Source organism: Crocodylus siamensis, chromosome 2 (genome assembly GCF_052110815.1).
Source record: "Crocodylus siamensis isolate JL-2025a chromosome 2, ASM5211081v1, whole genome shotgun sequence".
NCBI lineage: Eukaryota > Metazoa > Chordata > Crocodylia > Crocodylidae > Crocodylus > Crocodylus siamensis.
In genome coordinates, this window is record NC_143396.1 from 190,501,309 (window position 1) to 190,553,075 (window position 51,767).

Sequence of the window (51,767 nt, forward strand, 5' to 3'; positions counted from 1 at the left end):
ACCAGACTGCTCCAAGAGCAGGGCCGGGCAATTATTTTGAGCGGAGGGCCGCTTACCCAGTTTTGGCAGCCTGTTGAGGGCCACATGGGTAGCCCCACCCCTTGACAGGTGCCCCTCCCCTGGTCACCATCTTGGGACCAATGTCCCAGGGCCAGCACCAGTGGGACCCAGAGGGAGTCACAGGCTGGCAGGGGTCTGTGGAGCTGGGCTGTGCTGCACCAGCAGGGAGAGGGGACCTGGCCTGGCTCCATAGAGCCTCTGCCAGTTGGGACCCCGCACTCCTGCCACCGTACTCTGGGCCTCACCAGCACTGGCCCTGGGACACAGGTGCGGGCCCTGTGCTCCTACTGGCTCCCTGCCTACTCACACCCAGTGCCCCCCAACCCCGTGGTACAGGTGGGGGACAGTATACAGCCCTGACCCCCTGCTCGCCAGCAGGGAAAAAGCTGGTGCTGAGCGTGGGGAAAAGCGGCTCCTTGCCTGCCCCATGGCTGGTGCCCCACACTGCAGGCACTTGCAGCCCATGTGGAGCTCGCAGCCAGGCATGTGGCAGGCGAGGGGCTGCTTTCCTCTGCGCAGGGAAGGAACCCAGGGAAAAGCTGAGAGCGGGGGGCTGGAAACAGGCCCTCTCAACCCCATGCCCAGTGCCCCATGCTGCAGGCACTTGCAGCCCATGCGGGGCTGTCCATAGTGGGCACAAGCAGCCCCACACAGGCTGCAAGCAGCTGCAGCACAGGGTATGGAGTGGGGGAGGGGCCATTTCCCCCTCCCATGCTCCTTCCTTGCCGGGGGTTCCCCCCCCACTTACCAAGCTTCCTGTACCAGGGCAGTCACATGCTCCCAGGCCAGAAGCCCAGGGCTGGGGCTTCCGGCTGGGGGGTGGGGCCTGCTTTTGTGGTAGCCCACTGGGCTTCCCCTGGGTCCTACTGCCCTTGGTTCTTGTCATTTTTGACAGGAACCAAGGACAGAGAAATATTAATTTTCCAAATTTTTTTAGGGGTCCTGCGGGCCGGATAGATTGGCCTCGCAGGCCAGATGTGGCCTGCGGGCCATATTTTGCCTATCCCTGTCCAAGAGTGTTATGGACAGACAGACAGATGGACTAAGCCCTTTATTATATTAGAATTGCTGTTCATAGAGACACAAAAGTATTTGCCAACCAATTTTACATTAATAAATGTATTGGTGCAAATCAGAGACCATAATCCTGATATTTTGGAAGAGGAAGGACCATAATAATCAATAAATATATATTTGATTAAATATGAGTATTCAACACAAACGACAAGAATCCAGATGAGAGACGAGAAAAGACTTATCAAGGATCAGCAGCACCTGCATTTTTTCCTCTTTCCCACATGCGTGAAAAGTTCTCAAGAATTAAAATGTCACAGATAAACCTTTTAGATCAGCTCTGTGACTTATATTAAGATCCCAGCACTAGTGGCTTATTATTACATATATTGAGAATACCGAGGACTAGTGGTTCTCAACCTTCTGGACTCAAGACACCCCTTGGAAAATGCCAGTTCTTACCTTTCACTTGTTTCTCAACTATGGAAAATAATAGAGCAATCCTTTTGCTGCAAATAACTCAAAAAGACCACAATAGAAAAGAATGGTTTTGACATTATAGATTCCTATTTGAAATCTCTGGGTTTATCTTTGAATCATGTGTAGGTTGAACACCTAACAGTGCTAATATTGCATAACAACCTTAAAAAGATCACATGGCACCCTTGTGCCTTCGCTGCAGTAGACTCATTTCTATTAAAGTTTTTAAACTATCTGGACGTGCTTTGTGTCAGCCAGAGTTTTTGGGGGTAATGCAGTTCTCATTAATTCCCATCCCCATCAAATTTAACTAATTTTACCCAAAAGAATGGTTCTCCCAAACTGAGCTGCTTGTGTTGGGATCTGTGCACAGGGAGTTGCCAACATCCAAACAGTTCCTCAGTGGTCAGTTTCCAAAAGCACCAGCAGTGAGCATCAGGACAATAAAAACCTATTTTCCAAATTCCCATTGAAATGTTTTTTTGTGGACATTTTAGCACAGATAAGCTTCCCCCCACAATTCGGGTAACAATAGAATAAACAGTAACTAATAATTTTAAAAGGAGACCACAAATTTTGATGCAAATCAGTTTGAAATAAAAATGTTTCAGATACTACCGCTGTCCCTCAAATCTTAAAATACGTAATCAAATGCGATTATTACCCACAGCAAACAAAACTGGCTATACGTGAAAAGTAGGCATAACAGTGAGAGTGCAGTAGTATCAAGAAATCTTAAGTCATGTTTATTAAGGACTGCAGAGTTCAGAGAAAGTGCATTTTAAATTGCAACTAGCCCATGTGACCAATCCTTAAGTCTGAACATCAGGGTAACCTAATCCAAGTACGAACAGTCACTCTGTCAACAGGACTATACGAGGATTCTGGAGTCTTAACCCATGGTTTTTGTGATTCAGCTAACTATATCATAAGCTCATTGTCTCACTAAATTGTGGAAGAATTTGTCTGTCTGTCTGGGAAAGCAGAAAAGTTGTGCAAAGGCAAAAGAAGACTATCAGCACTCTGGCTACTTCCCAGCCTGAACCTTCATGGCAAGAATATTGTATATATTGTATATACCGGAATCCAAGATGACTTTGAATTTAAGATGTCTCCTCAATAATTAGTCACTATACATGGAAAACTATAAATTTATTAGAATTTTCCATGTTTATAAGCTGTTAAACAGTTTTCCTAAATTTGTCACACGTACCACTGTGGCAGGGAAAGCAGCAGCAGCAGGGAGGCAAGGGACCAGATACCTGCCCCTTGCCCCGCTGCCTGTTTCTTGCCCCCACTGTGCCTATGCCTGTCCCCCTGCGACTTGCTCCTGCCTCAAGAAGCCTCAAGTTGTCAAAACTCTCTTCAGGTTAACTTTATCATTTGGATATTTTAATGAATACACATCTAGTTTAAATACCTCACAGACCAACCAAAACATATTGTGCTCATGGGAGCAATTTAAATCAGTCCATAAAACTACTGATTTTTTAAACTGTAGGAAAAGCCTTTCATTTTCTTCCTTGCGTGGTTAGTGTATTAGTCCATTTTATATGCTACCTAGGAGTTTTTAATAACATAAAGTTTGCTGTTTCAGAATAATATTTTGGAGTCCTAAGGCCAAAGACCATAAGCTTCATTCAAATCACTCCAGGTTACTTTAAGATGTTTATACCTCCATCTTTCAACGGACCACCAAAAAGGTGCTTAGCACAAGGGCTAGGGACAGACATTCAGAAAGCCAAACCTGAACTGATTCAGCCTTCGCAGGTTAGTCTAACCTGACTAGGCTGAACCGGTTCGTAACAGGACAAACATGCTCTCTGCCCTGAGGTAATGCAGGTACATGCCTGCACTTGCTCAGGCCAAGAGCCGGGGGGGGCTCTAGAGCAGCCCTTAGCTGCAGGAAAGCTGGGTGGGGTGAGGTACCATGGCCAACCCAGGCTGAACTGGCCAGAGAGGGGTTTAATTCCCCCCACCCTATGTCACCAGCACAGACCAGAGCCAGATCTGTGCAGCACTCCCCCATCACCGCCTGCCCAGAATAGGCCCTGGCTGTCCCCTCTGCTGGAGAAATAAACCCATCCGTGCCTGCCCATGCCTCCTCCCTACTGCTGCACTGGCATAATGAATGGGAGCATGAGCCCCTTCCCGGTGAAGGGCTGTGCTGTGGGGCTGTGCTCCAAGAAGCCATGACAGGCTGGTCACTGTTGGGCCCCGGCTGCTGTTCTGTGCTTGGGGCAAGCCCCCTCCTGGCCACTGGCACCAGAGCAAGGTTTGCTCTATGCTAGGGCCACAGAAGCGTGGTCGGTTGCACGCAGCAGCGCCAGGGTCCTGAGTGGGCCAGTAGCTGAGTCAGCCCCTGCCAGCTGGGAGGGAGTGGGCCCCAAGCATGGAGCAGCAGCGGCTACAGTCCAGCTGGTCAAACCCTGCTGCCATGCAAGTGACCAGTGATTGAATAAGCCCCCTTTGGATGGGAGGGGCTTGCTCCAAGCAGAGAGACACTGCTTGCACGGCAGTGGGGTTTGTTGGGCCGGGCTGTAGCCACTGCTACTCTGTGCTCAGGGCCAGCTCCCTCCTGGCTAGAGGGGCCTCATTCAGCCACTGGCCCACTTGGGACCCTGGCGCTGCTGAGAGCAGCCGCCCACACCTCTGCCAGCCCCAAAGCACGGTCCCTCAGCAGAAAGGGGCTCATGCTCCCCTGAAGTATGACAGACTGCTGCCCCCAATAAGGGCCCTGCCACTTCCCGCTGCAGCGGCAGGGAGGAGGCACAGCCATGCAGAGAGGGCTATTCCTCCTTCCTCTGCTCTCCGGCAGAGGGGATACCTGGGGGCCTATTCTGGGCAGGGACTGAGGGGGGAATGCCAGGCAGACCCGGCTCTGGTCCCTGCTGGTGGCACAGGGAATGGGGAATCAAAACCCTCTCTGGGCAGACCTTCACCCCTGCCTGCCCTTGCTTGGGCTGGGAAGCTGAGGGGCATGGCCAGCTTGGCTGGGCTGCAGCAGAGCCGTGCCCAGCCCAGAGAACATGCAGGGATGCTAAGGGTCTCTGATTTAACTCAACCAGCAAGGGATCTAGGACAGACAAGGCATAAACTGGTTTCAGCCAAATCAGTTAAGTCTCATACTACATTCAACCAGGTTTATCTCAAACCAGTTTCAGCCATTTTGAAACTAGCTTATATGCACTGAACATATGTTCTGTTACAGGTTTAAATCAGTTTCTGATCACTTAAACCAGTTTATGTGTAAGGCTGTCCCTGGCCAAGAAGTCCATCTGCTGAAATTAGATCCAAAACAGACAGACACAATATTCATCTTTGTATTGCAATTAAAGTACTAATTGTGGAGTATTGTTTGTTCAAATATTAAGAATCCTCAGATGTTAGAAAACTGTGTAACAACAACAGGTTTCTTACAATAGTAAAGATGCAAACAAAATCAAACCACTTTTTATGCACTGAAGGTTAAAGTGGCACTCAGAACTGCCATTTTAGAAGACATTAACCGCTTTGTGAATTAATAAAGGAGGAGGAAAAAAGAAACATTCCATATACAACTATGTTCCAAAGTGTCAAGATAGTCTGGTATTCTTAATATAAGACCATTTTAAATTTGTATTTTTTTATTATGAAATGAAAGAGACATTTAGTAATGGTGTTGTACATATGGTTTACAAAAATTTAAAAAAAAAATAACAGATTTAACAGTTCAAAATCCCTTGTAATCGCTGACTGTGGGCTTGTCAACCTGGGAAACAAAAGGTACACTATGATATAAATTCAGAGTGCTCAAAATACTACACACTGACCATCCTTGCAAATGCCATAACAGTGTTATGTCCACATGACACAATGCAGTGCCACCCAGAAACAGCCTGAGGTAGACATCAGCATTCTTGGACCACGCAGACTGCAGTACATGGCTAAGACTGTAGTGCATGACAATACCCACAACAGCACTGCCCATACTAATTTTGGAACTGCAACCAGTATAACCACAGTAAAGCACTGACTCAGGCAAGCATTTTTGCTTCTCAGCTTGGCTGATTAAAAGCACTACACTAAAGCAGGTATTGTGCTTCTGGTTCTGGAATTAGCACAGGAAGACATAGTCAAGTAGCTCTGCAAAGAGCTGCCTTGCACCATCTACAGATGTACCCTTAAAGTACCTTTGTGTGAAGCAGTGTGCAGTGTGAGCCTCCACTTAGAAATTAATGTGGAACCAAAACTGCTCCTGGCTTTTTTTGTAGTAAATTCCCCCATGTAGAAAAGGTTAAAAGATTAACATTACAGCAATGAGCTGCTTCGCTGTTTCTGCTGGTGAGCCCAAGACCATAGAATCTGTTTTAAGTGTTAATAAGTACCTTTTTTACAATAAACGAATGCTAAGCCCCAATCTAAGTTCCCAAAACTACACTTTACAACAAAACTTGCAAATAGAGGTCAGTGGTTAGATGATGATGATAATAATAATAATAATAATAGTACTTTTAGCAAACACCACAGAAACCACTATTTGTTGTGTAGTCCAATCCAAATGAAATTTAAAAAGAGGAAGAGACGATTAGTGTATTAATTAATATATTTCCTATGCATTTACATAATACTGTAATAAAATGACAAATGAATCAATCCACATCATGTTGCAAAAGAATAGAACTGTTGAAGGTACCAGTACCTTTCACATTATCACATTTATGGAACTGGGCTCCTACATCATTAATGCTCCATGGCATGACAAGATTTTTCAGGTGAGGAGACAACACAGCACAGTTGCAGACAAGTAATTCCTCAGAAACTTGAGCACTGCAAATCATAAGCTCCAAGTCAGCAATGTACTAGAGCAGTGCCCAGCTTCAAAGCATATAAGCAAGCATGGACTTAAAATGGAACAACTTACATATGTAGCCACATGTTACTGTACCTTACTGAATAGAGGCCCTATATTCTGAGAGGCCCAATGACAATGCAACAGTCAGTGACAGTGGTAATATTCAAAAGAAGTTTATATATATGTATGTATCAGTTAGGGGATGATACGATTTGAGAAAAAAAATGAATCAAGCTAGTAGCCCATCACCAATTAAAAAAAAGGATCCTTTTTTAAGTTCAAGTACAATAAGATGTAGTATTTTCATTACATGATTCATAAATCAATACATGGCAATATATTTTAGACGAACAGAAAAAACCCTGTATTAATGTGCATACCTGATGCACTTTTTAGCCAATTGAGTTGCCATAGTGGCAAGCTGCAGCCAACTAAAGAGCGAGATTTTTTCAGTCTTCCACCAGTATACACACAAGAATTGCAAATGGCTAATGATCAGGGATCCTGGTTTTTGATTTAAACAAATCCCCAATTTTTGGTTAAAAAAAAGTATCCCCAAATCCATATTTTTCCATCATTAAAATGAAACACTCTATATATTACTGGTGTTTCATTTAAATCACTGAAAAAAGTGGATTTGGGATTATTTTTTAACCAAAAACTGGGGATTTTTTTAAATCAGAGAAAACCAGGATCCCTGCTAATAATCACTTATATTCATTCTTACTAATTTAATAACTTTATAACCATGTAGCAATTATTTTAAATCAGTAGGATAAGGCTATCATTTGGAATACTGGCAAAAATAGATATTAAAAATATGTCTAAACAAGAATTAAAAACTTCAGCATTATCAGCAAACTGTAATAAAATTCTGATCTGCCCCCATATCAAATCAACAGAAAAAGGGGGAATTACTTGACATTCCTCCGTGTGTTAATTCAGTTCATAAAGCAGATGTGTTCAAGTATTTAAAAAGAAAAATAAACACAAAGAAAAAAGAAACGGAATGAAAAAATCTCAGCTTCTTCTGGTTTACATCACTTGAGTTTCAAGTACTTCTTATAGAAAAATCTTTTATTTTATGAGCAAGTATTATTTACATTACATTATTCTGCAACCATGAAAGACAAGAGAATAAAAAGGAGAGGTGGGTGTGAAAAATAAGTGCAACCAGACCAAATCACATGCAAGTCTGTATCAGCATTGAGAATGCTACAAAATTAGACTGACTGCTTAGATTTACATTTTTTGCGAGTTTAGAAACCAGCATCTGTAGGTTACATTTCCATCTGAAACTTTCCACCCCATATATAAACCAGAGCAAAAAGTTAAATCTTCTGGGTGTTCAGTTCCCTCTTCTTGTCTCCAAAAAGAGTACAACACTGATGATTTGGACTACAAAACTATATACAGAATATTTCTGAACATAGTTCCTTTAATTTCAGGCAACAAAGTGTGCTTATTTACAGAAGTAAGGATATTTTTATCCATTACAAGTCTCCCATAGAAAAGTGAGCGTACAAATATCAGAAGTGCTGATCCTGAGATGAAGCATGGGAAAGTCAGATCCAGTGTGATTCTTATTCAAACTTTTGTTTAAGTTTCTGCTGGAAGATAGCTGGCAGAATTGAGAGAATAGCTAAAATCATGAGAACAAACACAGAGTTCCAGGAAACAGCTTCCCCTGCTGTTGTAAGCTGGTATAATGTTGTTCCTGCTTTAATTGCTACAAAAGATGGTGGTGCAACACCTACACATACAGAAACAACAGAACCAGTTAAACAGACTATCATTTTCTTTGAGAAATCGTTTGAAATCATTTTCTTTGAGACAAGCAAATGCTCTTTGTCTTAGCTTTTGACACTGGTAAACAAATTCTAACAAATTCATAATAAACCACTGCTCCCCAGCACCCAAACTTCATACTTTTATCTGAACAGGCAGAGTATGAGTATGTCGTCTTCCCTTCGTGTGTGTTATTTTGACTTTTTTAGCTGACATAAAAAAGTCCCCTCCCCCCCAACAGTAAGCATCATAGACTAGACCAAAATGAAGTGAGCTTAGTGCAGTCATTTTTTCCTAATGATAAGCTTGGCTTTGTTAGTTATTTTAATTTAATTATGAAACCAAATAATGCAGACTATTTGTAAGCAAACAAACAAACAAACAAAAAATCAACCACCTAGAAAGGAGATGGTAAAAAGAACATAGACTAAGTTTCAGTTTCAGATCTGGTATCCCTACAAAGTCATACAGCAACTTTTGAAGGATTATCATTATGCCAATATATATTGTAATATGTTGAAACACAGGGACAAAGCTCAGTAAGCTACCCTCACACTTGAGATTTAATTTTGGAATCGTGTAATGTATTACAAGAGAGTGAAACTCTAAATTTGCAATACTAGACCCTTAGCAAATACTACTTCTTTCTGATTTCTGCTTGTAAATTATTAGGACAGAGTAAATCATAGAGGCTCAAAGATAATATATTTTACTTCCCAGTACATTTAATAAAAAGAGAAAAGTGAGCATACAAATATCAGAAGTGCTGATCCTAAGAAGTGCTTTTGCCCCTGCATTTCCCAGTGGGCAAGGAACACCCCATAAGTTTTCTGCATTGAGACAAATGCAAGAAAAAGTAGGAGTTCACTCTCCCCACAGCTACCTAGAGTGCCATTAAATTCAGAGAGCTTTGGAGGAGTGCCTTGAGTCTTAAAAGAAAAGGTTGAGAACCACTGGCATACAGGAAAGAAGAGTCATGTAATCTCTCAACTGTCCAGCAGATAGCGAACTAAATTATGTGAAATCCAACCAATAGTCCCCTCCTCTTAAAAAAATTGAACTTATTAACAAAAATTCTTACCTAGAAAAGTACCAATGAAGAATACCTTCAATGGTACATTTATTACAGGAGATGTTATATTGATAAACCAATTAGGAAGGAAAGGCGTTATTCTCAAAAATATTATATAGTTTATGAGGTGTTCTCTATGTCGTTCAACCTGCCACAAAAAAACCAAAAATGAATTCAACAAAATTCCTGCCTTGGAAATACATTACACATACACATTAATAAACATTTTTCATTCAATCATAATGAACCGTACTGAAGAAAAAGCTGATAAAAGAGTCCTAAACAAAAATATTCAACCAAGCTTTGTGTCTGGAGCTAGTAAGTGCAGAGAGGCAGTAACAGCTTTTAAGATCTATTGCTGAAGCTAGTTTGGAAATCCAGAATTTTTTGTAATGAAATCAAAATCTCATCATTATATTATGCTTGCTTGGTGACACAAGTAATTCTTTAGAAAGGAAAAATGACTGTTTAGTACAGCAACAACTTTTGGATTCTGTATATCTCCATAACCTTATATAAAAATAGATGATATAAAAGTTTAGTAGATCCAAACACTTACTCTTATATTTTCGAATACTTACTACTCAAGACATTCTTCTATAACACGGGTGGCCAACCTGAGGTGCACATGCCACAAGTGCCACAGGCAGCCTGTGTGCATGGCATAAAGCAGAGCAGTGGATTGGGTGGGAAAAGGGGATTGGAGTGGTGCTAGGACAGGGTACAGGGTTCATTTATCTGCCAAAAGCCTCCCCACCCCTCTAATACAATGCATTTACACAGCATGCATAGACATTGTGGCTGTGTAAAGAATATTGCTGTGGGAAGACTAGAGTTTACTTTTACCAATGGATGCATTAAAAACGTGGCCTTGTTTACACAAGGGTATTAGGTAGTTTTTAAAAACACATACCTTTTTTTACCCTAGTGAAGCTCTAAATTGCACCACTGTTTTGTCTCATCCAAATGTCTAGAACCAAAACGTATAAGAACATGGACATACAATATACTATGGAGATAAAGGTGCATGGGCCTTTACCATGCACCATCTGTTAACCACCTTACGTGCAAACTTTTACTGTGCAGTAAGTGGAAGCTAACTCACAACAGCTTAGTGGGCAACAGCAGATACTTCGGTCATCTTTACCAAAGAAAAGATAACACAAGAAAAACCACAACCCCTTTCACTGTGTGCTAAATCATTTGTAAAATCCATGCCTAAATAAATGCACAAGAGCCCATCTAATCTAGGAAACAGCTCCTCAGTAGGTTTATAATGTTGTCTTGGGCTGTTCACCACCACAGATTCACGGGTGAAAAAGGTCTTTCCATTTATACACTGAATACAGCATATATGGAAAGTGTTTAAAACAATCTAGGTTCCATCCACACTGCATAACACTTCTATCTGTAGCCATGTTGTGGGAATTATGGAATTACTCTACTGTAATTAAATTCCAGCCTGATTTATTAAAATACATGGAACTGAAGACTACATCTAGACAAGTTTTGACAACAGCTCATATATATTCAGATGAATTTTGCCTGGCTAACGAGGAACAGGTTTAAAGATTTAAAAAATTAATCATAAATCCAGAACAAAGTTTGAAAAATATTTTTTCTTTTCCTGCACCCACCAGGAACACTGTTCTTAAAATGTGCATGAGGCTCGAAAAGTAATATACACCATGGTTCTATACATTATTTTCTCCTTCAAAATTCATTCAAGAGGTTGTTTCCCAACAGCAACATAAGAAACTTTAAAAAAAAATGCTTAGTCTATTACAGGGGCGGGCAATTATTTCAGGCGGAGGATCACTTACCCATTTTTGGCAAGCTGTCGAGGGCCACATGGGTAGCCCCACCCCTTGACAGGTGCCCCACCCCCTGGTCACCATCTTGGGACCAAAGTTCCAATGTCTTGGAATTAACGTCTCAGGGCCAGCACCTGTGGGGCCCAGAGTGGGGCACAGGCTGGCAAGGATCTGTGGACCCTAGCCACCCTTACCTGAGGTTCCCATGCTGAGGCAGCCACATGGTCCCAGGGCCAGGCAGGCCCTGCTGTTGCGGGAGCCTGCCGGGCTTCCCCTGAGTCCTACTGGCCCTGGTTTCTGTCATTTCTGACAGGAACCAAGGACAGATCAATATTAATTTTCTAAAACGTTTAGGTGCCCCGCATGCCCACCCCTGGTCTATTACCATTGCTGTCTGCTACACAATTAAAAATGGCAGATTTCTTTTTTTTAATTTCCTTTTGTGATGGTATTTAAATACCATTGTGAAAGCGACACACTTATTTGTATTGGGTGCAGCTGCTCAGTTTTGAAATTTATTTTCCACCTCTATCCCAACTGCATCAATTTACCTCTAAACAAGTAAACATCCTTGTTCATAAGTAATACTGTACTGAAGTAGTCTCACTTCTTTTGAAAGAGACTTCTCTAAAAAGCAGGTATTATTCAATGTTAGTGAGAGAATCATCATGTATTAGATTGATTACCCCATACATTTCTATTTTCCTCCATCTACATTGTACACTGTGGGTGCATCCATACGAGCATGCACGTGCCTCTTACAGCATCTCAAACCCCTTTGAGATGCTGCAAGAGGCATGTGTAGGAACAAAAAAAATGTTGCCCGTACTGCAAATCTGCAGCGTGGAAGCAAAATTAGACCTCTGGTCAAACAATACCCTGGGGGGAAAAAACCGGGGGAGGGCACAATCCTGGACCATGCCCTGAGGCAACCAGAGGCTTGGTCTTCCACAGAGCTGCTCTGGGAGCCAACCAGAGTGTCTCTGTGGTTGGCCCTTTCCCCACTGCTGAAACACAATGCCTGCCCATGCGGGACTGGCAGCAGTGCAGGCTGCAGGGGCCTGGACCTGGCTTCATGCCAGGTAAGTAGGGGGTTGGGGGGGCTGGAGGCGGGGGAGGCCCCACCCAGCCCCCATTCATTCCCCTCATCCCTTGTTCATTCCCTTCAACCCCCTCATTTGTTCCCCCACCACACACACACACACACACACACTTACGGGCAGTAGCAGCAGCCTCTAAGGCTGGAGTTGAGCAGGGGGCTGGAGACAAGCAGGGGAACGAGCAGGGGGGCTGAAGAAAAGGCCCTGGAGATGAGCTGGAGACTTCCGCTGCTGTCTTCAGGCTCCTGCTTGTTCTCCTGCTCTCTCCAGCCTCCAGAGGCTGGAGATGAGCAGGGGACTAGAGACCAGTGGTGGGGTGGAAGAGAGCTGTAGCCCATGGCGGGGCTGGGACCCTGCAGGCAGGATAGCCTATGTGCTGTGTGGAGGTCAGGGGACCCACCCCTCCTAAGCAGCCACCACACCCAGTCCCCCCACACCTACCCACACACTGACTTGCATCCCCCTACCCCGCTTCCCACCTACTCCTGGCAAACCCCACATCCCCCCATCACACATCTACCATGTGATAAGGAAACCAAAAGTAAACATTAAAACATATAGATATTTGGGATTTATTTTATTCTGATGCTAGAGACACTGATAGGCTTCTAGGTTGCTTTAACATTGTAAATATAACAATAAAACATTGCCCATCTGATCAATCTCTCTCTCTCTCTTTTGTTCTAATTATGGAAGAATGTGGATTTTGGGGTTTTTTAAGTGAATTTGGGATGCTGCTTCTGCAGTCTGACACAAGGAGTCAGTGTCCCCAGATACCAAGTGGCTGGGCCTCAGAAGCTTCTGATGACAAGCAGCCCTGAGCTGCTGGCTAGGTCAGGTTTTTAAACTGCTGGGGCCAGCACAGGTGCTGGCCCCAGGCTCTAGCTCCCCCTGGCTGCAGATCCAGGAGGAGCTAGGCAGGGTTATTTTGCTCCAAGTGGCACAATTTGCTCCACAACAAAGTGCATGTCTGGGCATGCATGCTGAGGCAAAAAGCCCCAGCTCAAATTTGCACCACTTCTGTTTAAACTGCTGTAAGCACACGTGCTTGCATGTGTGGACACACCCTGTGGGTACATCTATACAAGATGTTTAATGCAAATTAGACTGATTCTATTGCACATTAACACGGCTGGCAAACACCAAGTTAATGTGCAGCAACTTTAGTCCAATGCATCACACAAAAATCATTCATCTGCGGTAATGGGGAGTAGCATCAATTACAGAGCAAAAGTCAGTATCTGTTATTACAGGTACTAAACTTAATGTGCTGTAATTAAAGCACATTAATGAACGTGTAGACACACATTGTGTACCTGCATGTACAAAAACAACTTACCTGCTCGGACCATTTCACTGCCTTTTCTGTTAGATATCTATATACAACTGGTCGTCCCACTAAATAGGAAAGCATATAACAAAAAGAGGCTCCAAGTCCAGAACACTGCAAATAAAAAGAAAGTAAATGGATTAATTTGTATAACTGTCTCATATATCCACCAATTATTCTATCAGTATAGAACCTGGAGGCACTGATGCAGTTCTACAGCATTCGCTTTTGGTTATCGGAGCTAGCTACTCCTAAATATATACAGCAGTAACTGTTAGTGTGTATTATTTTCTGTAAGAAAAAGGAAAATGGCTCATCTATTCTTAATTTTGTTTATCCATGTTGGCATTCAAGATAACATGGCAAGATTACTTTGTTTAAAAACACAAATGCAAATACAAATACTTGCCACTAATCAGTTTAGCAAGGTTTACTATTAACCTTGCAAATAGGGAATAAACAACTGCTCTCAAAAGGTCTAAATTAGATTCAGACTTCATAAATGCAAGCAAGCTGAGAAAGTATGGATTGGATGAATGGACTGTGAGGTGGACAGAAAACTGGCTGGATTGTAGGGCTCAGCGGGTAGTGATTGATGGCTTGAGGTCTAGATAGCAGCCAGTTTCAAGTGGAGTGCCCCAGGGGTCTGTCCTGGGGCCAGTTTTATTCAGTATCTTAACTAACAATCTGGAAGATGGGATGGACTGCACCCAAAGCAAGTTCCCAGATGACACCAACCTGGGTGGGGTCAAATAGATACACTAGAAAACAGGACTAGGATTCAGAATGATCTAGACAAATTGGAGGATTGGACCAAAAGAAATCTCATTAGGTTCAGCAAGGACAAGTACAAAGGAAGGAACAATCCCATGCACTTTTACAGGTTTGGGATCAACTGGATAAGCAACAGCTCTGCAGAAAAAGACGTGGGGGTTACAGTGGACAATAAGCTGGATACGAGTCAACAGTGTGCCCTTGTTAGCCGAGAAGGCTACCAGCATACTGGGCTGCGCTAGTAGGAGCATTGCCAGCAGACAGAGAGAAGTAATTATTCTCTTCTATTCTGCACTGGTGAGGCCAGTATGGTGTCCAGTTTTGGGCTCCCCACTACAGAAAGAACGTGGACAAGTTGGAGAGAGTCCAGCAGAGAGTAACAAAAATAAAATATATTTATATGATATAAAACTAAGATCAAGTGCTTAATATACATAATTATACATTTTCTCTGCTTATCAAGTCTTAGTGTGATACTTGTTACTACACATTATCTGCCAGTGTCCATTGAGACCAGCCTGACCCGCGCTGGCAGCACGCGTGGCAGATGAGGGCAGGGGGCTGCTCTGGAGCCAATGGGAACTTGGGATGGGGGCAGCTTGCTCCAGATCCAGGGCAGTAGCCTGCATGCTCTGGGCAGGGGCACGCAGGCAGGGGATCATGGCTCTGCCCCTGCTCCAGACTAGGCTGTCACCACTGCAAGGAGCTGGCGCAGAGCTGCAATCCCCTGCCTGCGCGCCCCTGCCTGGAACATGCAGGCTACTGTCCTGGCTCCGGAGCAAGCTGCCCCCATCCTAAGTTCCCAGCGGCTCCAGAGCAGCCCCCTGCCCTGCCCTTGCACACAGGCTGTCAACCCAGCTCAGACTAGTCTCCATGACAACCCCAGCCTAAATGTTCCTGCAAAGCTGGGGTCTCCATGGAGACTGGCCCAAGCCATGAGGGCAGAGCTGCTGGGAAATGGAGGCCAGCTGGACTGGCCATTTTGACCACCCCTGTTTTATGCCTAACTTTAGCTTGAAAAAAAAAAAAAGAGATGGGGGACTGAGATCGACTGTCAGAGGCTCCATGATCAACCAGTCAATCACAATCTGATGGTTTGTGACTACTGAGCTAGACTGTTTTCAGTGGTGACAAAACAAGGAGCAATGGTCCCAAGTTGCAGCAAGGGAGATTTAGGTTGGATATTAGGAAAAACCTCTTTCACTAGGAGGGTGGTGAAGCACTGTAGCGGGTTACCTAGAGAGGTTGTGGAATCTCCATCCTTGGAGGTTTTTAAGGCCCAGCTGGACAAAGCTGTGGCTAGGATCACCTAGTTAGGGATGGTCCTGCTTTGAGCAGGGGGTTGGACTAGATCCTGAGGTCCTTTCCAACCCTAATTTTCTATGATTCTATGAAATAGGAAAACCTCAAGAGTCCTCTGTATCTACACAACTATCTCTGGATTTCATCCCCAATTTGGGGAGGGGGAAGAGAGAAGTTATTTCTTCTATGTAAATACATGAAGCTCATCATGACTGTTAGCCTTTCGTTCTATCCTTTGGAGCCTGATGGTCAGCTTAAAAATATAAAATCCAGTTTAAAAAAAAAAAAAGCAGCACAGCAGTGTTAACTGAAATGAAAGGGACCTCTAGAATAATTCCATAATTCCCCTCATAGCAAAAATGAAGTTCCAAGTCTTTTAATGTGAATTTGATAATGAACTCTGTGGTCAAAACTGTTGGGCTCGGTCAACATCCACAACGGAAACAGAATGTGGTAACTACTTGATACTCAACAACTCCCTTTAAAATATTCAGCCAGACTCTCTCATTGGTAGCCCCACAGAAGTCAATGATAAAATTTCCACTCAGAATGTACTAGCATCTGACACTGAATTATACAACTTGCAGACAACTGCATTCTCAGGGACTATCACAGATGCTTGCTCCTACACCACAAAGCAACCAAATGGCAGCCTGTTTGAAAGGTTGAGGGGAAAAGAAGAACAAGTACTCTCAAAAAAATTATCCATACTTACCAAACAGACAAGAAATAAGGCTAATGGGAATGGATAAAGAAACCCTGACAGGATACTGAGAAATATAGACCCAGGAATAGCAAATGTTTGTAAGCTGGATGTTTCTTAGTTAAGGATAAAAGCTCCACACTACTTAGAAAGCTACCAACCTCTTAATTAAAAAAAAAAATCAATAATAAAAAGTTCATAACGTCAATACTAGAAATTTACAAAAGTAGCTTACAATATTTAATGCAGGTAGCTTGGGAACCTGTGTTCAGACTTTAGCTAAGGAAATTTGCACCAAGTTAAACTAAGTCACATTTCTACAAACCCACAATTCACATTTAAAAGCTAAAATAAGTGTTTTCTTCTCCCACACTCCCACCACATGTGGTTTAGTGTTCATCTAAAGATGATGGCTAATGGAACATATCTGATACCATGAGAGCTGGAATAATCAACCTTCACCTTTAGGATAAAGATACCACAGCAGCTCCAAATCTCTTATTTTTAAGGCCAGAAGGAAACATTATGATAATGTACCTTGGGGGATCATCTTATATTCAGGGTCTTATCTTATGTTCAACAAATATGGTAATTCTGAAACTTCCAAATGAAACAAGGCTTTTGAAATGACCTTTCTTGCAAGAGTCTATTACAGATGGGTGTAATGGGGTGCACCTGTAGGAAAGGCTACAGCACCCCCTGGTGGTCACATTATACCCATCTTCCTATTCCAGCTCCCTAATTTGGCTTCACCATCTCACTCGCCATGCCTTGAAGTTTAACTTAATGTATATTTTAGGAAGCTATCTCCAGAGAACCCAAGTTTAGCCTTTGATGCCTTGCTCTACCAAAGTCATCATCAGGTTGCCAGTCCACCCAATCCTCATACCCTAGCTTGAGCAGGGGTTCTTCTTTCCCTCTGCCTTCTCACATTGGGCCCCTTTTGGGCTTCAGTCTCTCTCCCCAAGCATTAGCTCTTCACAGTCCACTAGGCCTTTGCAGATCTCTACCTGGACTTTAGCCCTTCATAATGTGAAGTGCCTCCCAAGCACCCCACCTACCCAGGCTCTAACATTCCTGGCCTTAGCCTGTCTCCTGGCCTTGTATAGGCTTTGACCCCTTCCAGGCTTCACCTCTCTCCCCCCAGGCTTTAGCCCCTCACAGCTCACCAGGTCCTGGACCCTCTTAGGGCTCTATCTCGGCTTTAGCCCCACATGACACAGAGTGCTTCCCAGGTACTCCACCCATGGCGTCTTCCCCTTTAAGCCACCCCAAAACTCACAGCCTAACACACACACAAACAGAAACAAAAACAAAATATATAACTTAGCTCTAGTATGCTACTCCTGCAGAGCTCCCTCTGTTGTGAGGTTCTGGGCCAGTCTGATCTCTTATCCCCCTGCCTGGGCTTTTGTGGCCCTTGACTTCTTCCCTTCCAGCCACCTGATCTGGCTCTATAGAAAATTAGGTGCTGCCAACTATCCAAATCAGCAATAAGGTCTCTCAATCTCTCAAATTCCCCCAGCCTGCTTTCTGTAACACTGCCCTTTCTTCCTTCCAATAGCAGGGGTAAGGGTCCCCTGCTAGAATGGGTAAAAGTAGATCTGGATGAAACAGTCATGTACAATGACATCTAGTACCAATTTACTGATGATAATCATAGCCCCAAACCCAGAAGAAGGGGCAAACTAACTTCTGAAGTTACCAAAAGTTCTAGATTGGTTCGTGGCACTTCTATCAAATGTTCTGAAAGGGTTCCAGGTTTGTAGCCAAAAGTCTCCTCCTGAAATATCAGGACTTCTTTTGTTGAAAGCACACCTGTCATCAAGCCTGGAATCAGAAAAGAGCTCTTGCTTTATAGGGGCCAATAGTTGCATGACTTAAAACAAAACTAGGATGTGGATTGTTAGATAAAGCACTCTACTCCCTTAAGTAGCTCAATGAACTTCTGAGGACTTCTCTGCATTTGAAGTGCAGTTCTGCTCTGTGTGTCAACTAAGTGTAAGTATCTGAAAACAAGGAGACCCATGTCAGTGCCAGGAAGGGTCATTGATGTAGAACCTGGTGTCTGATGCATCCATATATAAGGTAGTTCTTGTGATCATTTGGGCCCTCTTAATGATCTCTAAGTGCCTTTCCATACTCCTGTGGGACCACACTCCAACATGCAAAAAAGCTGTTTTGAAAGTGGGGATACAGAGCTGTATTTAAGTGGAAAAACAGGCCTTGGTCCCCAACCTATCCAGTTTCTTAGAGGCTCCCTTTTTAAGGTGCCCTTAATGGACCTGGAATTTTACTGACAACAAATGACTTGATTCAAATGGCCCTGAAACAATTGATGCCCTTCCGAAACAATTAGTACCCACTTTCAATCCGCTTAATGAGGGAGAAATAACAGATGGGGTTTGTCAAGAGTCTCTTTACTGGCTCAAGTATGTCCCCATTGACAGGAATCACAATCCTGGCTATGACTGAAGAAGTTATGCTGTCAAAGAGCTTATGGGAACTGTTGCAAAGTCTTTAGGGTCTTTGCAGAATGCCGGAAGGAAAATGCACAGCTTTGATGGACAATACTATTCAAAGGCATAAAACTTGCAATATTGCATTGTATGCAACACAAAAAGGGACTATATACTGACAAACTTAAAGGAGGAGGAAGAAGAACAGGGGGCAGGAACAGCACTGATGAATGCAGCAATATGGTAATGAATAAAATAAAAGGTTAGAAGTTTAGTCACTACAGAGTCCTCTCTCATTCTCAATGCAAGCATTCCACTGACTCTAGGGAAACACCTACCAAGTTATTATGGTAAATATGTAGTTCTGAATTTATGCTGCAGCCCAGACCATAAACATGGAATTCAGCTATTTTCTCTTAATGGGTCTGGCAGTGTCAGACTAGGTGAACTCCTTTCAGAGCCCACAAATGCTATGAATTTCAAAAGAATTGTTATTTGCTAAAGAAATAATTACTACCTTATCAGGGCCAAGGACTCCATCTACAACAAGTAATCCAAAATAAAATAAGTTCTTCTCTAATATTTACCTTAAAAGATTCCTCTGAAGGAAGTTTGCTCAGTTTATAAGTAGAAAGAGATTGTGCAACAACATGCCCACACACACACACACACACACACACACACTATTAGGCTGTTATTTAGAAGTCAAGTTCTTTTTGGTTTGCATATAGTCAGTAATTAAATTCCAATTGCAAATATTTTAAGCAACTTGCTGAAAGAGAATCTAGTTCTGACATTATAAAAATTAACAGTACTGTGGTATCAGGAAAAAAGTTGACTAAACACACAAAAGTATTCTTTGAGTAAAAAACTGTAATATTTATATTCACTTTTTAATCATATTTGCATATTAATACAAGTTTCTGGGCAATATCAATATTTTTAGGAAAGCAAAGATGTAGTTTTCTGCAGGATGAGGTAACAGATTATTGGCCTTATGACTTTTGAGGTGAACATCGTCTAAAGGGCAAGTTTAAGTAATATGTTTTACTTTTTTCATTCATTAGCAAGAGAACTTTAAAAATGATTAAATATTAGAACTGTACAAGTGCCATTCTCAAGTTATCTTAAGTGGGACCAATTAGACTATGATCAGGTTAAACAGTAACAATTGTACAACTGCTTTGCAAGCACATTTCAAGGGTTAGAGATTAACGTCACTGCATGCATGTAAACTGAGCCAAGTCTGTAACTAAAGTGAAACATACAGCTATTAGAAAAGCAGATGTCGTGACCTTTTTAAGTAAATAGCTGATTTCACAGACATTAGGGCTGGAAGAGACCTTGTAGGATTTTGGGGTCCAGCCCCCTGCTCAAGGGGCAGGAAGTCAGCTAGGGTCAAAGGAGCCCAGGAAAATAGGCATTCAAATGTTTCTTGAAAGTATCCAGAGTAGATGCTTGCAGGATCTCTGGGGGAAGTCTATTCCAGGCCATGGTGGCTCAGACAATGAAGAAGTTTTTCCTTATGTCCAGCCTAAAACGGTCTTGCAGGAGTTCATGACCATTGGTCCTTATCTTCCCTTGGGGTGCTCTAGTGAACAAGTGCTCCCCCAGATCCTGATGCACACCCCTTATGTACTTATAGGCTGCCACCAAGTGACCCCTGAGCCTACGCTTCTCCAGGCTAAAGAGTCTTATGCTAAAGTAGGCCCATGATAGTAGTCTAATACTTGACAGTATACTTTTTACATTTGAAATTTCATTTTTGTACAGTATCTCTTAAGAAAATTATTGGTGAGCATACTTTTCTGAAGCAGCATCAGAAATAAGACAATTCTGAAAAGAACATTCAGTAGCTCAGTTCTGAGTTACTGAAAGCTTGTGTTAAAGCATATAGCAGACCTCCTATACCATCATCTTTTAAAAATAAACTAGAATTCTACTACCACCACCAACTAATATATTGCAAAACTAAATAACACAAAAGACAGGAAAACTACAGCTTCAGATAACAAGTAGATAAAAATATAACTCCACTTAAGTTCTCTCTTTCATATGTGATAATATCTTTCTATAAATTACTTCATTTACTTAAAAGTATACATCAGAGAAATTAAGGCTTGAAAATATTTCCCTGGGAATTTCTAGGCCCCATATACAAATATTATGGAAAGTGTAAATTCTCCAGTTCTTCTTACAATAGTTCTAACATACTTGCAGCTGAATGTTTCAGGAATAAAGGACACTACTTGAATTAAATTTTTCTCTTAAGATATCCTTCAAAATCCAGAAAAAATACTTAAAATGCTCAGAGCAAGTAATTCATTTGCAGCTACTTGCAAAAATGTTCTAGAAAAACAGATAATTTTAAGTGACTAATATTACATACAAAGAGCCTTTTCCAATTCAGTCATTGTCAGGACAGTAGGCATAAAATGAAGCCTTCCAGCTCCATTAGTACTACACATGTGCAAAATGCATTTTCCTTCTGACAGTCTCAATAATTCTGACAGTCAGAAAACACACTGAAATTTAGATGAAAACACTGCCATTTACTTCAGAAGTCAATGACCTTGTCATGTCAATATGTAGGCCAAAGACATCCAAACACTTGCACTTTAACCTTCATCCTTTAAGCACCAAACATATCTTCACAAACCTCTTAAATCTTTCTGAGGAAAATCCCATTAACTCACAATTTTTCACATCAGCAAGAAAAGGATACAAAACATATGTGGCAAAATAAGCCACTAATACTTGGACATAAAAGGTGTCCTTGTATTTTGATAGGACTTTTCCTAAGGCCTTTGCATCATCCATGTCTCTGGGAACTTTTATACATTCTCTTTCTTCTCTAAAGAAAAACAGAAAGCCAGGAATTAAGATGAATAATCAAGAAATGCAATAACAAAGCCTATTTGCTCCAACATAAAGCAATACTAAATCAATGAACTCCTCTTAGCAAAGCAATGTAATTGCTGTTGAGGAAAACTTCCCAGATACAGGAGGCATCTATAATGCTTTAGCGCTACAAAACGTGTTGGCAATCCTATTTAACATCCAGAAGGCAGGCAGAAGTGCCACAATCAGTAGAAACCATAACTGTTCAGACAAAATGTTATGACAGAAGAACTGTAGATAATATTGGGATGGGGGGGATGGAGCAGAGGCGGAAGGAGGTAGAGCACGATGTATTATATTCTAAATGCGATTTGGGAGGGGGCGACAGGTTTCCTTATGAACGTTGACTTTTTGCCTTATTGTCTGTTTGGTTTGTTTGTGGGTTGTCTTGTTTTGTTTTGTTGGTTTTTTGAGGGGGAGGTGCAGGGCAGTAGACCCAGTATAATGTACAATTTTTATACCAGTAAATCTATTTTAATTAGGCGTGCAGTTTTTACCGTTGGCACTGGAGTGATACAAAATCATCCCAACCTCCTTGTGGACAGTTATAGATTACTTCCATCTGATAAAAGGGTAAAACATCCATATAAAATGACCTTTATACTGATAACTGCACACACACCAGGTCTGTACTGCTTTTACTAGAGTAGTATAATTGGCACTGACTGGTAGCTTCTGCCACTACTTCCAAAGTATGAAGTTTGATATTTTGACATTCTAGGTCAGGCTTGTCCAACATATGGCCCACAGGCCACCGTGCAGCCTGCCAAGCCACTTTCTGAGGCCCGGGGTCCCTCCCTCAGGACAGGTGGGTGGGGGAGGGGAGCTGCTCACCCCCATGGGGCCAGGCTTGTCAGGTGAGCCAGGTCCCACCACCACCGCCCCAAGGGCTGCGTGGCGCGGGGCTGCCCCAGCCGCGCCCGAAGGGACGAGCTGTGGACAGTGCTTTTTACTTCTCTCCACCTTGGCCCCTTGCCCCTGGCATCCCACCTGCCTCCGGGGACCCACCAGGCTTGGCGGCCACGGGGCAGGAATGGGGTGTGGCGCCTGGTGCAGGCGGTCGCCAGGGCAGCCCCGGGGGGAGGGGGCCTCAGCAGGCAGGGTCCTGGCATGACCTCTGTGGGGCGAGGCAGCAGAAGCCTGTGTCTGCCGGACCCCGCACTCTGGGCTCGCAGCACTGAGGCCGCTGGGGCTGCATGCACAGGCAGCCGGGCACCACGGTATGTGGGGCCATGCGGACAGGTGGGTGAGGGGCTGCGGTGCAGCGGCTGCCTCACTCTGGGCCCCCTTGGGCAGCACTGGCTCGTGGGACTGCGCTGCTTGGGGGATGGGCATGTGGAGCTATGTATTTCTCCCCTTCAGTCTCTGGGGCAGTAACTGGCTGGACGCAGAATGGGTCCCTCCTGTCCCTGCCCATCAGCAGCTACCACAAATCTTGCAGTAACAGGCAGGTGCAGTAGGGCTACACAGGCAGGGTCTCTCTGGCACAGGACAGAGGTTGTTTGAATATGGCTCGCTGGCCCACTGAGTGATAAAATGTTTATGATCCAGCTCCACATTCAAAAAGGTTGGACACCCCTGTTCCAAGTCTTCTTTTATAAGTTCTCCCTCTCCCCCCCCCTTTTTCAAATTTCTATCAGGTTATAAATATGTACTGGATTTAATGTAAGACTTTTGGGGACCTCAGCAATTTAACTTGCATAGAAAAACCAATAAATTCAACATCCTTCTTTGTTTACTTACTCACTAAGTTGTGGAAAATTTTTATATACCAGAAACATAATAGAAGCAGCAGAGAGGAAGATAGACACTAATATAAGGAGGGACATTCGTGCTGATCCACCTTCCGTGTGGGCTTTTCCTGAAATTAAACAAAATTAGAATTAACATAAATTAATGACTGCATTCAAAGTTATGATCCTAAGAGTTAAAGGTCAGTATTCTGGAGAGAAGGAATCTTCTTCACCAGCGGTTTAAAACAAACAAACAGAATACCTTGCAAGCCATCTCTTACATTCCCAGAAACTCTATGCTAAGAAGCCTGCAGTCCTTGGTCAGGACTTCCACAAGTCTGTCTGACTAAGGACTACAGGAGCTCAGTTAGTCCACTAATAAGCATATGCATTGATTTATACCCTTTTAAGCACAAGAATTCTCATATAATAAAAGGCTTAGTCCATCTGTCCATAACACTCTTGGAGCACTCTGATTGGTTAGTGAAACAACCAAATCGGAGTGCAGAGCAGCACCCTGATGGGGTGGGGACGGAGTAGGGGGGCAAGGCCAGCCCTGCTGGCCACACCCCGCCCCTGCTCCTTGGAGGTGGTGGAACGCCGCCATGATGGTGGGGACAGAGGGGACAGAGTGGGGGGGGGGCGAGGCCAGCAGTGTTGGCCTCACCCCTCTGCTCTATCCTCACCATTATGGCAGCATTCTGCCACCTCTGAGAAGCAGGGAGGGGGTGGCTAGCAGTGCTGGAGGCAACGGTAGCACAGGGTGATGGTGGAGGGGATGGCAGGGCAAGCTTCCCCCTGCCCTACTCCTGGGAGGCAGTGGCAGCACGGGGTGGTTGGTGACACTCCATCCCTGTCCCCCCTCTCCCCTCCCTCGCCCCATTGACGGGCAGTTCATTAGTGTAATATAAAAACATGCACTGCTCTAGACTTATTTGCAAAAAATATCATGCCATGGGCTAAGCAATACTAATTACTGAACTATCACACACAGACAAATCCTCATGTCACCACATTCTCTAACCCTGCTCAGAGAAAGCCCTGACCAGTGCCACATCCACTCTAAGAAGAGGTATTTTTAATAAGTTAACTGGTTACATAGATTCATAGATGCTAGGGTCGGAAGGGACCTCAATAGATCATCGAGTCCGACCCCCTGCATAAGCAGGAAAGAGTGCTGGGCCTACATTACCCCAGCTAGATACACATCCAACCTTCTCTTGAATACCCCCAGGGTAGGGGAGAGCACCACCTCCCTTGGGAGCCCGTTCCAGACCTTGGCCACTCGAACTGTGAAGAAATTCCTCCTAATATCCAATCTAAATCTGCTCTCTTCTAGCTTGTGGCCATTATTTCTTGTAACCCCCGGGGGCGCCTTGGTGAATAAATACTCACCAATTCCCTTCTGTGCCCCCCTGACGAACTTATAGGCAGCCACCAGGTCGCCTCTCAACCTTCTCTTGCGGAGGCTGAAAAGGTCCAGTTTCTCTAATCTCTCCTCGTAGGGCTTGGCCTGCAGGCCCTTAACCATACGAGTGGCCCTTCTCTGGACCCTCTCCAGGTTATCCGCATCCTTCTTGAAGTGCGGCGCCCAGAACTGCACGCAGTACTCCAGCTGCGGTCTGACCAGCACCCGATAGAGGGGAAGTATCACCTCCTTGGACCTATTTGTCATGCATCTGCTGATGCACGATAAAGTGCCATTGGCTTTTCTGATGGTTTCGTCACACTGTTACGGTTACGGTAACCTCTAGGAGACATTACATGATCTACTCTAGGAATTCATTAGAGCTATACCAATATATTGGTGGCATATCAGATCGGCACTGATAACAGGAAATTTAAAATTATTGGCAATTGGCTTTTTTGGCTAGTGTAGCCGATGTCATCGATAAATGCCATCTGCATGCACGCAGCTGCAGCATGCACATAGCCAGGAATGCAGCCAGCGTCTTGGAGAGCAGTGTCCAGCCTGTGAGGGGGGAAGGGGCACGGCAGGGGCAGACTGAGGTCCCATAGTGAGGAAGGGAGAGGGGTAGGACAGGCACTGCCAAGCCAGGGCAATGAATGCAACCCCGCCAGGAGCGGGATGCCATGGGCGGCTCATCCAGGGGTTGGCTCCCCACTGCTGCACGCACCTCCAAGAGAAGCAGGGGGGCATGTGCCTCCTGGATTTGTGCACAGGGTGAGGGTGGGCTGCCCGCTGCAGGCTCGAGACCAAGGGCTGCACTGGCCTCTTCCCAGTGTGGGGGCTGGGTCAGGGCTATGTTCAGGGAAGGCAGAGACATGGCAGGCAACAGTGACAGCACTGGGAGGGGTGACTACATCAAATTCTGTGTTGGCTGTAGCCCACCCCATAGCTACCTCTCCCAGTGCCACTGCTGCCCACTCCAAGTGCAGCCCCAGCCCACACCCCCCACCAGGAAGAGGTTGGCATAGTCCCTACCCCATAGCCCGCAGCAGGCAGCCCACCCTTGCCCTGCCCAGTTGCATTCCTGTAAATCAACTATCGGATATCAGCCAATATGCCTGGTTTATAATTGGCCATCGGTATCAACCACGAAAGTCTTTATCAGTGCACCCCTAAAATTCTAATATAATAAAGCCTTAGTCTATCTGTCTGTCTGTATCACTCTGGTCATGCACCGCTGAGAGTTGTGCGCGCCAACTGGCTGTGAAGGCCTGAAGCATTATGGATAGAGGTAGCAAGGGAGCTGCCATGGCGCCCCCACTCTCCCCGCAAAAAAACAGCCGGCAGGGAGGGGGAGGTGGCGAGAAAGAGGGAAGGAAGGAAAGAAGGGAGGGGAGTAGGAAGGGAAAGTTGGGGTTTCTGGTGGTTGGTCCCCCGGCCACTGCCCGGCCCTGACAACAGTTGGCATACAAGGGGAGGCAGAGGGAGGAGAGGGGAAAGGGAGGCTGGGAGGGGGGGCATGTTACGTGCTGCTGAGTGTCAGCAGCCATGCAAGCTCCCCTCCCCCCTGTACCTGGGAGCTAGCACTGGTGTGCTTGTAGCAGGGAGGGGAGGAAGAGCATGCACGGGGCCAGAGGTGGAGTGGTGGCACCTCGGGGCACTGGGGGGGCAGTGCTCCATCCCCACCTGTCTCTCCCCACTCCCGGTCATTCATGATGGGCAATTTGCTAGTTCATTATATGTATAACATGGTAATCAATGTGTATTTTAAAATAGTAAATAAGAGCATATTTTTCCTAATGAAAGACAAGATATAGGAAAAAGGTATTTTTAGAAAGTGTTCAGTTAGGCCTCATCTACCAAGGAAAGTCTTTTCCCCCTGTTAATTTCCAAGTGAGAAGTTACACTGATACACTTACAGAGAACTAAGAATACCTTCAATGAGATTTCTCTTCTTCTAATGAGTGACAGCTCTGATTTAGTTTGAAACCTTTCCTGAGCAACATAACCTAAACCAAAATCAACCAACCCAGAAGCCCACCACATGCAATCTTATACCGGAATATGAAAGTGTGCATCTCTGGAAAAGGGCTACATATGCCAGTACAACTAGGCAAACACTTCTTTGTAAACAAAAGCCTTAGAAGACCTGAAACACCTCTTTGCACCCAGGTACATATCTACATTTCTTAAATTACCAATTAACTTTTACTTAACTTGTTTGTGAAGACTGGTCCAGGTACATCAAGCATTTCTTCGAGGCAAAGGTCTATCGAACTCAAAGAGGTGGCCAGCTGATTTTCACAGGTTGATCCCAGGACTGGCTGCCATTTTCATGAGCTGAGTGACACACTCCCCGCCACCAACCTCTAACTGGCCAGGAGTCTCCGGCAGTCCTCCCCCACCCATCGCAGATTGCCACATACCCAAAACCACAGCTTAATTACCCTGATTAAGCCCCAGGGGAAGCCATTAATCCATGTGCTATTAAGCATGTATTAATGGCTTCCCTGGGCTTAATCAGGATAACTAAGCCATCGTTTCAGGCCATCCCCAAGTGGTAGCTCACTGGCAAAAAAAACAACAAACTTACTGGCATGAAGAGAAACCTGCCAATGTTGGAGCACAGAGGAGGAAGGACGTGGGGGGCAGGGCTTGCAACAGCAAATGGGGCAAGCAGCCCTGCCTTGGGGCCACAGACCACATAGAGAACGTTCGCTATGGTAAGCCCACAGCAGTGAACCCAGTAAAGTCATGCATGTTCACAGGTCATGCATGAGTTGCTGCCCTCCTCCCCTTTCTTCCCCGCCAGGTGGTGATGACCTCTTGCCCTCTGTTGGGTTTTATTCAACTATGTGCTGCAGGTTCACCATAGTGAACTGCTCTGTATGCAGTCTGCGGCCCCATGGCAGGGCTACTCACCCTGCCATGCCCCATCCTCCTCTCTACCCCCCACCCCCCCCGCGGTCCAAGCCTGCAGAGCTTCTCTGCGTGCTAGTAAATTCCGGGGGGTGGGGAGGTTCTTTTTTTTTTTTTTTCAGTGAGCCTGCCAAAAGCACAGAGCCCACCTGAAATCATGGTTTCCCTGAAAATCACTTAATCGTGCTTTCAGTAGGTCCCTAGTTCTAGACTATATTGAGGGTCACCATATAGAACAGCCTACTAAGCTAGAAGCTTCAAAGAAAATGAAAGGCCTGTCTTTTTCAGTCTGCTGTGCTGAGTTTGCCACCCACTCTGCAGACAATTGCCTGGTCCAACATGGCTTAGGGACCATCATTTTTGCTACAGTCAGAGTTTTGGGGTGGGGAAGTTTGTTGTCCTGTTTCTATAGATCATTTTTGATTGCTATCACTCACTGATGCACATGTGTGCTTAGGAGGATGAAGGATGTAAACTGGGCCTGTGTCCATCCTGGCTTGTAAAAGGCAGCCAAGGAAAATTGGGCCCAATGCTAGTGAGGGTTGTCCTTCAGGTGCTGGACACTCTTAAGTCTGTGATTGTCTGACCCTCACTCAATGCCGACTCCCTAGCCAGTCAGTGCCCTACCTCCAACCTCCCGTTTTTAGGGAAGGTCATTCAACATGTGGTTACCTAACAAATCTGGATGCTATCAGTTTGCTGGATTCTTGTCAGCCTGGCTTTCATCCTTGATATAACATGAAGACTACACTCATGGCCTTGGTCATTTATCTTTGCCTGGAAATTGACAGGGGAAATTATGCCCTGCAACACTTATTAGAACTTTTAGCAGTCTTTGACACCACTGAACACAAGGTGCTGACCAATGTTCATGTGACCTGGTGGGTATTTGCAAGACTGCTCCCAACTGGTTTCCCTCTTTCCTAGAAGAGAGACCTCCTTTGGGACCTTTGCTGTGGGGTCCTTCCCAAGGGCTGTCTTGTCACCCCTCCTATTTAATATGTCATCTCCATCTTGTCACCCCTCTTGGGGCAAGACCATGTGGAAATTTGGAATGAGGTCCTATCAGCATGCTGATGACACCTGGTTCAATCTTTCTGTCATCTGACCTTGGCCTCAACATCTCAGTCCTTTCCTAGTCCCTGGCTAAGTACTGGATGCAGGTGAACCAACTGAAACCAAATCCAGACAAGACCGAGGTGATGGTGGTGAGCTTTGCAGGTGGATTGGAACACCTAGCAGTGGTGGAGTTCAGCCTCCACTTGTCACTCAGGTTCCCAGGCTTGGGGTGATCCTGCAGCTTTGGGTGATGGCAGTGGCCATGAGCACTTTTCACCAACTCCATTTGGTGAAAAGGCTGTGACCCTCTTTTTTAGATTTAGATCTGACTTTCATTACCCATGCCTTCATAACTTCTTAGCTGGACTGTTGCAATGCATTTTATGTAGGACTGCCCTTGAAGCTGCAGGTGGTGAGGCACACATGGCCCACCCCTTCTGGTGGGGGTGGATTGCCAGGAGTACAAAACTCCAGTGGTTGAGTCTGCACTGGCTCTCAATAGCTTTTCACACACAGTTTAGGGTACTGGTTTTGACCTATAAGGCCCTAAAGAGCCTGGCCCCTACACATCTGAGGGACTGCCTCCTCCTGTACACTCAACCATGATCTTTACATTCAGCCAAGAGCAACCTCCTATAAGTACCATCAATATACCAAGTCCACCTGTTAAAGACATGTGGGAGGTGATTCTCAGCAGCTAATCCTCTGCAATAGAACTCCCTGCCTCAAGGCCCAGGAGAGCCCATGGTTGGACATCTTTTGGAAGTGCTGTAAGATCTTCCTATTTGGGCAGGCATTCAGCAAACTAAGCTAGGCTGAAATGTTGTTTAGGGGATGTTTTATGTGGATATTCTAGTTATCATTACATTATCTTCTCTTGTCATTCTTCTGGTTTTTAAATTATTCTATTTTCTTATTGTAAGTGGCCCTGAGCAGCTGTTCGGAAGGGCAGTATACATATTGAATAAATAAATTAATACGTAGAACCACTCTAAGGGTGCAGAGGTTTCTCTTATGTTTTTCTATAATATTGTGTGTGGTATTTACAATTGCCTACAACAAAGTTGTAGACACCCAAACAGACACCCTCTTAAACTGCAAACGGAGTTATCTGTCCTTTACCGTTTGCCTTGCTTTACCACAATTGTTTAACTTCAGGTTAGTAAGGCACTTCCTGCTCAGTCACATGCATATCCTGCATTTGTAAACTGAACAAGCAGGTCAGCTGTTGGTGTGCTAAAGTTCTTATTAAAAGAACATATTTGGAAGTGACGCTAATTTTCAGAAACAGTGCATATAGTTTTAGCTGTGCCCTTTTAAGTATATGCAGGGTAGACAACCGTATGAACAAAAATAGGAGACCTTTATCTCACATATTAAATAAAAAATGGAATCTGAAAATACCCTGAAAACACCCTAAAATAAATGTTTGGTTCTGCATCCAACACCAAAATATCCTAACCAGAAAATTACAGTTATGTACTGCTTTTCAGGCAACCGGAAGGTAGAAGAATCTAGTCAACAGAAAAGTTGCATAAAGACACCGGGCACTGCTGCTCCTGGTGATCCCTGCACTTTAAACATGACTTACATTGCCTCAGATTGGCAGTGGCTGTATTGTTTCCAACCCCACCGGAGCCTCTAGCCTAGTTACATGCGAACCTTTTTACAAGTTTAATTTTGTTTTAGTATATTTTAGTCCCATCACCTCACCTACCCTTCTTCCCCCCCATCACAAGAAAAGATTACCATCATACTGCTGCATCTTGAACTTTTCCTCTACCAAAAAGCTTTGCTAGGTTGTGGTTCATTAGTGCTTCTGCTTGTCTAAGGCCCCATCTACGCGTTACATAACTCAAGAGGCAATAACCAGTTATCCTTGTTTTAGGCCATAACCCAGCCACTACATCCAATCAACATTGTGCTGTGATAAAACCAGAAACAAGCCACAAAGTCATTCCACCAAAAACATGTCATAACTTTGTGGCTCACGCAATGAAGAGAACATGTAGGCAGGGGCTAAGCAGTGAAGTGGGCAGACCAAGTGAACCCCATCAGCAAAAGGACTCAGACATGAGGCGGAGGCTGCTCCAGGGACGGTTCTGTCATAACTGACTGATGCCAGCCACGACTCTCAGGCCTCACAAAGTAAGCTTCGGCTCACAAATACTTGTGCCTCTCTCTCCGTCAGCTGCTGAGGTGAGCTTCACTCATAAATGCTTGTGCTTTCTCTCTCCATCAGCTGCCGATGCAGGGGCTGGGGTGGCATAGGCACCAAGGTGCACAGATCACGGCCCAGAGGTGGCAAGCTCAAGGGCACAGCCAAAGCACTCACGGCCTCGCCTGTCAGATCCCAAGGAATCTGTGAACTCTGCTAAATCTCTTGTCATATGGACACGAAAGGAAAGCTGATAAGGCCAGCTCCCGCTTGCAGAGGCACGTGCCCACTCCCCCCATGGACATACATATACACACACATACATATAGATTTCATAGACACTAGAACTGGTATATATACGTGTGTGTGTGACCCCGGCCGCTGCCATTCGCGGCCGCCGGTGGCGTGAGGATGATGCCATCGCGCGTCACACCCGCGCCCGCCGCCTCCCGGCTTCCCCGACCCGGCCGCCATAGCCCCCGGTGCCACCTTGCAGGAGCTGCCGCTGCCGAGCGTCGTCCGCTGCCGCCATGCCCGGGCGCGCTGCGCGCTGCGCCATGGTTCGGTCCCGGTCCCGCTTCCAGTCCCGCGCCCGCCAGGCCAGGCCGCCGGTACCGGCGCCGCAGCAGTACGGGGAGGAGCCGCCACACCGCGCATGCGCCGCCCGTCGGGTGCCGCCCACGCCGGCAAAGGTTGTGCGTTTGTCCTAGGAACTACGGCAACCTCGCAGTCACGCGATCCAAGCGGTGCGTGAGATCTAGGAGATACTGTAGCGCCGGGAGGGCGCGTGGGCTGGCGGGGAGGTCACGTGGTAGGCAGCTGGGGTAGTGTACGTGTTCAGTCCAGTCCAGGCAATAGGCTGCGGCGCGCGCAACTCTTTGAGTGCTGGCCCTGTCAGGTTGGTAGTGGTGCAGCGCCTGCCCGGCAGCGGGAGCGCGGGGCTGCAGGCGGCGCTGCTGCTGCTGCTCTGCCCGCCGCAGGCTCCTGGGGCGGGGCGGGGTGGAGTGGAGTGCTGCAGCCAGGGAGGCGCCTCCCCAGCCACTCAGTCTCGGGGCTTCCGGCATTGTTGCCCGCCTTGAGCGGCACTGGGAGGTAAGGCGGGTGCTCACCTTCTTGCCAGAGGGATGCCTGCCTTTCCCTTGGCTCCATCGGCTGCCTGCTCCTACTTTTCGTGGTGGCCAGGACCTTAGGGCCTCCCTTGCCTCCCCCCTCTTCTGGGCCCTGGGCCCCCTCTTTTCCAGCCCATGCCTGGAGCTGCCCCAGGTACACGCACTCACACTGTCTCTGCACATGGCATCCAAGGAGCCTTTAGTTTAATCCATTAATGTTGATGTGTGTTTCTGCTTTAAATAAGGCAATGATTTGTCAGAGCTGTGTGTGCTTAAGTGAGGGTCACCCTGGGTGATGGCAGCCTTTTCAGCATGCCATACAACTAACATCACATCATGTCTGGAGGAGGTCCAATTTTTTTAGCCAGCAAGATGTGGTTGTGATGGCCCTCCCATTTGAACTCATATCTTCCATGTTGTTGGTTGTGGCCTTGTTGGTCTAAGGACACAGGCAGGCAAGATGCTTTGAGTAGCTGTGGTATCTTTTATTAGACCAACTGAGTAGTTGGAAAAGGTTCTTAGCAAGCTTTTGGGCACAAACACTCTTGTTCAGGCAAAAATCTCCCGCTGTTCCCTTTTTCACAGATGGCTTCTTTCCCACCTTGTATTTTGTCACTGTTGTCTCCCTCTGACCCTTTTTTCTCTCCCTCTGCTTTCTTCCCCCTTCCCTCCCCTCCCAGCTTTACCTTTTGTCTTGCTTTTCTCTACCTATTTACATTTTCATTGACATCCTACCACACTTTTAGCCTGTCTCATTCCTTGGAGTCTCAGACCAGCAGAGACTTCCTATGCCTGAGGAAGGATGACTGCACCTGAAAGCTTGCTAAGAACTTTTTCCAACCACTCAATTGATCTAATAAAAGCTATTACACCTACTCAAAGAACCTTGCCTGAATACAGTAGGGCAGAGCTGGAGTTACTGTACAAATGGTGACAGTAGACAGGGCCTGCTGTCTCCTTTCTGTTTTATTTTCTAAGTATGTGAACAGCTCACCAGGTGCAATGTGGTAATACTGAAGCTGGCCACATGTTCTGGTTCTTAAATAGGGTGGTATAAAGCCATTATGCATGTGTAACCCAGTAAATACAACAAAGTTACCTGTCCAGCTTATTACAAATACTAACTAAAGGGAACAGGGACCATCTATTCCATCTATTCTTTGCAGTAACAGAAGAGCCTAGTTGCATTTTGGACTCAGTCTAGATGGCAGTGTTCAGCCAGGTTCACAAATTTAACTCAATAAATGAAGGGAAGCTAAAGCAGGGAATCCAAAAGATTCTGAAGAATTGAGACCTTGTTTAATTCATTCTTATTGGGAACACCAAATTTGGCTGCACAATTAAAAGAACATAGATGGTACTGAATAATTAAAAAAACCCAAACATTTAAATACAGGAAAGCTAAGCCAGAGCTGCCTATTGACACAAAGAGGCCAACGGACTACTACTTGACTGACCCATTATTTCCAGCAGCACTAGTCTAGGACTGAATCTGTTTCATACTCTAAATCAGCAATATCCTTTTTTAGCTTAGTAAATAAAGTAACATGCTGCTCAGTTAGTGCTCAGGCAGACCTTCATGCTTGTTCATAAACAAAACTGACTTTTTTAAGTATTAAGGGCAGTCAAGTATGACATCTCTCCTAGTGCCAACCTCTAAAAGCAAGGCAACATGTTGGTTACAGGTCGTGTTTTAACTGCTGGCCACTGGAACATATACCCAGAACTGGCTTGCTTACACACACGAGGGAGGTATATGGAACACTACATGGCTTAAGTGGAAACATAAGGTCACAACTAAAAAGTTTTGTGTTATGCTCTGAGGGAGATGGGTGTTGTGATTTTTCTTATCTGCTGAAAGTAAAATAAAGTTTCTTGTGAAAAAAACTGTTTGGAAGCCTGTGGTGTGAACATTAGGGTACACTGAAGAGGTATCCCATAACAGATCACTGGAGTGGATGCATGATACCATGCCAGACATATTTTAATCTGTTGAAAATGCACATTATATTTAGCTATTCCTTTTTATTATGCAGTTGCTCTTAGAATTTAAGATAAAATTATTCAAATGCTGTGACTTCTTTACCTGAATAGTTTCCAGCATAATATTACACCTTATATTACACCAAATACACAAACATTTTTAACTGTCTTTGATTTTGTCATTGTATATTTTGCTAAACACAAAACTGCTCTGAAGTCAAATTACGCAGACAATACATTTGTATTGCAGGTCTCATGCAAAGTAACATGTCTGTAGACAAAGAAGCAAAAGCACCTAGAGGCACGGGGTACACAAAGTATAGACCAAGCCTGTGAAACACAGAGCAGATTAAAAGTAGTGATGAAGTAATGTTCTAGCTGTGATGGTCTGAGAAATATGCAAGAGGCAAACATTTTTTGTAGATAATATCTTATTGTGATTGGGATAGACTTAGAAAAAGAACTCTGGCCTCAAAGCCGTTTATAAATGTTTTCTTTTCCTCTGTTAAAGTTCACTAGTGTGCACAGTGCTGGCTCCTGTGTTGTTCACTAATTGCTTAGAGCCGGAATCTGACAGAAATATGCTTGATTCATGTTTGAATTCTAATCAATTCTCGCTGCATGAAACAATCTCTATATAACATTGCAATGGGCTCATGCCTATCCTGTTAAAGGTACAATTTCCCATGGTACCAGGCTGCTAGCATAAGAAACATAATCAATACAACAACACAGTTGCCCCATGGCCCATGCCAGTTGCCCCATGTACTTTTCAGATGTGCTTCTTTCTAGCTTGCTTCTGAGTCGGGCCATGTCTATTGTGTCCTGCTCTGTTGAACCCAGGAGGGAGACAGAGAACCTGAGCACAAGGTTAGGAGCATACTCAGGGCCTTTGTAAGTCAGGGGTCAGCAACCTATGGGCCAGATCCTGCCAGCAATGAGATCTGATCCAGCCTGTAAGGTCTGATTCACCATGGGGGACATCCAGACCTTTCACTGTGGAGCCTGCTACTCTGCCATGCAGACATACTTACCCCTCACTGCAGAGGGGATCAGTGACAGGGGTAAGCACAGGCAGTTGGCCACATTGTGGGGCAGAAACTTGCAGCCCAAGGCAGGGATCATATTGCAAAGGGTGGCCTGTTCCAAAAGAAGGTAGCTGCCCCCTTTCTAAGCTATGGGCTGTGCCCAGTTGCTGGGCTTGGGTTTAGGCTTGAGCATGGGAGGAACTGAGTTTGCTTAGCTTCTCAGCTGCTGGCAGCATTAGTATGGCCTTCATCTCCCTGGGCCACACCTATGCAATAAGCATGAAGATGACTGATATTACAAAGCTTCAGGCTTTAGGCAGAGAACAATTGTATCAATAGCAAAAGGTAGGGATACAAGCTGTTAGGATGCAATTATAACATTTACATGATTCTGTGGTGATACAAGTGTAGCAAAACCGCTCCACCTTTAACCCCGCTTCATTCAGGGTCAAAGTTAGGGCGTTTTAGTTTGCTTGTGTTGCTACAAGATCATACATATGGAAAAGCTAGATCTTAACAAATGATGCACTCTCCTGAGCAGCAGTTCCTCCTCCCCTTGCAGCAGCTCTCTCTGAAAGTGGCTAAAATATATGCTTATCCATACCCTCAGGCTTCTGGCAATTACCAGTGGGAAGTGGGACCAAAAAGTATTCACACATTGTTTCACACTGTTGAACTCTAGAGGATATACTTGGAGAAATCCTTAGGTTCTCAGATGAGGAGCAAAGGAAAGATGAAAGTGGCAAAGCACACATTACATGTAGATTAATTATGGTAAATGTATTGGTTGTTGATTGCAGCAGTGCAGGGACATGGCCAGGTACCCATAGCACAGGAGCAGCAGTAACTTCCAGTTGTCACTGTGATCATGGTTGCAAACTCACAGCTACCAACAGCAACCACTTTTTATTGGTCTTCTCCAAGTTAGCAGTGCAAGGGCTCCCAGTTGGTACTAGCAGAATATATAAAATACACGTTATGTCCTGTGCATAAAACAAGTGACTAATAAAACAAGTAGTCTGAAATTTTACACTGCCACTGACCCCTGTGGTATCCATGCACCATATATATAAAATCAATAGCAAGAAAAAGAATAAAGTCCTTAAGAGATTTTATGGAGCTTCTCACTGCTTTTGCTTTTCAGAATATTTGTAATAGTACCTTATTGGGTTTTTATTTATGTATTTATTTTTTTTGGGTAACTGATGGTACAATATAAATTGAATAAATACATCAACAAATCAGTAATAACATACTAGCAGAGAAAAATGTTGCACTGTAACTACATTGATAATATTAGTATGAATGTCTTTATTATCATTGATATTAATATTTCAAAAAGTCACTCATAAATATTATAATTGATATTACATATAAGGATACACATAATTAATTAATTAATAATGCCTTCATACATGTTTCCTCTATAGCATGTAGGTAACAATAAAATTTTTTCCACAGTAGTGGGTGGGGTTTTTTTGGCCATTTCCATATTTAATTTTCATTTCCATTTTTGCTTGTTACAGCTCTAAGTTTCATACTCTCTATTGATCCTTCCAGTACCAAACCAGAACACCACAACGGGGAATGGACTGTGTGATTACCGATGCACTTGTGAAGTTAGGTGTAAAATACAACTCTGAAGACCCAGAACTTAAAACCAGACACAAAATAGCAATAGTTCAGCAATAAATACCTTACAGTAAGTCAGCACTGCTAATGGGCATGTAAAAAGTACTGCACACAGTTTGGAGTGCTAGTAACGGCTCATTTGGAAATAAAAAATAATTCTTCTACTTTACTATTTCAGAAGAAAAAAGAATCCCTATTAGAAAACAAAACAAGAAGTTCCAGAAGGAACATTCACTCTGTAAAACAATGGGGGCAGGGCTAGAACAGGCAGTCATAGGGCAGCAAGAATTCAGTAACTCTTTGGGTGAGTCACTGTGGGCTGGTAGAATGAACATTTGCCAGTCTGCCTGTGGCAGTAGAACACCTCTGTTTATTTCGGACAGTGGAAGATGGCTCACCGGTGGAGAATTTATTATGTCTTATCTATACTAGATCAAGGTTTGTGCATCTGCTGACATTTTTACCACTCTATACTAGATATGCCCTGAGAAGAGTTAGATAGTATCAAAGTTAAGGCACCAATGGCCTGTCTAGGCTAACACTTTTGCTGTTGCTGCCCTGTTTTAAGCGCTTGTTGATGGGAACACATGGTATGTCCTGTTTTGCCTTCCCAACAATTTCTCAACAGCTCTCTGTGGAACTCACACCTGTAATTTAGTTTCATATTCATGCCAAATATAGTCCGACCTAGATTAATTGTCCCTCCTTGCTTTGTTTTTCTTGAGTCATCAAGACAATTAGTTACCCAATTATTGGCACATCTACCTCTTGGGATGTCAGGGAATGTAAAAAAAAACAACAACAAACAACAAATGTGACTGTTCTTGAAAGGCTCTTTATACATGGACACACAATAGTATACACACAAAATATCAACTCTTTCATACCTGGCAGCTGAATCCCAGAGGGATAGATTACAGTATTGGGAGGATTGAGAGAAATGTTTGTGAAGAGGGAGAATGGTTTAACAGAGGCATACGTAAGGTCCTAGAAGCTGTGGGCTCCAGCTGATGTCCAGGACCTGAAGTGGGTGCGGAGGTCTAGGGTCCTGGCAGCTGCAGGCTCCAACTGCATGCAGAGGAGAAAGGAGCCAGAAGTTGGAACCAAGAGGGCTGTAAGGTCCTGGCAGCCACAGAGAAAGCCTCTTTTGCCAAAGCGGGCCATTGAATGCCATACCAAGAGAAGAAACAAAACCCTTACTTCTATGTTACTGACAGGCAAGGCACTTAAAAACCCACCCTGTTCTGTGTGTTGTAGCAAAGAAAAGAGAGACCCTGTTCAAGAAGAAGGAAGTAATTGACAAAGATGAATAGCAGAAGGTAAGTTTAAGGAATGGAGAGACTGTGTGACTTCAGCAAAGCCTGCAAGGTAGAGGACAGCAGTTAGACTTACTCAGAACAAGTCTCCCCTCAAGGTGGTACCATTGGGAATCATTCTGTATGTGAATACAAAATGTATTTCACAGGTACTAGGAACCCATACAGTGATCAACAGCATAGACTTTTCATACTGTAAAATGAGGCCTGTGTCAGGTATGAGATAAGTTAAATCCAGGCATCTTGATCTTTATTAATGCAGACTAAGTCAGATATTTTTACCAGTTGGTAGAAGGCTCTGAGTGACAAACTGCGAGGCCCCCATTACCCAGTCAAAATATGACTCCAAACCATCCTCGAATATGTTCATCTAACCTTTCAAATGAAATACAGTTGGGTTTTCTAGGCAGTGCCTCTTTCTACAGATACACATAAGTATTTCTAATGGTGTAAAAGGTTTGTGTTCTTAAGATGAAAGAAGTTGCCAGATTCTATGATAGCAACGCCTGACTGTTCAGCATGCCAGAATAGCATAGAGGGGGAAAAAAGAAGTCTTGCTGATTTTTAAAGCAAATGGATATTCTTTGCCAAGTGTTTACAGGGCAAATTTAACCCTATACCTGTCATGGTGGGTGTAGCTTCCAAGGTAATAAACATGTATTATCCACATATAGATTTTTTGTCCTAATATTTACTCTGTAAGTACATTACTACTACATTTTTGTGTTGTGAAGATTCATTGACTAGATCCCTTCAAAGCTGAAAAATGCTACATAATGTGGCTTATTGATCTAGGTAGATGATTCTTGTTTTGGGTGTAAGAGGTCCTGGGTTCAAATCCCAGCCAAGTCCACTTTTGACTGGTCAGTCACCTGACCCCAGATGTCTTTCCTGCTCGTGCAGAGGGCTGTACCCGATGATCCTTTGGGGTCCTTTCCACTTCTATGACTCTATAATGAGTGCCGGCTCTCATAATCAGTTAATTGTTAAAATGCTTCATCTTGTCATCTTTGTGCTCTTTGGTTCCCCCAAGAGAAGGTTTTTTATTAAACATAAAAAATAACTGCAATGGGGTCTTAGATACCTGATGGTATAACACAAATATTTGCCAAAATGTGCATTCCTAACACAGGCATTCTTTTTACATCATTAAAAAAGAATAAACCAAGACATATTTTTAGTAAGATTAAATTGGATTTGCATCATGGAAAAAGATTGAAGAATGGAACAGCACTACCAAAGTTGACAGTCTTTCATGAGGTCAGAGGAGAGAATGAAACTGGCTAACTATAAATCAAAGAGCACCCAAAGCATACTTGGAAAATGGCTTTGTTCCATAGTTACCTGGAAGTGAAAGAGTTGAAATTAAAACAGGTTTTCTGTTTCTCTCTCATAGTTTAATACACAGTGCTTATTTTGAAAGGTAGTTTTGTTTTGTGTTTTTTACCAATAAATGGGGTTTTTACCCCATAGAAGCTTCTCCTCTCTTCTCAACCTCTCTCAGATTACTCCATGGTGTGTAACACATGCTGAACAGTTGCTCGTTAGTTCAACACTGATGGAAAAAAAAAGCATGTCATGAACACGTATTTGTTAACATAATCATGAGATGCAGCTACTTTTCTGTCTCTGTTGCCTCTTTTAATTCCTTCATGGTGAAAAAGAACCCTGGCCCAAGCTGGAAGTTCTTACCAGAGCTCATTGGCTGTGTCAGCAGCAGCACACACTGTACTTAGAAAGCATGCAAAGGGCTGCGAATGGAAAGCTCCATATTCCCACAAGCCTTTCATGAGTTATAGTTGGAAAACTGATCTTTGAACTGAAATTACAACAACTCCCTGAAACGTTATATTACCATATGTATAATGTGAGGGAAACACTTTTCTGACCAACTGTAAAAAAAAAAATTTTTGGACAATCACCAAGGAGGTGACTAAATGGTCAGTTATGGAGGTACGGCTCTTTATGGGTGGGTGGGTGGAACACTTTATTTTTACCCAGTTAGAAGAGCTATGTCTTCCCACAGTGGACATGTTGCCTGACCAAATTTATATTTGCTTTTCCATTTCATACCCTTTTTAAATCATGCACACTTAGACTGCCAGGAGATCTGTTCAAAAGGCTGAATCATTGAGAGTGTCACAGATGGTGGCAAGGCCACCTGCCCCTTTAAGGGTGCAAGCAGCCAGAGAGAAGGCTTGCAGGTGGCAGAGGGGGGCGGGCTGGAGAGTCACCTGAACAGCAGAGGGCCGGCTGGAGATATATAAGCCCCAGGTCTCAGCAGGTGAGGCAGTTCATCTCTGGGAGCCATGCAGGGAGGAGCTCCTGGCAGCAGGGTTTCTGAAGTTGCAGTGAACAGTGTTAACCACTCTGAAATCCTGGGAGAAGGGAAAGCTTACTTGGACAGCAGAAGACTGGGTTTTTCCAAGCAAGGAGCTTTTATTTGTGTTACCCATCTCAGGGAGCTTTGAGGTGTTTGTGGAGATACTTTCGTTTAGTGTCTTGGTGGTGCAGACAACCAGAAAGTCAGGCCCAGCAGAGAGTAGGGCACAGCAGGAGTCCCATGAGCACACTGAAGGGCTAAGACTCGGACCAGCAGGCCCAAGAGCTCAGAGAAGGGCCACAAGTCAGACCAGAGGGTCCACAAGTCCAAGAGGGGCTGTGAACCAGACCAGAGTCTGAGAGCCCAGAGAAAGGGTAGTAGGAGTCAGATTAGAGGGTCCCTGAGCCTAGAGCCCTAAAAAAAGAAGCTGAGTATGGGACCAGGGTGCGAGAACCCAGAGAAGGACTGCATGTGGGACCAGGGGTACTGAGGACCCTGGGAGGGGACTGAGCATGGGACCAGAGTCAAAGAGCCCAGGAGGTGGCTGCGTTTGTGACCTGAGGGTCCTGGAGTTCAGAGGCAGCCTATGCAGGTGACCAGGGGTCTGAGAGCCCAGAGACAGGGGCTGAACATAGTGAGGAGCCCAGAGAGGGGCTATGTAGAAAGCACATCAGATGGAATAGTAACACCTGGGAGGCTTGGTGTAGGAGTGGGACAGAGCCACACAATTAGTCCTTAAGGCTACAGTTGCCCTGTAGAGGCAGGCTGAGAAGGCCTGTTGGATTTGAAAGCTGAGTTCAGAGAAGTGGGAGTCCAAGAGGGTGATTTGTACCAAAGCTAGATCACCCTAAGACCCAAGCAGCCTCCTTTATTTAACCTTTAAATAAGAACAAAGCATGGCAGTCAAGTAATTAAAGGAGGTTTACTTTAGGGACTGAGCTGGGGAGGAGTCACATAGCCACCAGGGGTCATCACGGATCCCCCTGTGGTGTGGACTTGTCACACAGACCAAAAAAATTTATTGACTGTCAGCAAATAAAGAGGGAGGGCCCAGTCCTAATAGATTCTGACTGAAAATACCAAACATTAATTTTAAAGTCCAAAACAATACTCATTAGACTGTAGATAGAGGTTCATATTCAGAGTCTTTTTCACTCAAACTTTCAATCTGGTTTTCCCACTTTGTAGCCTGTCCTCATTGTTACCAGTATGGAGAAAAAACATGGGTTTGTTTCTTTGTTGCTTCTTTATGAGGTGTAAAAAAAGGATAAAATAATTTTGTCCATGTTTTTTTACTCTCTGTTTCTCTCCCTGTCTCTCTTTTTAATATTAGAAAATTAGGTCTTGTCCACCCTGGATGATTCAATGATTACTAGAGATTAGTGAAATATTGACACCACAAAAGACTGAGCAGTGAACAATAGAGGGGGAAAATTTAGTCAGGCTGCTTAAAACTTCACATAATTTTGCTTATTTATTTCATTTAAATGCAGAATGAATACTTGGGTCCAGTATAGATAGGATTTAAAGGTGTGGTTTTGGTATATATGAGTTAACATGTGCTAATTAGCACAAAAAGCTTATTGCAGACAAGCTAGTATAAACTAGTATAGCATTACTGACTACAGTGGAGCTATGATAATCTATCTGAGCATAAGATCTGCTTCATTGTTTGTGTGGAAGTTTGTATAAGAAACTGCCTGTTGTGTGTGGTGGGAGAAAGTATAGGGCTGATCACAGATAGCTACATTGCAAAAAATTTCCTGTATGATATATTCATTAGGATTTTATATTGTGATCATTATCTTGAAAACACATCTCTGCTGCAGTGAAGACACAGCACTAATCTGGGCTAGGTCTTGACTGAAAGGGTATTTCCACTAATGTTTCAGTGCACATTCCCTGCATTGGAGCATCTAAGACTCCACTTAGGAAACTAGGAAATACCACATTTGACATTCCTGATAGAATCAAAGAGAAGCAGGGCTGGAAAGGACCTCCAAAGATCATCTAGTGCAATCCCCTGCCTGAGGCAGGATCATCCCTATCCAAACCATCCCATACAACCGTCATCTAAACTCTACATAAAACTACCACCCACCCTGACACAATACAGGCCTAACACCCTAACCTGCCACAGGTAAAGCAGGGGAACCATGGCAGCTAACATCCTGTTTCTATGAAATGCTGTCCAATATATGCATGTGGATGATAGGTGCTATAAGGCCTAGGTCCTCGGTGCGTTGACATCTTCCCCATGTGTAATTGGGCTAAGGAGGTTCTATGGTTACCTCCTTCAGCCACTCTCTGATGTTGCCTTCTTACCTGCCACTACTTTGATATTTCTTCTTTTGATATAGGAGTTGGTTCCCTGGGGAGAATCGCCTTGGTCCACCCAGCAAGACTGCTTTATGGAGATCCTTCTCCCCTACATCCCATCCTCACCACACCCTTAGTCATCACTTCCAGAGTGAATCACTCAGGGCTAACCCCTTATCCTGGGATGGATTGTTCTGTCACCTGACTTCAGGGTTGAAGAAAATGAATCTGGTAGCCCTCTAATTCAACCCTGAAGCTAGTTCTAAGAAGGGCCACTGCCCTTAAGTCCAAAACCCCTGTTAAGGCCTGCCTTTCAAGTCCAGAAAAAGAAAGAACCCTTAAACAAGGCAAGGAACAAAAATGGAAAAACAAAAAACCCTCTAGACACAGTCCCCTAAGGCTCTGTAGAGCAGTCCTACCCCCGGGGGAGCTGAGCCTGCTGGGTCTTCCCACTCCCCTTTCCAGCACCTACTTATAGGTGGCAGCTGCCCATCTGCTACACCCCTGTCGGTTGAGCTCCCTGCAGTACAGCCTCTTCAAGCGGTGGTCCTCCACGCACCCGTACCTTATTCCCAGTGCCTCTGCTCTGCCAGACACTGCAGACAGGCATTGAGAGTCTTGCAGCATCCTGATGCTGTAGTCTCTTGTTGGTTGCCCCTCTCCAGGGCCCAGAAGCACCAAGTGCAGCTCGCCTCCCATCAGTCCAGAGCAAGTACTCACTCTGGAAATGTGGTGTGCCACCCCATGTGCCTGCAGCAATTTTCTTTCCTCCTGGGGTGAGTACAGGAAAATTACTCAGGGGCCCCTTTTGCTTTAAAACCCTTCCCATGACAATGCTTAAGAGATCCCAGATAGAGAGCCATACCCGCTGCCATAGAGGAAGGCAAAATCCCCCACAGTCCATACCAGTCTGACCATGAGGTAAAATTTCTTCCTGACCCCAAGTATGATGATCTGTCTGATTTAGAGTGGATGGGGAAAACCCTGTAACTAGGACCGTCTCCCTTTGGTCCCAGCAGGAGCATTGGCACACCAGTCAAAGCTGCCAGCCTAACAACATCCATGACCTCTGAGGGAGGCTTGAAAACACCCTGACACAGAGCAGGAAGGGGGAGGTGGGTGGGAACAACCAGCAAACCTCAGAAGCATGGGAAATATCCATAGCAGAATGTAGGCATAACTATGCTTAAACTAGGCATGGGCAAAATATGGCCCCCAGGCTGGATCTGGCCCACCAGTTGATTTTATCCAGTCCACGGGTGGGTGGAGTGGACAGCGGCACTTGGCAAGCCATGCTCAGGCCCTAGCCTCTGGCTCCAGGTGGTGGTTCTGGCTCCACACTCTACTTTTGCCATAAGGGATGCTGGGCAGAAGCAGCCCTGCCTGCCGTGCACTGCATGGCAGCCTGGGAGATGAAACCCTAACACACCAGAGGGTAGGGAACAAATCCAGGTGGATCTGGACAGGTTGGAAAAGTGGGCAGAACAGAATAGGATGCAGTTCAACAAGGACAAATGCAAGGTGCTGCACTTAGGGAGAAGGAATCACCAGCACGCTTACAGGCTGGGGGAGGGCCTTCTCAGCAACACAGCAGCGGAAAGGGATCTCAGAGGCATTGTTGACACCAAGGTGAACATGAATTGTCAATGTGACGAAGCAATCAATAAGGCTAACTGCACTTTATCATGCATTAGCAGGTGCATGACGAACAGGTTCAGGAAGATGATATTTCCCCTCTATGCAGCACTGGTCAGGCTGCAGTTGGAGTACTGTGTCCAGTTTTGGGCACCACACTTCAAGAGGCATGTGGGCAACCTCAACAGGGTTTAGAGGAGGGCCACTTGTATGGCAGGCAAAGCCCTATGAGGAGAGACTGAGGGATCTGGATCTCTTCAGCCTCCGCAAGAGAAGGCTGAGACGTGATTTTGTGGCTGCCTACAAATTATTGGGGGGGCGGGAATAGGAGATGCTTTGTTTACTGGGACACCCCTTGGAGTAACTAGGAACAATGGTCACAAACTGATGGCAGATTTAGGTTAGACATCAGGAAGAACTTCTTTATGGTAAGGGTTGCCAGAATCTGGAATGGGCTTCCAAGGGAGGTGGTGCTCTCCCGAACCTTGGGGGTCTTTAAGAGGACGCTAAACATGTACCTGGCTAGGACTGTCTGACCCCAGTACTCTTTCCTGCCCAGGGCAGGGGGGCAGACTTGATGATCTGCTAAGGTCCCTTTTGACCTAAACATTTATGAATCTATGAATCTGGCCCTCTCAGGGCTTGCAGAGCCGGACTCCGTTTCCCAGACCCCTTGGGAGACACTGGGCAGAAGCAACCCTGCCTGTCTGCTGGGCATCAGGTGGTGCCAGGAGAGGCTGGGGCCCAAGCGCAGCTCACCTGGGGCCTGCCACACGGTGCTAGGCAGGCAGCTGGGCAGGGCTGCTTCTGCCCAGCATTCTCTGCAGCACCATCATAGGCCAGCCTCTGCCCATAGGGGATGGATCCTGGCTGTGGGCCTCTGCACTGTCCCATACCACCGCAGCCACAGGTTTGGGGAGCAGGTGTGTGTTTATATGCACGCTTACATATGCCAGAAGCCCTGATGGCAGGCCAGGACAGTGCAGAGGCCTACAGCCAGGGTCCATCCCCTGCCCCACAGCCGGCAGGTGCTGGCTCTGGGCTCTGGGCAGGGAGTGGGCTAGGGCATGCTACATTCCCAGCCCCAGGCAGGCTTATGCTTCCACAAACACTGCTGCTCTGGTGCCAGCCCCAGCCCAACTGCAGGGAATGCGTGCCTGTGTGCGCGTGTGTGTGCACGCGCACACGCACGCATGTGGCACATGTACGTGTGTGGATGTTTGTACCCTCAGCAGGTCACCAAAACTTACGTGGCCCTACAGCCCAAATAGTTAATATATTTGAAGACTGCTTTCACGTCCTCTATTAAGAACCCCTTCCATAAGCTGAACATGCCTAGCTCCTTCTGCCTCTCCTCATGTGACTTGCCTTCCAAGGACTTGATGATCCTTGTTTGGGCCTCTTGAACTTCTCCATGTCCTTTTTAAAATATGGAGCACAGAACTGCACACAGTACTCCAGATGAGGCCTAACCAGTTTCTAGTAGAGAGGCACTATCACCTCCCTGTCTTACGCCTAATGCTTCTATTGATGCAGTCCAGAACCACATTTGCCTTTTGTGCAGCTGCATCATACTGCAAACTCATATTGTGTCTACCAAGATTCCCTGATCCTTTTTCATAGAACTTTTACATAGGCCTTGTGAAACCCCAGTCCAGAAGAGCATGTGTTTCATCTGTGAAGCTTTATGGCAACCTCTGAACCAAACTCTCCCTGCTTAGAGTGGCATGGCAATAACTCAGCATACAGGGGCTGAGGTAGCATAAGAAAGTGCACACAGTAACAGTGTCCCATTCTAGGATATAACCTATATGGTCTCAGAGCCAGTCACAAGCAGTGGGCCGTATTGAAATTTTGCATGACATTTTTTTTCCAGGACATTCTAGCTGTTCATACTCTGGATCATTGATCCAACTAATGACTTAGTTCTTGGTCAGGTAGATAGGGAGCTTATAGTTTATTTGTGTAGATCTCCCCAAATATGCCTTGGAAACCTTTCTAAGTGAAGCTTTTTATAAGTTGTCTCCAAATAAATGTTCCATGAATAATAATTTTAATATTTAAATAGTTTCAATCAGCAGCTGTTTATGATGGTTAATAGATTTGCTGGTTCTGCAATAAGAAGGTCATATATTGCATACTCCTCCTCCCTGTTCCCAACTGTTTTTGCAGGCCTCCAGATTTTTCAGAAGAGCCAGGAAATAGAAGGCAGAATTTCTATGTCCACTAAAACGCAATTTTTCTACATCAGAGGATAAAGGTACAGAACATATGGACAAGAACTCAGCAACATAAGAATGTGGTTAGGTGCCCCAGTAGTAGGTGCACACAAAGCCAGTGGCAACTTCTAGTCACTGCTGATCTTGCAAGCACAATAATATGGCTATAGCAACAGCTGGGTTTTTTTCACTCCTCCTTCTCCATTGGTGCCCCGGGTAGTTACCCCTCTCACTTCACCTTACATCACTAAAAGAACTACCATTGAGAGTGGAGATCTCCAGAAAGACAAAGGTATAGAAGGAAATTGAGTTAGGTTATCCATAAAGGAGAAAAGAGAAAGAGGTGCCAATCTTCAAGAAAGGGAGGAGAGTGGATCCGGCTAACTACAGGCCCATTAGCCTGACTTCTATCCTGGGGAAGATCTTAGAAAAGTTTATTAAAGAGGCCATCCTTGATGGACTGGCCCAGGCTAACATCCTAAGGGGTAGCCAGCACGGGTTTGTTGCGGGTAGGTCTTATTTGACCAATCTCATTTCCTTCTATGACCAGGTGACCTATCACCTGGATGAGGGAGAAGAGATTGATGTCATATATCTTGACTTCAAAAAAGCTTTTGATCTGGTATCCCATGATCACCTCTTGGCCAAACTGGCCAGTTGTGGCCTTGGCTCCACCATGATCCGCTGGCTGGGAAATTGGCTCCGTGGTTGGACCCAGAGGGTTGTAATTGATGGCAGTCTCTCATCGTGGTGCCCTGTGACCAGTGTGGTCCCTCAAGGCTCTGTCCTTGGACCCATGCTGTTCAACATCTTCATTAATGATGTGGACATTGGAGTCAGGAGTGGACTGGCCAAGTTTGCCGATGACACCAAACTTTGGGGCAAAGCATCCATGCCAGAAGATAGGCAGGTGATCCAGGCTGACCTGGACAAGCTCACCGAAAAATGCAAGGTTCTCCACCTTGGGAGGAAAAACCTGCAGCATCCTTATAGGCTCGGCAGTGCTACGTTGGATAGCACTACAGAAGAAAGAGACCTGGGGGTCATCATTGACCACAAGATGAACATGAGCCTCCAATGCGATGCTGCGGCTAATAAAGCAACCAAAACGCTGGCTTGCATCCATAGATGCTTCTCGAGCAAATCCCGGGACGTCATTCTCCCCTTGTACTCGGCCTTGGTGAGGCCGCAGCTGGAGTACTGCGTCCAGTTTTGGGCTCCACAATTCAAAAAGGATGTGGAGAAGCTTGAGAGAGTCCAGAGGAGAGCCACGCGCATGATCAGAGGTCAGGAAAACAGATCTTACGATGATAGGCTGAGAGACATGGGACTCTTTAGCCTGGAAAAGCGTAGGCTCAGGGGTGATCTGATGGCCACCTATAAGTTTATCAGGAGTGACCATCAGGATCTGGGGGAACGTTTGTTCACCAGAGCGCCCCAAGGGATGACTAGGTCGAACGGTCACAAACTCCTGCAAGACCGTTTCAGGCTGGACATAAGGAAGAATTTCTTTACTGTCCGAGCCCCCAAAGTCTGGAACAGCCTGCCAGCGGAGGTGGTCCAAGCACCTACATTGAACACCTTCAAGAGTAAATTGGATGCTTATCTTGCTGGGATCCTATGACCCCAGCTGACTTCCTGCCCTTTGGGCAGGGGGCTGGACTCGATGATCTCCCGAGGTTCCTTCCAGCCCTGATGTCTATGAAATCTATGAAAGGAAGAGGGACCAACATGTTAGAGAGTGTTTGGGTAGAAATAAACTGGTGTAGGGGTTTGTGTAAAAAGGAAGAGGAAGACAAAAAAGCTTATGCAGGAAAACAGAAAGAGAGAAAACAAAACAGACAGGAAGGAGAGATTGAATTAAAACAAAACAAAGGAAGAAATTTAATTTATTCCCCAAAGGTCAAGACATCACAATAAAGTGGCTTAAATTCCTAAATACCTTTTCAACATGTCATTTTCATATTAAGCAGTTACTGAAGTTGTCATGAGTTGTCTCCTTTAGGAGGAGGTATACTTTGATGCTATTCTTTTATTTAGAACAGATATACACAATTTTCTGGTTCTCTGAACATAGTAGGATCTAACAACAGGGAATAATTTATCTGCTAACTGGTCCAAGCCCCTTTCCTGTCAGCAGTGTACTCCAAAGCTTTCTCTTGTTCATTTTTTTCAAGGTAATATTACAAGTGTTTCCCAGGCTGTCCCTGGGGCTTCTTCATTACCTTCAGTGTGACATCTCTTCTGCTTTTTTGTGACATACATTCAGAGCTCTCTCAGGCAAGATTCAGTCTCTTGTGTTTGCATTCATACTCTTGAGTCCATATAGCTCAGATTGCTCACCAGCCTTGCCTGTGGCTTGTTGCTTGTTTTCAGCTTGACTATCTGTTCTACAAAGGAACTAAACTCCTTTTACAGGTATCCTTAATGTGCCTTCTATGCCTACCAGCTTCCATAGAGTTTTACCCAGACACCAGCATAGCATATTTCTGGTTGTTGTGTCCACTGTTCTCTTTCCTTTTATTCACCTTGTTTAAAATATGTATATAAATCTTACCCGGGGTTAAAAAAAAAGAATGTGTATCCTGTAGAGCTTTAAAGATTTACATTGTAAAGTTCTAGCCTGCAATGGCTTGTATGGCTTTTAAATGCCCACATCTTAAGAGTAGGCAGCTTTGACCTTACATCTGCTATTTAAGAAAGTTAAACAAAAAACTTTTTGATCTCTTGATTTAGACTTTTTAAATGGAAGATGCAAGTGGGTACATATTGAGTGTGTATGTCTGTCTCCTAATTTTAGAACAGAAAGAAGAAAAGATAGATAAAAACCAGGTAAAGGGAAAGAAAGGTAGGATAATATTTGGTACTAAAGAACAAGGTAGAATTCTTGTTGACATACATCTATCAAATGTATAATAAACCTGAACTATTCATATAAAGCAGTTAGGCATCTCTCTGAAAGCTGATGAGGTACAGATTGGGGACACGTGGGTGGTAGGAGGTGAGCAGTGATTGCTTTATTAACCCTCACAGCCACTGGTGAATCTTGATCTAGCCCATAAGGAACCCCACAGTCTGAATTCAGCAAGGACCAGGTGAGTTTGATATCCCTGTTTTAGCGTTACCACAGCCAGTTAGTGTAATTAAGGTCTTATAATATTTTTCTTTCTTTTTCTCTATCCTGTTCCTTTACTTCTACTTTCTCTCTTGATGTTCTGTTCTTCCACTATTTTCCTCTCTTTCATCTCTGACTTTATCTTTGAGATCCTGTCTGAGAAGGTGCTGTACTTGCAGACCATCAAAGTATGTTACGCCTATGTCTTCCCTGCCCACCCTGATGCAACTTGGAGTCGTCGCCTAGTGGCAGCAACACAACAGCAAGCCCTCCTGGCCTGGTACACTGTGTACAAGCTACCTATCACCAAGAGAACTGGCAACTTCCAGTGGCAGCTCCTGCATAGGGCTCTGGCCACAGGCACTTTTTAGACCTGGCAGTGGTAGTGTCCTGCCCTTTCTGCAAGAAAGATGTGGAAGAAACTGTCTTTCCTATCTTCCTGGATTGCCCCCTGCTGCAGCTGCTCTTTACTGCTCTCAGCACCTTTGACTTGCTGAACTTGGGCTTCTCTGAGACTGTGTACGTCTTCCCTATCCTGTCATTAGCAGCTAAGTGTTTCATGCTTGGCCCCTGGGAGGGTGAAATACTTTTGGATTTTCATAATTTGATTTTAGTATTTGTGTAATAAAGATTTAAAAAGTCAGAACATCCCTTTCTTTCTTTGCATTTTGTTCTCCTTCCCCATTCTTCTCTTGCTTTCTTGCTTTCTGGCTCAAGTATGTGTACATTGCTATTAGGCAATGCAGTGCTGAATCACTCTTTGATGAAAGCCCTGCCTACTCCAAACATCTGACTGATGATTTAAGATTCTGGAAGAAGGCAACATTTTCCGAAATACAGACTTAGTGATTTTCCTAGCAGCAATGTTTTTGCAATTTTAAGAAAATGGATGGTTAAGTTGGGAAATGATAAAGCAGTCTAAAAGTATATTTTTACAACACTTGCTCTTCCATTGACCTCATAATGCAATCAGAACTGTAACATTAGGCGAATGATTTGAACTATTGCTTCTACTGAGAAGATACAGTCTGTTAGTATTCCTACATATCAACTGGATTGTAGTAAATTGTTAAGAAATCCAGAATCTAGAATGATTTGATAGCCTTATAATATTATGCTATTAAATTATTATATGAATTAGTGCTGTTTATCTCTCTACAGATTAAAAGCACCTTATAAATGTTGAGAATTTGTAGTCATTCCTTATAAAATAATGGCCCAGACTGTTCCACTGAACTCAATGAAATTAAATTGCTTTCAGTGTGAGCAGAACAAAGCTATAAATACGCCATGTATTCTGAATTTAACAAACTGAACTCTGCAAGTGTTTATTAAAAATAAGAATGCAAGTTAAACTGTCCAATTAAAAATCATATGCACAATTGTTTTTACTTATAAAATTAGTTTCTAGTCAACTTCATTTTCATATTCCTATGCACTGGACCAGTCGTTTTCAACCTGTGGCCCATGGAACCCTGGGGGTCCGCGGACTATGTCTGAGGGGTCCATGGAAGATGACCAGGGATCCTGGCTTTCTCGGTCTAAACATCACAAGTTCTCAGATTAAAAAAAAAAAATCACAAATTCTCTGATTAAAACTCCCAAATCTGCATTTTTTCCACAATTAAAATGAAATGACACGTATATAAAGTATTAGTTGAAAACAATGTTTTATTGATATTTTTACAATTTTAAAGCAGTATGGAAACCTACCAGTGCCTCAATCATTATAATTAAAACATTCTAAATATCTATATATTTTGGTGTTTAATTTTGATTTTTTTATCATGGATGATCAGAGCTCCCCCTGCCCCCTTCGCTCACCAGGATGTGGGTCCAGCTGTGACTGTGTCCCCTGCTGCTTTTTGGCACTGAGTGGCCCTAATATGCCAGTGCCCCTCACTACCAAGTCACAGCCCCACCAGCCCTGCTGGTACCCCTCACTCCCAACTTGCTGCCCTTTGCCCCCAGGGGCCTTATTTTTAAATGGATCCAGAATTTCCTAAATGGGAATGCAGGCTACTGTCTTTCAGACTATGGGGGAGGATGAAGGCAAGGTGCAGCTGGAGCCTTGAGTTCAGCAGGGAACACTGAGGAGCTGGGCAGGGATCAGGTGCAGGAAGGGAGGGGAAATTACTGCTTACTGACCCCACTGTAGCTGTCCCCAGCTGATCTGG

The 51,767-nt window shown here is 44.6% G+C and overlaps 1 protein-coding gene across 1 annotated transcript; it reads right to left on the reverse strand.

The window, feature by feature from the left end:
- Nucleotides 1–4,876: 4,876 nt before the first annotated feature.
- TMEM41B (transmembrane protein 41B) lies at nucleotides 4,877–33,790 on the reverse strand. The gene is made up of 7 exons (XM_090032673.1): nucleotides 31,401–33,790; nucleotides 23,375–23,492; nucleotides 21,456–21,584; nucleotides 16,284–16,377; nucleotides 13,502–13,606; nucleotides 9,258–9,396; nucleotides 4,877–8,141 (listed from the first exon to the last, which is right to left on the reverse strand). The coding sequence occupies exons 1-7, from the start codon at nucleotides 31,468–31,470 to the stop codon at nucleotides 7,972–7,974; spliced, it is 825 nt and encodes a 274-aa protein (XP_089888799.1). The 5' UTR covers nucleotides 31,471–33,790; the 3' UTR covers nucleotides 4,877–7,971.
- Between the last annotated feature and the right edge of the window lie 17,977 nt (nucleotides 33,791–51,767).

Bases quoted from the DNA above. Each gene is read 5' to 3' on its own strand.
- TMEM41B (XM_090032673.1), bottom strand. From the start codon at position 31,470: ATGGCGCAGCGCGCAGCGCGCCCGGGCATGGCGGCAGCGGACGACGCT. The intron at 16,378-21,455 runs GTATCCTTTTCT...AGAAACATCCAG, and splicing joins TATTTTGCCACATATGTTTT to CTTACAAACATTTGCTATTC. The intron at 9,397-13,501 runs GTAAGTTGTTTT...TTTTTGTGGCAG, and splicing joins CAGTGAAATGGTCCGAGCAG to GTTGAACGACATAGAGAACA.